The sequence below is a fragment of the Ixodes scapularis genome, unplaced genomic scaffold, assembly GCF_016920785.2.
Source record: "Ixodes scapularis isolate PalLabHiFi unplaced genomic scaffold, ASM1692078v2 PGA_scaffold5__190_contigs__length_132052651, whole genome shotgun sequence".
Taxonomy (NCBI): domain Eukaryota; kingdom Metazoa; phylum Arthropoda; class Arachnida; order Ixodida; family Ixodidae; genus Ixodes; species Ixodes scapularis.
The window spans coordinates 36,165,583-36,226,530 of NW_024609880.1; the positions used below are offsets into that span (position 1 = coordinate 36,165,583).

General features: G+C 46.6%; 3 protein-coding genes across 4 annotated transcripts; 2 read left to right on the top strand and 1 right to left on the bottom strand.

The window, feature by feature from the left end:
* Positions 1-6,293: 6,293 nt before the first annotated feature.
* On the top strand, positions 6,294-49,606 carry LOC115330199 (ATP-dependent RNA helicase DDX42). Of its 2 annotated transcripts, XM_029991928.4 has the most exons (20): positions 6,297-6,431; positions 6,680-6,922; positions 7,676-7,832; positions 9,044-9,126; positions 10,567-10,720; positions 15,068-15,328; positions 17,353-17,460; positions 18,299-18,367; positions 18,944-19,072; positions 25,738-25,837; positions 25,993-26,040; positions 30,581-30,778; positions 32,793-32,873; positions 33,260-33,361; positions 35,317-35,418; positions 36,878-37,002; positions 38,988-39,107; positions 41,974-42,165; positions 47,809-48,102; positions 49,548-49,606. In XM_029991928.4, the coding sequence occupies exons 2-19, from the start codon at positions 6,690-6,692 to the stop codon at positions 48,052-48,054; spliced, it is 2,508 nt and encodes an 835-aa protein (XP_029847788.1). In that variant the 5' UTR covers positions 6,297-6,431; positions 6,680-6,689; the 3' UTR covers positions 48,055-48,102; positions 49,548-49,606. The 2 variants fall into 2 exon arrangements, with proteins under 2 accessions (XP_029847780.1, XP_029847788.1); XM_029991920.3 differs by having other exon boundaries at positions 6,294-6,431; positions 47,809-49,606.
* Positions 42,851-45,234, bottom strand: LOC121047618. The gene has a single exon (XM_040503011.2). The coding sequence runs from the start codon at positions 44,816-44,818 to the stop codon at positions 42,851-42,853; it is 1,968 nt and encodes a 655-aa protein (XP_040358945.2). The 5' UTR covers positions 44,819-45,234.
* A 2,357-nt stretch (positions 49,607-51,963) lies between the features above and the next one.
* On the top strand, positions 51,964-53,619 carry LOC8028239 (glutamyl-tRNA(Gln) amidotransferase subunit A, mitochondrial). Its single transcript, XM_002410682.4, has one exon. It carries the CDS (start codon positions 52,009-52,011, stop codon positions 53,581-53,583), a length of 1,575 nt encoding a protein of 524 aa, XP_002410727.4. The 5' UTR covers positions 51,964-52,008; the 3' UTR covers positions 53,584-53,619.
* Positions 53,620-60,948: the final 7,329 nt, after the last annotated feature.

Here is a 60,948-nt window from a genome sequence, read left to right on the forward strand (position 1 = left end):
CTTTCTAGGTGCTACCTGAGAAAACAGGGCTTTAAAATAAAAATGTACTCCTATGAAACAGACAAAATAATATCCAAGACTCGGCTACCTCTATGTAGAGTAACACAGAGTATAAGCGAGGGTTCTTAGAGGTTATTGTACAAAAACAGAAAATTAACGTATATGGCTTTAGACGGGTTCTCCTTTCCTGGATGAGATAGTCAGCAGCATTGAGGTTCCTCTCACTAGAAGCACTCGTGGCGGGCACACAAAGTAGCTGCTTGGCGAGTCGAGATAGTCCTGGAAACTAACTCTGATAGCACTTCCAAAAGGCAGAAGTTCGCTCTCTCTGACGTTTGGAAAATCTGCTTTCCAATATCGATGAAGCTCATCAGATTCTTCAGTACTTGACTTTGATTGTCGCACATTTTCTCATTCAAGAAAGTCGCCCGACGTCGTCTTTGCTCGCTTCGTTTCTTGGGGTCCTGCGAGCTCTGAATCTCGGCTCACGCAGACCAAATCTGATTTTAACCGCTGTCCGATGTTCTCGAGGACTTCATAGCGATCACTGACAGAAAGCACGCTCAGCTGACGGAACTGGGGCCAAAGAGATGTAGAAATCATGTGAATGTCGTGAGCTTTAAACTTTGCTTCAAGGTATTCTGCCGCTCGCTCCTTCATCTGTGTGAGCTCATCGTCACAGTGGCATGATGCGCTCAAGTGCCTTTTCAGCTGAAGAAAAGCAATCAGCAGCTTCATATCAATTTTGCTGATCCCTTCCATCAGGAGGCTACCTCGTTCGTCCAGCACTGCATGCTTCCAGTGCTTCGATGTTCTCGTACTGGCCATGGACCGATTTCAGCATGGCTAGTTTCGAATTCCACCTCGTCTCAACGTCTTGATTGACGGTCTTTTGCAGGCGGTTCAGAAGATCCGCTTGCTTCAAGAAGGTCACGATAGTCTTTGTTCTTTCAAACAAATCCTTCAGGCAGTGGCACTTCATTTGTCATGAACTCCGAGTTAAACATGTGGTGAAGCACAGTGTTCAACAAATGAGCTGCGCAGCTTAGTCGCCACGAACGTGATGCTTTTCAGCAGCTCCACATTAAGGCCCCACTTTAGGAATCTGCGCTGCAGTTTTCTCCTGATGTTTTCGCCGATGTTTCTTTCGTTGGGAATATCACAAGTGAACAGGACCCTGCTATGAATGTTTCAATTATCATCGATGAAATGAATTGTCAGCGTAGTATGAGTAACTTTCCTGAAGTCCTCGATCCACATGTCAGTGGTTGCAGCACATCTGCCCTCTTTCATTGCAAGTTCCACTTCCGACCTCATTGCGTTTCGGAGACTGTCCGCGACTTCGGCCACATGTCTTGAAATTGTTGTAGCGGCAGGGAGGATAGTCGCAACGTCAACGTTCCCGAAATTGGCGCCAATTTTGGCGTACATGTGAACACATGCCGTGATTACTTTGCTTCGGCTTTTTGAGGATAGGTGGGATGCCCTAACCTGGAGGATGGAGGTGATGGGTATTGTAGGCTGAACGGGTTTGCACCGGTGTCGGCTAAGGTGCGATCAACGTTACTAAACCACTCAGTTGGGAAACTGCCATAGAGGCTGCTCTGAAAAAGTGGCCCCGATCTGTCCTCGAGAACCGAGCTAATGGCGAACACAATGCCGCCATTTCTCCCGCAGCGGCCACTCGAAAAGCTGCACGTTACTTCTATTTTGGCTTTAATCGGGAATTTTTGGCGCCGAAACAGATACAGCGGAAGAGGTTACACAAGTGCCACCCCCGTCTCCCCAGCGGACGCGCCGCGCCTTACTACCGAAGTTAAAATGCACCGTCGGAACGCGCTACCTGAAAGCACCGCTGAGGCATGGTTGTATAAAAACAATATTAATTGTGCCACAAACCTTGTAAACTGAAGATTTTAAAAACATCACGCGCCCATCATTTTGTACTAAACTCCAATAAATGTCATAAAAAAAGTCTCTTTTCCGTTTTGTGTTTACGCAAAAAAAAACATGTCTTCTAAAAGCTCAAGGTGACCACAGTACAGACAAATGATAAAGTGTGGCGCTGTTGTCGTATTTAGGTCGGTCTCGGTGGACGCCAGCGGCCCACATTTCGACGGCGAGTTTCCCAACTGAGTGTATCAGTAACGTTGGGTGCGATGTATCGGTCTTGCCACCGCTGTACGTCCTAAAGCCTCCGCACAGATTACATTGGGCAAATTCGTGTGGTCCCGACGATTCTGCATCCCCCCACCTAGAGAACGTCTTCCACACATTGCTCTTCTCGCTGGTTTCGCTCGAAAGCGTTAGCACACCGGACGATAACTGCTTTTTCAACTCCGAGTCTCTTTTTGCACTTGCATCTTCCACCTGCACGCTGCTGCGCTGCCGGATCGAGAATGTCGTCGTCCAAGCCGCGAACATGAGAAATACTAACAAAGTACAAAAATATTTATGCAGGGTTTATTGTCTACAGATGTTGTGAGCCTTTCCCCCTTGGAGCTTGCGCCGACCAGCTCCACCGCTGGCCGCTGGCGTATTGAGTTGATGGAATGGCTTCCAATTATTTTTTTTCTCCCAGCTTTTTTGTTTTCTCTACAAGTGTTTCCGCCCCACAGAAACCACTACACGTTGTACTGGCTTATGTGCAGACGGTTTGGTTAATGTATAAAAGCTTGATTCGGAATAAGGGGAAACAAAAAAAATAAAAAAAAAAACGCATCTCACGTGGTGAAGGATGTTGATTGGGGCGAAGCTCTGGTGGTGCTTGTCTGCGTAGACGCTGAGCCGCAGCATGCCGAGCCTTTCGTTCGTTTTCACCCATGTCACGCTGCGGTCAAATGCTCAAATGCGTATATAACCACGTTCCATAACACACATTCTCTTTCTGACATGGATGAAAACGAACGAAAGGCTCGGCATGCTGCGGCTCACCGTCTATACGCAGACAAGCACCACCATAGCTTCGCCCCAATCAACATCATTCACCACGTGGAGATGCGGTTGTATTTTTTTTTTTTCCCTACACGAGCACGGGAGCACGTGCTCACGTGCTCGTGAGCACGAGCACCCGACGCCGGACATCGGACGGGCATACGGACGTGGCTAGCCTCTAAGGAGCTTCGCCACTAAAACTGAAGGCCGGTTAACTGTGGCGCCCATGCACAGCTGCTGCACAGCGTCTATAAGCAGTGTGACCCCGGCTGTAATCCGTATTCAGTAAAACTTTATCTTCTTTGACGCCAAGGAAGAGGATGCCAGTCCAACACACAAGAAAGAGGAAAAGTAAAGGACAAGGCAACTGGAGGAAAGGCAAATGACAACAACAAGAAGAGTGGTTATTTGGGCGAATTGGTTTGACATGTTATGCAATCTTGTGCGCAGCAAGGACGAGGACAAAAAGGAGAACCTAGGACACGACAAGGCGCCTTGTTGTGTCCTGTTCTCCCTTTTGTCCTCGTACTTGCTGCGCACAAGATTGCATAAGAGACAAGGACCAGGAGAGAATACTAGGGAAACTAAAATAGAAGCCACGAGGAGGAAAATAAAGGAGAATAACCTTGAGGTCTACGCACTATCCTTCAATTAGAGCCAATCAGAGCTCGGCTTTCTGACGTCACCATAACCCCTACAAAAGAAGCAGATGAACTTGCGCTCCGCGTTGATTATGACGGCGGATGCACAAGGAGTTCGGGTTTCCTTGGGATTATGAAGGCAGAACGTCTAAAATAAACTAATAACACGCGAAACTAAGTTCTTGGTAGGGAATGTAAACATCGAGAAAGAGAGAAAGAAGGAGAGAGAGAGAGAAAGGGAGCCAGAATAATGCGGTGTGTGAATGTTTACTTTCGATAAAACTTAAGTTTGCCCGAAGTATTTCAACTGCATTTCTACTCTCCCTCAATGTAGTAACAGAGTGTGCAACGGATAACAAATGTTTAGTGGTGCTGAAAAACGGAAACACGAAGAGCCGGAATTGTGAAACGCGGTGTCCGAACACCGCCCTCGTTTTTAGAAACTGTGCTTTAACAAATGAACTCACTCTAGACATTTGGAACAGTCATTTCTGCTGGCATGCGCTACTTTCTTTGTGCGGTGGTACCTAGGCCGACTGATTTTAGCGTCATTTTGTGTACTATATACTTATAGCCGACTCCCACTAGAGCGACAAACAGAAACAGCCGTAACCCGATAAGCTGCAAGCGCGTGCAGCGTGCACGCGAAGGTACCTTTGGCCAAAGGCAAATCCAGAACTCCGTTTTTTATTATTTTTTTTTTTTTTGGGGGGGGGGGGAAGTGGGATTTGTAAAGACGCTATTCTCTCATTCTTTCGTGTGCACTGGGGGGTCCACTCGTGTCAAATTTCCCTCCGAGAAGGGGAGGGGGGGGTCAACCTTTTTTGGGGGCAGTGGCGTACCAACTTATTTTTGAGTGGGGGGGGGGGGGGGGGCAAACCAACCCCCCCCCCCCCCCCGAAAGGCCCGGTGCCCTTCCCCTTGGCACTCTTTTGTAGTAACGCGTTACTAGTAACGCGTTACCGTAATTTCGTTACTTTTTTGGTAACTTGTAACTGTAACGAGTTACTTTTTTAATATGTAACTTGTAACTGTAGTTCTATTACTTTTTTCTGAGGTAACGATGAAAGTAACGACGTTACTTTGGCCGTTACTTTCCAGTGTTTTATGAATAATAAATATATCGCTGATCAAATACCCCCTCCCCCCCCCCCAGTTTAGATTTTCCTTCCACTTTTCAAATCGTCTATTCCGACATTTCGAGTGTCAAGTTGGCCTTGCACAAACTTGTGAATACGTTCCTTCTCACGGGTCACGACCCGAATATAGCCACGTGTAGATTTCATGAAAACATCCTAGTTATCTTTACGCACGCGATTGTACTTCGTGACTGAACTATTGCATCTTAGTGTCTTGAAGAACTATCTATGTTGTGTTTTTTCTTTTTTCTGTGAAAACACTTTTTAATCGGGTGAATCAACCGTGAAACAACAATACACGCGGAGGGCACTGCGCATGTTTCGTATTTTGATTTGCGCCACTACTCTGGCGTAGCAATTTTCAAACACTAATTTCGAGAAGCAACTTCTGCTAAGTTACAATATGAAGTAAAAAGCGTACTGTTTAATTTTATGCAATAAAACTTGGTGAGGGGCGTTTTCTAGTTTTTCCTATTTTTTTGTTTTATAGAAAAGTAACTGAAAAGTAACGTCGTTACTTCTTAAAAGTAACTGTAACTGTAACGAGTTACTCTTTTGTTACGGTAACTGTAACGGTAACTTCGCTACTTTTTTTTTAAGTAACTGTAACTGTAACGAGTTACTTTTTTAAAGTAACTTACCCAAGACGGGGCCCTTGGTACCCCTTGGGCGCCGCCAGCCAGTGTTTGCCCTGCCCAGTGCGCCATGGCGGCTGTTTCAGCGGGGGAGGGGGGGGGGGGGGGTAAAGCACATGCCTTGCCCTCCCCCCCTCTGAGAACTGGAGGGTAGGGCAAGCGCCCCCTTACCCCCCACCCCGGTTAATTAATACGCCCATGTTTGGGGGGTGGGGGGCGCCTCCATCGCACCCCCCCCCCCCCCGCCCCCCTTGGATCCGCCTCTACTTTTGGCAGGCTTGCAGCCTCTCAGTGCTCGTGAAAGAAGCACTGTGACTCCAAGCCTGCCAAAGATATCCTTCGCGTGCACACTGCAGATGTTTAAGACTTTTTCGGCGGCAGTTGTTTCATCGTGAAAACCCGGGAGGAGGGCGGGGAGGGGGGGGGGGGGGGGGGGGGAGTCGCGACAGGATATTTTATATTTTTGATCGATCGCAGCAGATTTTGGGGAGCACTGGGGGGCTATGCCTATCAAGTGACTTTAGGCTATGCAAGACAGCGGGACGAGGCGGGACGAAAGGACAGAGACATCGCCCCCTGCTGCGATTGGTCAGCGCCACGCCGCTGACCACTCGCAGCAGGCGTCGATGTCCCGGACCCCCGGTCCCTTCGTCTCGCCATCTTGCGTAGACCCCCTGCTAAGCTGCGAGACAAAAAATATTCTATTTCTCCACTTCATACTTCGCGCCACAAACTTTCGCCCGTGTTGCCATCAAGCTGTTCAAACGTGTTTAAAAACCTCCAAATGCCTCCAGTCAGCAAAAATACTTTGACACCTTTAGTCGCTTTTATAAATCCTAAATTCTTTTATTTTACCTATTTATATGTTTACAACTGATATCTAATTAAACGCAAATCATGATTTTTTTTCTTCGTAAACGCAAAGCTTTGCGAGCTCGTTGTTTACTCCAAACCCCACGGCCATCGCGACCCAAAAGAGAGTTCATCTTGTCCACTTTTGTTTGGCTCTGGTTTGGCTCAGTTGGCTCTGCGATCGTACCTCTAGTCCGCCTGAACAGAATGTAAAGAAACGTCAGGGACTAGTAAGTAAACTTAGTCTTTATCCGTAATCCTCACTGAAATGTCCAACTACCGGCACGTTCACTCTATACTTACCAATAACCGGGGGCATTGTGAACCGGGTGCTTGGCTTGGCGAGTGAATTGCTGCTTATTTGTCTTTTGCTCTAATTTATATTAAAACCAGAGAGGCTGGGCAGTACAGCCAGCCGGTAGGCCCGATTCCTCCACGAAATCTTACACCGGAACTTTTTCTTTTATTTCGTACGTAGAAGGATTACCATGTTCCACAAGGGGGGCGAAGGCCGACCGAGAGGCTTCGGCTTCGGGAGCTTCGCCGTTTCTCAGAAGAAACCCGACGTTCAGCTCGGTCAGAGCGCCTTGCCCGAAAGTGCTCCGGTGCCCGTTCTACCCGTGGTCAACAAGAGGGGCTACACTGGCCTGAGCACCATCACCCAGAACGCGCTGGACATCAATTATGGCAACCTCCGCAAGAGGCCCAAGACCGAGGAAGAGTAAGCGTACTCCGATCGCTGGCTCGCTCGAAACGCCAGCGTTCTGTGTTTCGCAGGAGAGTTCGTTTTTTATTGGATGGACCCGAGTGCACTGTCAAGTTTCCGGATGCATGCATTCGTTTCACACTACCCGACTTTTCGTTCTACGCATGCTGTATATAACACTTAAAATTGAAAGAATAAAACGCGGAGGACAAGCACAGGATAATGACGTTCTTTTAAAGAACGTCGTCGTGCTGCGCTTGTCCTCCGCGTTTTATTCTTACGATTCTAAGTATTCCTTTTCAACTCGCTCGCTTTTACCTGACCTGTAAATAACAGCTGCCGCGAAGATGTCAGATCCAAGTTCCGTGAGCACCGTTGAACACGACAGCCATACCGAAGGCAAAATCGAATCCAATAATTGATTACCGGAACCATTTGCACTCCCTGGTAATGGTTTGTTTAATATGTGTAGGTTTCGGGTTTGCTTTATGTGCTTTATGCACCAAAATTTGGGCTACTCATCCCTAAGTGGCACAAAATGTACAATGAAAGTACTTTTGGAGTAGCCAGGAAGCCTGCCCCTTGCACTTTTCTTACGTGTTGGTAGATGGCACCAAAACGAGGGGACCTGTTTTTGCCAAACGTTATCTGGACACTTTGTTTAATCGAGTGTCGTCGCCTAAGTGCGTTTCTTACACCGTGGACAGCACCGCTAGCTCTTATCTGTCCACCTGTGTACTTAGCATTCCCGTTTCTCTCGTGGGGCAGGTACTTTGAGCAGGACGAAGAGGACCACAGGGTGGGGCAGCTGGCGTACATCCCGGCCCCTGGAAGCCCCACCTGGGACGAACAGCAGAGAAAGGACTGCTCGGATGCCTCGTCCAGTGACGAGGACCCTCTCGACGCCTATATGGCCAACATCGAGGTGCGTGGCTTCGGCAGTGAGCCCCCCGAAAGGGACAGCGATAGCCTTTATGGCACATAGTGACACACACTTTTGTGCATATCCACTCTTTATTTACTCGATCTCGCACATTGCAGCCTTGTAGTCATTTAAAGTATGTAGGAAAGCGAACGCGTGAATTAAGGGTCCTACCTAAGAGAAAATCTTGACAGCTACTGTTAGGAGCGGTGAGTTGTTTTACATTTGACGGTATGCGCAATGGTGGAAATACTGTGCCATTTGTGTCAAATTGCACCGTGAAGGAAAGTCTACATCTCTCGTCCAAATCCTTTTTTTTTTGCTAAGATTGAGTGGTGCCAAGATGGGCTCGAACATATAAAAAAAATATATTTTTATCATTGGTCGATACTAATGTTCTGAGAAATAGGAGGAAAGGAATATAATAGAATATGTATTTCACAGCGTCTCTACTAACCGTAATGGCCTCGAGTTCGACCTAGAGGTGGCGCAACTGTCTATGCACTGCAGTTCATACTGTCATTCATTAATCGGCATCTTGTTACCATGGTTTTATCATCTATGCACAACTAAGCAGCATGTTCTGTGTTCGAGGAAATCAAGCCTGCCGTGCAACTGATGCTAACGAAAGTTTTTACAAAGGTGGGAAGGCAAAGTTGTCATTGCCTTTCAGTTCAACAGGCCAACACACGAATATTGGCATAATATTTGCAGTGGCATGGAGGAAAATGAAGTGTGGGCCTGTGCTTCGAAGGTTTTTCTGCTCCAAAAGGCGCTCCAAAATGATTCCCACCAATCGCATCACTGTTTGCTTCATTCTTGTTTGTTTTTAACTATATACATGTGTAAGAAATTTGATTTTAGTCGCACTGCTTGTGGGAAAAGTTCAGCTGCCTTTTTTCGTTTTTTTACGAGCATCCATTGTTTTTGTTTTTTTTATCTACTTTTTAATTTTAACTTTTGAATACATCGTTAGTGATAATCACGCCCTCAGGTTTAAAGGGTTGTCTGGAACTTGTGTCACAAAATTTGTGATAGCCATAATTTATGTAAAAATTGTTTCTAAATTTCCTGTGTTTTTTGCTGTGTTGTTGTTTTTGTGTCCTGTAGGTGGTTAAGAATTGAACAAACTGTTCACTGCAGCTTTTTCCCTTGATTGAAACCATCAAACTAGGGTGGGAAATGAACTCATTATTATCATTATCACCTTTCAGAAAAAGCTGCAGAAGGACAACGGAAAGCATGGCACAAAGAAAGGAAAATCTCCAGTCAAGGAAACAAAGATCAAAGAAGTGAAGTAAGTGTGTTTGGCTATTGTTTTTCCTACCACTGGACTCTTTTTTTTTTTTCTTAAATTGTCAAGGAAGTTGTTTATTCCTTCTCAGTATGGAAAAAGAAAGAGGGTCTGAGCTTGGGCATAGAAAACTCAGTTCTGCAGGCCACACATGATCTCTCAGAATATCTTTTGCAGCAAATGCCAGCTCTATAGAACTCTGTGTCACCCTTAGCTTGCATTCACTATTGGCATGAAGCCAGCCCTTATAATGTGCAATATCGGTTGCCGTTTGTAGCATGTCAAAATGAACAGCTATCGAGTGTTTGCTTTCTCAAATACCTCGTTTTCCAGTGTATACCGTAAAATTTCATATCAACGTCCTCCCCCGCGAGATTGCCCATTTCCTCTTTTGGCTGATTATCCATAACATAAAAATTCTGAAATAACGCCCACTTTCCCATTGAATATCACGTAATGTCTGATGGCAATCACATCAACTGCATAAGGTGCGGTCCCGATCCATAGTTTGTAGCGGGTATCCGCGTTTTTCGTCCTCCATTTGGGTGCAATATCTGCTTTTATGATACGCGAGTTTGTAGCGGTTTCTTGCGTGTTTATTGCACCGTGAATCGTGGATCTTTTGCATCCACAGTTTGTGGTATTTGTTCCCTTAACATGTGAGTTGGTAAAGGGTTCCCTCGTTTTGTGTCCACGACCTGCACATGCAATATCGGTTCCCGTGTCCCCCTGAGTTTGTCACGGGTTTGTCATGTGTTTATCGCACTGTGAAGTGCAAATCTTCTGGGTCTGCGGTAATCGTACCGGTGACACGGGAGTTTGTGGTGAATTCCCCTGTCTTTATTACACTGTGGAACACAAATTTGCCCTGCTTGCGATCTGTGGTATCGGTTTCCATTGCATGTGGTTTATAGCAAGTGTTTTTCTAATTTTTTATAAAATTTTGCTGGCGCATTTTAAGGATGGTTTTCCCCATATTTTTCAGCATTTATCCTAATTTTGTGTGGACACTCTCGCAGGACTTTACCCTAAGTCGCGGTTTTCTTACAAAATGTCTGTCAAAGTTCTTATACGACGGTTCGACTCGTGTGCATTTGTTTTCTTAGAATATGAATCTCAGCCATGCAAATTCGCTGCGGGGATCATATTTCTCGTTCGATTCGTCAACGAGAAAATTGAAACTGGCTCCTGCATGTATCGCAATCACAATACACATACGTAGTCTTCTCAATGCAGTTTCCCGGTGCCGACTGTACAAATGTGTAAGTGTGACTTAAGTACCCACTTTTTTTTGTGATACCTCCCATTTATGGGGGGGTGCGAATTATAGACTGAAAATGCGGTACTAAGCCGCTTCATATTGCCCCTTAACCATAAAAAGTCGCATGGAACGGAATAGTTTGTCACTATTGTCGTACTGACGCACCCTAACCCCGTTCTCAGGGGCGTTCGGGACGACATCGAGAACGAGGACGACGAAGAATCCTACTACCGCTACGTGGAGGAGAATCCAAACGCCGGAGCCGACAAGGACGACAGCGACCTCGAGCTGGAGTACGACGAGGACGGCAATCCGATTGCACCCGTCAAGTCCAAGGTGGGTTCAGCATTGCCCCGAGAGGGCTGTGAGTTACCACTCGAGAAACTTACCTTAACGGCAACAGGAGTCAGGCCGACGGTCCTCTGCTGAAGTCTGTTGGAGATTAGGGAGAACTTTGTTTCATTGGCACCAGTCTTGGAACAAAAAGGTGCCGACTGACGGCGCTCTCTTTGGTGGACGTCGGGAAGCCGACGGATTCGAACCAAGTGGCACGGCGATGCCATTCTCTCTTGGGAGCTCAAAGGGGGTAGGCCGGAGCCTGACCTGCAGTTTGCGCGTGGCAACAGGCCATAGGCTCGTGTCCTTTCGAGCCATCTAATCGCAACGACGTATTGTGTTTTTTAGGTTTTATATTGCAACATTTGAAGCAGAAACCATAGTTATCTTACGATATGAAACTTTATTACGAAGCATGGTTTTTCAAATTTTACGGCTTACCGAATTTCCTTGGCCATCTCTGCCCCACGCTAAAGTGCACTCCCCTTTCAAATTCAGCGCCCTAGAATGCACTTGTTCTTTTCCAGGGCTATGTGCACCTGCACTTCTTTATTGCATCTGTACAAAGACCAGGAGGGTGTTCCTCGGCTGTCATTAAAAGGGGGACATTACCCAGAAAAAAAAACTTAAACATAAAAAGTTGATCTTGCCTTATTTACATCCACCAACATCTAGAGAGTATTCCGAGAAAGGTGCATGAGTTAACACTGAATAGTTACTTTTTATTAATTATTTTCAGTCCACCGATGCTAAAATAAAGGTAGCGGTTGGAGCACTTTGAAGGCATTTTTCTCCGTTCCACTTTTTGGCATAAATTTCATTTTAGGAAACTATTGATTGGTAATGGGACCAAAGAAAAGACCCACTCATTGTTTTTCCTGACTGGATTTTTATGGGCAATGCAACTGTGGAATTGTTTTTGACTTCGTGGGTGTCTTTTATAAAAGATGTAAAGATTTTGTCGCCGACATAAAAGGCAAAAATTTTATTTGATTTTTCACCGCGGCGTTAGCATAAAATACATCACTTTTTGGAAGTTCCATTTTCACAGTTGCACTCTCCAGGTATTCTGCTGCAGATATTGTGAAGAAAAACGTTGGGCATTACATTAGTTTTCTAACAATAGTTTTCCTAAACAAAGTCAGTGTGTTCCTGATAAAAACAACTATAATTTCTCTTAGGGTTCATGTACAAAGGTGAAACTTTGCACTGAATTCTGCCTCGCATCCTCCTGGTATAAAGCGTATTGTGTCACCTCCAGAACAGAGGGCAGGCTGCACCAGCAACTTTTTTATTTTTCAATTAAAATTTTTTGTTTGTTTTACCTAATGGTTAACACACGAAGAAGCAAACAAAAAGACAGACATTTCAACACCTATGCAGGTGACATCCTCAGTATACACTGACACAAGTCAGGTGAGAGGCCAGGCCTCTCACCTGATTTGTGTACTGAAGATGCCACCTGCTGTATACACTTTTTCGAGTCACTGGGTCATGGGCACTAGTGTGGCGTCTGGTATTCCACAGAAGAAAACTACTACGCATTCTGAGAAGGCGTTCCACAATTCACTAGACAAAAATGGCAGCGTACAAAAGGCAATTTTATTTTTTCTTCATTCATTTTATTTTATTTTATAGCATTATTTCACAATATTGTACAATCAGTGGTTGGACCCATAGCCAAAGGCTAATTTGGGGTCCAATAGCAAAATAGGTTTTTGAGTGCGATGGGCAATATGTCTGACATAAGGTTAAATTAACATAGCATAATCGATAGCTCTACATATTACAAATCCGACACACAGCATGGCAAATTTCTGACCTAAACTTTCATATTGCAACTCGAGAAAAACTTTTTTTTTAAGGGCAATTGTTCAATTCTAAAGATTGACAAAGATCAAAACTGAAACTTTGGCTGCATCTGGCAACGTTGGCCTCGGGCCACCAAGAACATTGCTTGCACGTGGTATGAGATGTCACGTGAACCTCTACGCAACAACGGGCGGGCGTGTGCCGGATGCAAGTGTTGTCTGCACCGCACTCCTCACCACGTTTTGGCCTCTGCGACATTCGATGACGTCTGCACACGTAGTGTCTGTAGTGTGAACGAAACTCCGAGAGACAATAATCACTAATGGTGAGCAGAGGTCGGCATTTTAGATCGCCCTCACTCACCCTCACAACCACGCTCACTTAAGCCCCTCACTCACCGTCACCCTCACAGCTACACTCACCTTCAGCTCTCATTCACCCTTATCCTCACAGTCACACTCACCTTCAGCCCTTTACTCAACCTCACTGAACCTCACGGCCCTCACGCCCCCACGCCGCTCACTGCCCTCACGGCCCTCACACCACTCACCGTCATCACGCCCCTCACTCACTCATGGCCCTCACACCCTCACGCACTCGTAGCCCTCATGCCCCTCAAGCACTCGCCGCCCTCACGCACTCATACCCCTCACGTGCCTTAGGCACTCGTGACCCTCATGCCACTCAGGCTTGCTTCAGATGGGGCAAGTTCGCCCAGAAACTTGACGTCGCAACTCCAGCAACACGTGCCGCCCGCGTTCACACGCAGCAAACAATTGCTGCAATTTGCCATCATCATGAAATTTTATTTTTCTTGCACTATCTAAACACACTCTTACGTGCTATAAACGTGTTTGTATGCATTTAAATCTCATTGAGAATACTAATGCATCTTTCTGAAACAGTTTATTTCCAGAAACAATCAATTTCAAACCAGAACTAAGTCTTTTGTTGTCATCATCGCCGGCACGAGGTATCACGTGAAAATATCGCGTCCCCTATTGGATGCAGCCGCTTCAAACGTCTTCGAATTGCTCTGAGTTGCTCGCTTGTTTCGAGCCGAACCCGATCTCAGCAATTCGTGTCGATCTAGGGAAAGCTAGGGAACAACCTGCCACCAACACCAAAGTTGCTGAGAAAGTTGCTCCATCTGAGGGTGGCCCCACGCACTCATCGCCCTCACGCCCCTAATGTACTCATGTCCCTCACACCCCTCACACACTCACCGCCCTCACACCCCTCACGCCACTCACCGCCCTCACACCCCTCACACACTCACCGCCCTCACACCCCTCACGCCACTCACCGCCCTCACACCCCTCACACACTCATGGCCCTCGTACCCCTCACGCACTCATAGCCCTCACGCCACTCACTGCCCTCCCGCCCCTCATGCACTCATGGCCCTCACACCCTCACTGCCCTCACGGCCCTCATACCCCTCACGCACTCGTGGCCCTCACGCCCCTCATGCCCCTCACACACTCACGGCCCTCACTCACCCTCACACTCATTAATTTTCCTGGTTCAGGATCTCACTCACCCTCACCTCACCTGTGAAGATGAGGGTGAGTGAGGGCCCTCATGAGTGAGGTTTGGCGAGGTATGATGGTGAGACGACGACGGCGGTTGTCTCGCGGGAAACGGTGGTAACGGCGGGAGGGCCGGACGGCTCCCAAGAAGCGCGCTGCGCAGGCGCATTACGCCAATCACGTGGGCTCCGCTGAGCGCCTAGAAGAAACGCTGCTGATGTCACTTGTTATGCTTGCCTGGAAAAGTAAAACAAACAAAGGGGTGCTGTGGTGATAACATTTAGCTCAATATTGGCCATGCCCACGCCCTAGACTTGACTGCACTGTTGGTTGCACCTCAATTCGCCCGCTCAAGTCATCCGATTTTGACAACTTAACGAGTTGCAAAGTTTGCTGGAGTGTTTAAGAAACATTTAGACGGAACTAATTTATAATATTTCATGTGCGGTCTTCCTAGGCATTACTGAAGAGGACTGCATTGTTTTTTCGAACAAAAATGAAGCGGAGTTGCTTTTTAAAAACGTTACTTGAATAACCACCGAAAGATAGCCCACTCCTAGTAATCATAGTGTTCAGATCAATGATGACCATGGCATAAATGCTTCCTAGTTTGCTATGGTGGGATATAAGCGAACATTGCTGACTGGGAAGCAGTCATCTTTTCTTCATTGCCCCTCGCCACAATAAAAAGTTTGACAGAGACACAATATCTAAAAATATAATTTTTTAAAACTTTTCTCGATTGCAGACTGAAAGTTAGCCCACTCCTTGTTTTCACCAAATTTTTTTTCGGGTTTAGTTGGGCTACCCTTCGGGATTTTACGGTAAACGTTTTAGTCATGAATTCTCACGGCTTTTGTTTGTTTGTTCTTACTCAGACACAAGGTCTTGGGTAGCGAGGTACAAGGCAGATATGCTTTGCCCTTGGCGAGGCCCCGTTGCCCGCCCACGTTGCTCGGCTGCTGACGGCAACAAAACGTCTTTGCACTCTCGTTCCCCGCAGTACATCGACCCGCTGCCACCGATCGACCACTCTACCATCAGCTACAAGGAGTTTACCAAGAACTTCTACCAGGAGCACGAGGAGATTGCAGCCCTATCCCCGGAGGAAGTGGATGCCCTGAGGGCCACCCTGGGGGTCAAGGTCACCGGCCCGCTTCCCCCCAAACCCGTGACCAGCTTTGCCCACCTGGGCTTTGACGAGCCCATGCTCAGGGCCATACGCAAGGCCGAGTACACCCAGCCATCTCCCATCCAGGCGCAGGTCGGCTACTTTTGAAGCGACAGCCTCACGTGGGAACCCCGCACTGGCCTTGCCCATTCGTGCCGGTGTCGATCGCGCCGGTGTCGATTGCACCGGTGTCGATTGCGCCGGTGTCGATCGCGTTGTTGTCGATCGTGCTGCAGCAAGGCCGCAGGAGAGGGTGTCGACGATGGGGCGTAGCTGTTGGTTTAGATGTCATAGCGTGGGAGAGGGAGGAAGAGGGAAGCAGCTTCTAGCGCCAGGCTTGTACAGTGCTCGTTACAAGTAATCAAATCACTTGTCTTTGATCACTTTTTGGAGTAAGTAGTCGTGGGAGTAATCGATTACCTTTGGAAGTGCTAAAATTACCTGTAGCCTTTGCTATTTTTCCCTCCTTTTTCTAATGGCACGCTTTGTTTGTACGAGTTTGCTGCTTGGAAATCCTGGAACCAAGTGTCCGACAGGAGAATGGTTTACCGACATTTGTGGAGTAAGGAGATAAGTAAGTAGCTAATAATTTGGCGATTCTAAATCAATAATGGACAGTATGAAAGTCCTGATTTGAAACTGAAGTAATCAGAAAAGTGACGGTTACCTCTTTGAGCGACGGCCAGTGAGTTTCCTTTTCAGGTGACCAATCTAATTCAATACTTTTTAACCAATTGTAGTTGTAATCAATGACTTTCTTCGAGTAACGTGTACAAGAGTGGATAGCACTCCCCTCTCCGCCCACCTCCTCTGCTGCATAGGAATGGGAGCAGCGAAGTGGATTAGGTACTGCACGGCAGTGCTGTCGCACCTTGCGATTGACAGAATGTCAAATCCGGGCGACTTTTTTAACACAGAAATAGTTTCAACGGAAGCACAATTTGGATTTGTGTTGCCGTGTGCAGCCACACCGTGCTGTCGTTAGCCTAGTCTAGCGTGTTAGCTTTCTGCTAGACTCGGCGGCAGGTCACGTGACCATACAATGTGCGTCGCGCTGTGCGATGTGGCATTGCATCATGGTGCCGCCCGGCTTGCGGTGTCGGACCGTGGTGTCCTTACATGGCATTCGTGACACGCGATGTGAAGTCGCGGCGTCACGTGATGTGACGCCACGTTACGCCGCGGCGCGACTTTCCGTTGTGGCATCACGTGACGCGATGCTCCGCTTAGAGCCACCGAATGAGCTGCGCGGGGAGTATCGACACTTCTTTCCCCGTTGTTCTTGTGGGTGAGGCCATTTTGGTGCCGAGTGCAGTGCGATCGGAGATTGCTACGGTTAAAAAATGCTACTTCCTTAGCTTTGGATACGGCGAGGAGGACATAATACAGGCCCCTCACTGTCACAAGTTGAATATTTAATAATAAAAAAAATTTTAATGCACTTTTTAGAAGTTGTGGAAATAAGCATATGATTCCAATTAGCAACTTGCTGAGTGTCATTCAAATCCACTGAATTATTAAATATTAGAAAGTCCCGAGGCCCGTGGGAAGCGCGGGGCTGCGTGGAAGCTACTACTCGTGTAACAGGCGCAATGCTGGCTGTACGGAAACGCACGTGGTGATAATATCTGCTTTTCTGCGCCGCCAGCCTCGTGTCTATTGCACGAGTGGGAATGTTTGCTTACCCATGCGCTTTGAGCCTTTCTAGAAATAGCTAATTTAGTGGTTTTGGATGATGCTTGGCAAGTTTCTAACTGAAACCATAGTTTTTTTTCGCGCTAATTAAGTTAAGTAAGAAATTATAGTTAATCATTTGAATTATTGTGACGCTTAGCCCCTATATTATGTCCCCCCAGCCGCACATCTCCCCTGCACAGACCTCGTCGGTGTACCTTTTGCGGCATTTTTAACAGATCTGTTAAAATTAAAATCAAACACCCCGTGCATCTACTTAACGACATGGCAGAAAAAAGATTACTTTAGGCACACAGCCATATCATTCTGTTCATTTGGCACGTGATCGCCGTGCCTGCCTTTGTGCCCTGGATAGGCTCCGAGATCGAGCTCTTAGAAAACGGTTTCAGCGCAAAGTGCCCATACGTGCGCGTGCTTCGCAGGGTGTTCCTGTGGCAATGAGTGGCCGAGACATGATCGGCATCGCCAAGACCGGTTCCGGCAAGACGGCGGCTTTTATCTGGCCCATGCTGACGCACATCATGGACCAGGTGAGAATAGGACCACTCGTACCTGCGGAAAAATTCGTGAGCCAACTGCAATTGAGTTTCTTTGCGACCACTCGAAGGGGGGACGGCATCGCCTTAGAACGGACACGTCTAAACTCTTTTTTATTCCGTCTGCGGGAAGCGATAAGAACACGCTCTTGGAGGGAGTAGTCTCCTTGATTTCCTCTGCATTGTTCTTTAATAACGGGTTACATATGCGCGCTACAAATTGACGCCGGCTTCGTAGACCGTTCGTGCCTTTCGTATGTCTATGGAGTAAATGAAACTTGCATCTGGTACGCCCATGTAAATCTTGTTTGTTTAGGAAGTTATTTGTGTCCATTCGTATCTTCCACCGACAACAATCTGTTTTGTAGTCACTAAAAGGAAGAGACCAGTGGGGAGGCCCTTCGGGTTTCCCACCTTCAGCCCAAGTTCCCCACCTTCGACGACGCTCCGGCGAGGCACCTCGGAAGGCGACATGCACATGCGTGAAGCTGGGCGTCCGATAGGGTTGCCCCGCAGTTCTCGTATCGGCGACCTAGGCGCACTCTCGTAAGCTCCATAAATGAGTCGCACGATAAATGTGGAGATGAACATGGAGTGAGCACGTTCAGTCACGAACCGAGCGAGCGCTGTGTGTTGCATACGGTTTCGTGCAGTTGTAGCTTTTGTACCTTGCCGTCTCTGCCTTTGTTATGTCCCTTGCCGTCTCTGCATACTTTCGGACGTCGAAACGAGGGACGAGTTCCGCCCCATGCCAACTTGCTGACCATATTTTGGCATGACGAATGACACGCCGTTTTAAAGCAGTACGGCTTTCTTTTCTTCCTCTTTTCAGCGAGAATTGGTCGAAGGAGAGGGCCCCATTGGACTCATCCTTGCTCCAACGAGGGAATTGGCCCAGCAGGTGGGGACACACTTTCTGCATTCCATCTTTGGTTCTTTTATTTTTCTATCTTTTTTTTTAGAAAGCCATATAACATAGACTTTGTTATGTATGGCCGGCCTGTAACCGTTTCTGGTTCTCGCTCTTGAGGTGGATACAGAAAACGCACGTGCCGATCGAACACTGATGCAGCGCTCGTCGAATCACGAATTGGACATGTGTGCCAGCTGCACGTTTCCAGTCGGTGTGGGCTACTTTTAGTGCACGCTGGACGAGAGAGCTCTCCACACTTCCAGCGTTCCCGCTGGACCCGGTGCCGGTGCATTCCTTTTGTTCTGCTATCAGTGCGTTTTGTCGAATGTCTTGCAGCACTACACGCTGGGCAAGCTTTTATTAATGCGAACGGCGCACCAACGTCGGTTCTATGTGATAATTAATGATAGACGAGATCCTCCGCTCACCTCGTGTAATGGCTAAAGACCTGCTGTCCCTAGCTTGAGAGGGGGCTAGGGACGTGCTGTCCCTAGCCATCCTCAGTCTAGCCACCTATTGCTGCTACTTCTTTTGTGACGTATCAGTGTCGTCGCTTCGACGCAGATCTACCTGGAGGCCAAGCGGTTTGGTAAGGTGTATGGTGTGGGCGCTATCTGCTGCTTTGGAGGTGGAAGCAAGTGGGAGCAGTCCAAGGCTCTGCAAGAAGGGGCCGAGATTGTCGTAGCCACTCCCGTGAGTCCCCTGTTTCCCGCAACTTTGCTTGCACTGGGTTCCATTGTTGGTGCCTCGGCGGCAGTATTTGTTGCACAGAGTCGCACGACCGTGCCGACCAAGCTCTTTTTCGCATCTGTCCAGCACAAAAAGGGGATGTGTTTTTTTGTGTGGCTCTACCGATTTTGCTCAGATTTTAACATCACGGGTAGAGTCGCAGATTGTTTCCTTGAGCGCATATTGCCGCTCCAGGGCAGAACGGTTTGGGACTCCAGTCGAGCAAGATTGGGAGTCTTGGATCCCGACGAAGCTTGGCGCATCGGCCGAGCAAATGCCAAGACAGCATAGAAAAGTTGCGACTGCCGATGAAAATACACTGATTCGTGCGGGTCTGTTCAAATGTGCTGGTGTACATGCAAAATAAGAAAAGGAGTCTGCACATTGCTTGGACAGAGGGTTGAAATAAAACTCGCTTTGGAGCAGAGGGGTGTGTGTTTAACGGCATGAGCAAAACAATAGTGTGCATGAGCGCGTGGCAGAGGTGCGTCTCCGCCCCCATCGCGTTGCTTCTGCCGCCACCATGCCGCACATACTCAGTTTTGGGTCCAAATAATTTGCTGGCGTGCAACCTTTTTTCTGGCACTATGTGACTATGGTGACTAGTAGAGAGCCTAGATTGTAGAGAGGGTTAGACTTAAATCATGGGGGGCGTGTGCAACTTAATGGCGGACGCCTCCTGCAGAGATTGACCGCAAGTGCGCATGTGCTGCATTAAGAATGTGCAATGGCGGTGAAGGCAGTACAGCAACAGTTTCAACTCTCGCCGCTGTTGCAGCATTTCTCTTCTCTACACGCATCACTTGAGAGTGCCAATTTACGTGAAATCGATTACTTTCATTAAGACAATTCATAATACCGGTCATTTTTGCTTCGTGGGGCCACAAAATTGCTTCGTTTATCAGAAATATTTGTTAAGGAATTCATTGTTGTATTTGGAGAAACACATTGCATAGGAGATTGGTCAGGACTTTTATTTTAGTTTGTTGGACAGGCGTTTTGTACTAGAGGCATTCTTTATAAAGGCATTTGGCTGTAATTGTTATAGCAAAGATGCACTCAGGTTGGAGAAGCATCCTTTTTTTAACTGCAAGTTCATCTCACAAACTTGCCATCGTAATAAGATTTAAGATCATGCTCTGAATTTAGTTCTTGATGTTCGCACCTTATACTCAGTGTATGCCGTTAATCACTCTTAACTCTTTCCTGACCATGTTCATAAACCATAGATCACCGGTGATTGATGGTTTCAAAGCACCGTCAAGAAATTGAATTTAGTCCGGAGAATTACTCTCCACCATCTTGTGAATAGCCAAAGAACTTTAGTTTCAATTTCAACGTAGCCTTGAGCTTTATCACAAGCTGGTGGGCTGTCAAAAATAGTCCTGGGAACGGTAATTGCACCTAACTGCTTGCATCAGTCTTTGTAACAAAGATGGCAATATTTACATAATTCAACTGTATTGTGGCATATTCTTTAGGCCTCAGGAGCTCTGGGGAAACTTTAAATGATGTTATACGCCTCGCAAGTGGGCTCATTTTCGTCTTCTGCGCATGAGAAAGGAAGTAGCGGTGACGTCAGAACGCCGAGTCCTGATTGGCTGATCGCGACCCCCTATTGAGCGTCGTCTGCTCCTTTGCAACGTCGTCTGCTCGCAACATCGTCTGCGTCTGTCTTACCTTTCCTGCGACTTTCGGAGCGAACTCGACTTGGCCTTTAAGGGAGGGCAGACGAAATAACTCGAGCGGTACGTTGTTTTCGTCTAACAACTAGCAGACGCGCATCAAGGAGGGAAGTCAAAGGACTCACTGGCGAGGTGTCCCGGGGCGCCGAGGTTCGTTTGCTTAGTGTCCGCAAGTTCCCTCCCAAATACTTTTTACCTCCATTCGTGTGCGGCGAGACCCCTCACTCTTTTACGGCGCCGGCGGGTTGGCGCAGTTAACGTCGTCTGCTTTACGTCTGCTAGTCAAAGCGATGGCTGCTTTACCTTTCCTGCGTCTGTCGGAGATTCGCCGCTTTTTCACCGGCGAGAGTCACCGTTGCCTCGGGAAACAAGGAGGTAACAAGAGGAAGAAATTGACCTCTTAATCTAAAATTGAGGTCAGCGATCAAAGTATAACACGGGAAGGGTTCACAAGGGTCGCGCGGGCATATTCCATTCAGCACGTCAGCCGGTCGTGGGCAGACGGTCGCCGAGTCGCGGAGTGCCTGCTAGGCCTAACTGCCCAGCTCGTTTGGTCGCGTTCGGTGGAATCGTCGCCGTTGGAGCTTTTCCCCGGTGTCTGTGGATCCAGCGTTCTTGTTCGTCGTGCTCTGTTTCAAGTAATTTTTACTTTTTTTTTGCTGCTTGAAGTCAGGACGCGTGAGAAGCTCACGTAGAAAAATAAACGTCCGTGGGTCGTCGCGACCGCGACGCTGTCGGCCATGCTGACTTGATCGTAAGAAGTGCGTAAGACAGCTTCGAAGCTGTCGTAGGATTTCGCCGTAACCTGCGCAAAACTTACGAAAATTTCGTTTCGTGAATACGAATTTGTTCATAAGTTTTGTCTTACACACATTTTTGGCGTAAGATCGTTTCGTGAATCTGGCCTCTGCACTTCCGAAAGTCGCAGGAAACGTAAGACAGACGCAGACGACGTTGCGAGCAGACGACGTTGCAAAGAAGCAGGCGACGCTCAGATAGGGGGGCTCGATCAGCCAATCAGGGCTCGGCGTTCTGACGTCACCGCTACCCCCTGCGCAAGGAGCAGACGAACTTGCCCTCCGCATACACCTTTTCCGTCTAATCTCGACCCAGCGCGTAACGTGCGTAGCCTCGACTCGGCGACTCGGCACACAGCGGGAATAGTTCTTCCGGTTCTAACACTTCCGGTATGCGGGAGCAGGCCTAGCGGGCTGGCAAGATGCTGAAGTGGTGCGCCCTTGACAGCGAAGTGAGTTGTAATAAGGTGGGTTAATACTTCGATGTATCATGTCCGCGCATATTTGGTCATCGGGCTGCCACTGCGCAGTCGTTGGCTGCAGCAGCAATTTCCGAAAACGGAAGATAGCGCGCGACAAATCGTGCACCGAACACAAGAAGATCGCAAAGCGTACGCGGCTGTAACGTATAGGTGACATTCACTTGACGTCACTCGCTAGGTGCGCTGGCATCGGCCACCACGGTCGCCAACTTCGAGGTCTGCTTTTATCCCACGTAGGTGTCAGGTGCAGTCTGGCCGGATTTTTCAGCGTGGGATAGCAACATTTTACAACTTTAAAGGGTCTTTTTGGCCGAAACTATGGGTTATTCTTAGACTTTGGTGCTTTTAAAGCGCCGTGGGAATATTTTTTGTGTGGGATTTAGTTCGTTTTTGTCGCTATCGGACTTTTCCGCCGCGGCCGCGTTGCTCCATCGGCTCCATGCAGCGCTCCGTGTCGCGCGCCGTGCCCACGGCGGTAGCTTTTTTACAAGAACTGTGATTTTATACTTTGGGGCTTTTGTAGCACGGTGTGATTACTCTTTGTTTTGTTTTGCTAGTTCCCTTATTGTTTTTTTCTCTAGCGGATTTTCTGCACTTCGGCCGTGTAACCGTGTTGCTCCATCGCCTCCGCGTCGTTCGTCGTGCCTTCGGTGTTCGTTCTGTGCACAAACATACCGTGCGGCTCACCGAGTGCGCAGCTAATGAAAAGTGCGTCGCATTTTTTATTAGCCTGAACGATTTAAAAACTGCATGCAAGTGATTTGGCGAGCGACGATAGAAGCGACGGCGACCCGCTTCGCTGTCGCTCGGTCACTCGCGCGACGAGGCAAAGAGCATGAAAGCGACGAAAGCAAACGACCAAAGCGATGAGCGATAAGTTTTCTAAAAATCTAGAAACCGAGCTACGCGACGAGCGACAGTGAAGGGTGAACCGCATGTAAGCGATTTAGCGAGCGACGGCGACAGCGACGGGAGTCGGCAACGAGCGACGGAGATTTCTCACGGTCGCTCGTCGCGTCGTTCGGTTTTTAGATTTCTGGAAATCGTCGCTCATAGCCTTGGTAGCTTGCTCCGCTTTTATATACGGTTTGCCTCGTCGCACGAGTGACCGAGCGACAGCGAAGCGGGTCGTAGTCGCTTGTCTCGTCGCCGTCGCTCGTCTTGTATCGTGGCTGGATCGCTGAATTGCTTACATGCGGTTCAGCCTTTACACACGGTATACTCGGCGGCAACAAGGGAATTAAAACGGCCCGCCCCCGAGGTAAACTGTTTTCCCTATTCTGTTCAACGAAGCTGCTTCAACGATATGAAATTAGCACACACTACCAACTGACGATCGCATACACAAGCCAATTAAACGTCAAATAGCGACATCGAAGATGGCGGATCGACGGTGGCGCTCCCTGGCAAAATCAAAAAGTCAAATTTGGGGGTTTTACGTGCCAAACCTACGACGGGCATCTGGCACGCCCCAGCGGAGGACTGAGGGTTAATTTCGACCACCTGGGGATCTTTTGACGTGCAACCGAAAGCTCGGTTACACGGCGCCTTCTCCGCAATAAGCTGGCAAAATCGAACCTGCAGGCTCAGTGAATACCACCAAAAACACTTTGCATCGCTTCCCCGCTGATATCAGCGGGGAAGCGATGCAATATCAGCACATTAAAAAGCAAATAGGCAGTATAGAAACGGACATCTACAAGTGCAGTAATAGGCCTCGACAAGTCAAATGTAGAACGAATTTTGCAGCTTGTGGTGCAAATGTAAGACCCTGGTTGTAATGATTGTTATTGGCTACTCAAGTTTTGTTTTTCATTCCGTTCATTCCTACGAGGATGTGCACTACAATTCTGTGTGTTGCTCGGTAGCGACGCCCGTTAAAATACGTTAATGGAAACAATACGAAAAGAGGGCGCAAAATTGTCGCCGTTCTCCCCCCCCCCCCCCCCCCCCCCCTCCCTTTCACCCCCATCTCCTGAATAGTTCCGACGCATCTGGTCGTCATACGAAGTAGAAATGTCCCGGTAACTAGCGATCGTACCTCGACGGTGCCCAATAACAAACCGTTCGGCCCGCGTCGCTAACTCCGATTGTGAGTATTTCTACGATTAAACGATGATACTTCTGTGCCCAGGGTCGCCCTCGCTCGCGCATAGAAACCTTCCGTTAGTCATTCGCAGAAGGCTGTCATTCTTCACAAACAACAACAGGCGAAGAGTAAACACTGGAAAACGTCCTCAGGAAAAGTGAACATGCCTCCGATTTCGATTACCGGCGACGCTGGCGACGAACCTCTCGGCGCTGTTGACGCAACAACGGGCGCCATGAAGGCGAATAAGCACGCCGGAACACAAGAATAATTCACACTTTCAATAACAAACAAATTAAGAACTCACTAAAGGGAAAACAATGAAGATACGATGCACGAGGTCAATGGGGACAACGCGGGAATTAGGAACAACGCTGCTCTCCGCATACCAAAATGGGCGCACAACAACCGTACACCAGACGGCGCGGCTGTCGCTGCAACACGCAAGATGGCGACGACTACGCGGAAAAGGTGTATAGGCTTCGCTTAACAGATGGTTGTCGATAAGCATTGCTATAATTTCCAATGCTTCCCTGAGCTGGTGTGCACATTTTATGTACCCAACAGGGCGGACAAAAATGCTAAATATGAAGGAACTGCACTCGATGCTAGAACCAAACCAAGGTAGAAACAAAGGAAGCATGGTTAAAATTGCGCACAAATAGAGAGGAACAGTGGACAGAGAAGAGACAAGCGCAAACTCACAACTTGATGTATTCAATACATCAAGTTGTAAGTTTGCACTTGTCTCTTCTCTCTTTTCTCTCCACTGTTTTTTTCTGTTTGTGCACAATTTTAACCATGTTCAATCATTACCAACTCGCCCAACTAACTTAACTACCTTACTACGAAGAAAGCATTCTGCTGTGGGCGGGAGGTGCACTATCTGTGTTTCACCAATATAGCATTCCTTCGTTGAAAAGCACACGTGTTTCGGAGGTTAACTCTCCGACGAACCAAAAACAGACAATTTCAGTTAGCCGTGGGTGTGGGCCCATTTTGTATATTCTGAAATGTTTTTTTTTTTATTTGTCGTTTACTTTGACATAGCTGTAGAAGTTTCAACATTTATGTGCCTAATGCGCATACATTGTATTTTCAAGAAATAAAATTTTATTAAATTTTTTTCACGTTATACAAACCTTTGTTTCTATTAAAGAACAACTAATTGGCCACATTTTGATGTGTCATATTGCTCCATACACAAATTAGTTCGAAAAATAAAAGTGGTGGCACAAATCCCTTGAAAATGGATACTTTTCCCGTGGTCAGGAAACAGTTAACTGAAGCACGTGTTAGTCCTAGCCTTGGCAGATTTTGGTTGTTTAATGCAGAATGTGTTTTTGGGCCAGCTTTTAAGTTTAAAGCGCCATGAGACGTTGTAACGAAAAACATGATAACACAGCAGGGTTTCTTCGCAAAAATCAGTTTGTGCCTTGACGGAAATCAAACCAACAAACTCTCGCTCAGTAGTCCGACGCTCTACCCCTGCGCTACCGGTGCCACTTTGAAGAGTGCCATTTCAGTTGCTCTATATCTACTGGAGTGGCCTTAATCCATTCCTCAATCCGTCCAGGGGCGCATGATTGACCTGATCAAGATGAAGGCCACCAACCTTGAGCGCGTCACTTTCCTGGTCCTGGACGAAGCAGACCGCATGTTCGACATGGGCTTCGGTGAGCAGTCTAATTGCGAACCGCTGGTTCTTGATCTGGAACACTCTTGTTTGAGTGAAACTGCCCGTGGCTGTTGTGAGTTAACGTAGCGCATAGCGAGGAGTTTTCACCGTGTTTCTCAATCACATCCGTTTCCTATTCTTTCTGTCTTACAGAGCCCCAAGTGCGGTCGATCTGCGATCATGTTCGGCCAGACAGACAGAGTAAGTTGTTTTTTTTTTGAGAAAGTGTTATATAGGGCAGCTTTCGGCCTCTTGTGCATTTTTGTTGTGAAAAACTTTTAAACTAATCGTCTCACTAAATTTAGCGGGAAAATATATATTGCTCCATCCAGGTATGTGTGTGTGTGTGTGTGTCCACGTGCAAGTAATCTAAGGCGAAACTAACGATCATACACTCATTAAACGAGCTGAGCGTAGATGCATTCTGCTAAGTCTGACCTAATCAATTGATTTATTTTTCTTGTTTGAAGTGGTGGGATGCCTTGTGCATACCATAGGTCATTATTCTAGAGTTGAAGAGGTCATGAATAAGACCTACTAATATCACAGTGTGTAGAATGGTGCGTGTCAACTGGTCCCATTTACTGCTTTATTTTTCTCCTCTTTTTGTTCTGTCACTGAGCATTGGGCAGCGTGCTAGAATAAACTCCGCAACGCTACAATTTTTTGAAGGGTTGTTAGGTGGGAAATAATACAGTCTAAGCTCATTACAACAGATCTGGTTACAACAGACATTTGGATATAAAATACCGATTTGTGAAGTTAAGTTGGTTTTCCTCTAGATACCATTTACTCAACTTCATATCTGCATACAACATACTCCTTTTACAACAGACCAAGATCTTGGTCAAAATGAAGGTCTGTTATACTGTAGACTGTAGACTTTTTTCCAGCAACGAGCGCTGTCTGCGGACTTGACTTTGAACTACAAATGAAGAGCAGCCCAGCTTGCCTCCGCCTGTCAGAATAGATTGGCATTGTGCTGTTGTATTTATCTTCATTGCCTTTTATGACCCATACTAGCGTATATTGGGGGGATCGGTGGCCGAGTGGGCTGAAGCGCACACCCAGCTCGACGCGCGTGGAGCGAAAGCTCGCGCTGCAGAACCCAGGGATCTTGGGTTCGAGCCCCACCCCTGCCCGTTTCGATCTGGATGAGCATCGTACCGGCGTGCGGTCGTGTATCACTACTGCGTGGTGCACGTTAAAGACCCCAGGCTAGCGGTTGTACTGCACTGGCTAAATTGCTCATCTACAGTGTAAACCAGTGTCGCCCCTACTGGCAGACCAACCTTACGCTGTATAAATCACTAAACGTCCAATTTGACTTTTGATTTGACTAGCGTATATTCAAACAAGAATGGTCAAAAAAGATGAAATATGTGCGAAGAGGTGCTGAATATCTTGGTCAACCGGAACTTTGCTCTGCAAAAATGGCGGCAGCTGGAAGCAAGGCCAGGAGAGGTTGTGTACGCACGCGCTGAAGCTTACTGTAAAACGGTCCATTAGGAAGTGGCAATATGACAGGTGGGCCTCAAATTGATGTGTATATTTAGAAGATGTGCATGTCTAAAAGATGTGTAGTGTATTTTATGCCAGGAAAACGCTGATAGTTACTGCATGGATTGTCATTGGGTTCCCCAGTGGAGGCAGAGCCTATTGTGAACCAAGCTAAGACTGTTATCATTCAGAGTTCAAAAAGTGCCTACTAATTCATAATTGGGCTCAATGACCTGCATGCTGACCTTTTGGTTCATTGAAGGCCTTACCAAGAATCTTTGAACCTTTTATTATAACTTGATTATTCTGTTGTAGAGCTGCAGTCTACTGATTCACAGAAGTAAGAAACTTCTAACGCTACATACTATCAGCTGATATCGATGTGGAAACCTTTCTACGAAATTTTCTTAATGGGTCGACTCTCTTCAGATTTGGTTCCATTTTAAGGACTTAAAGGCTGTGCTTTTTGGTTGGGGAAAATATGTCAAGATTTTTTAACCATCTTTTAGCAAAACTTTTACTATCTGCCATGAAATGCATTAATAAATAGAATGTCTTATTTTGAACAAAAATTTAATTATACTAGTATAGTCCCCTCTTATGCATAAACAAGCTTGGGAAAAGATTGGTTTATCAGTTCACGAGCGGGTAACTTTGAGCACTGCAGACTTAACCACAGGTTGTTTCCAAAAAATATTTAGTGTATCAAGATCAATTGGGGGGGCCAGTTGGTCGAACATCTAGATGGTGATTTGTAAAGCACAAATGTCTCAATGACTCCCTTCTTCTCTTCTTAGTTATTTGCGCTTTGTAAATCGCCGTCTAAATACTTAGTGTTTTTTTTACTGCAAAAGTAAACTGTGCATTGCCCAAATGCTCGTTCTCCTCCCAAAATAAACCATTAGTGGTCCTAACCAGATGCCCAAGTTTCAAAGCTAACCGTTATCTTAATGAAAAGTTTTAAGCGATTTTCTGAATTTTTTAATGGGAAAATGGCTGCCGACGGAGCCCTTGGGTACATGGAGCTGAACGGCGCCAGTTACCGAAGACAGACGAAAATGAGCCCCATTTTCTCATCGAAATTTTCAGAAAACCCCTTATGTATCACATTTTTATAAAATGGCGGTCAGTTCTGAAACTTTGACATGTGGTTTGGACCGCTAGGGTTCCATTTTTTGCGGAGAAAGAGCATTAGGCGATGCATAGCTTAATAATGCGGCGAGAAAACCCTTGTAAATTTTTTTGAGACGCCTTGTACTTCATTACACTAGGGGTCTCTGTCATAATTGGGGTTCTATATTTTCGGTAAATACCAACGAACTCCCTAAAGTACCCCCGACACGAGCCGATTTTATCGAAATGGGGGAAAACTGAAAAACCTAGAATCGGAGCTATGCTTGCATGTAAAAAACCTAAGCTTTATGAACATTTTTTTTTTTCTACTGCTCTATTTTGAGTCAACCTGGAGCTTCCACTGAAAGCTTGCAAGGCTGTTTCTCTCTTTGGGAGGCACATTCCTTGTCTCCTTTCCTCCTCTTATCGGTTCCAGAACGTTTTCAAAGTATTTAGGTCGTACACACGTTCCCTGGAGGTTGGGGAATCAAAACTTAAACATAAATCGCAATAAATGCCGATTTTCGTTTTTTTTTTTTTTTTACCAGCACCAAAAAGTGGCTTTAGTAAATGCCGAATCTGTGGGGAAAAAGAAACCCCAAGAACACTGGACCTCTAGTTATAGCAGCTCCACTTTTAACAAACGGCTCTTGCAATAAACAGATGGTGCTTCAGGGAAGACTTCTAAAAAATTCTTCCCGATAGGGAGGTTGAGGAAAAAGAAAACTTTTCGGAAACAAACTGCCAGTCACGGCGGATATCTGGGATTGTGAGAAACTTACTTATTATTCACCAACTTTTTAATTAGTGAAAATGAATGTATGGCTCCAGTTAGAGGCTTGCTGAGTGCCGTCGAAAACTCTTAAATCGGTCAATTTTAGGAAGACTTTGAGCATATGGGAAGCGGGGGGTGCGCGAAAGTTTTTGCTCGTGCAGCAAGCACAAGGCTTGGGATGCAAAAACGCTAATGATATTCTCATCATCCTCATTTTTGCGTCTCTAGTAGTGGTGCAAAACTGTCCATACTACTATCGAAAGTGGAAGCCATATGCAACTATTGATAGTAAAAATAGTATTGATAGTTGACTGTCGTGATTTTATTGACACGACAATACTATCAGTAGTTGCCTATCGAAACTATTGATAGCCGGCTATCAGTAGTGGACTATCGTAAAACTCTAAAGGGCCGACTATATTGATAGACAACTATCTTAAAGCTCTCTTGTAGTACTATAAATTGTCGACCATAGTAAAGCTATCGGTAGTATTTTTTTTATAGGCAACGAAGAATGTCGAGTCCCCCTAGGGAATGTCGGGAAACTAAAAACACAATTCCAATTAGAGACTTCCTCATAATTATCGAGAAACAACCTGAAAGCTGTTGGAATACTATCGGGAAATGGAAGAAGCCCTGTTGAGAAACTATCGACAGTAAGCTGTCGGGAAAGTATTGATAGTATACCATAGAAAAGCTATCGATAGTTGCCTCTTTACTGTCAATAGTATTATTGAAAGTACACTATAAATGGTGCATTGATAGTCAATTTATCGATAGCTCTGCATCACTAACCGCCAGCCTCGTGCCTGCTGAATGAGCGGAAACTTTAGCGCACCCGCACGCTTCCTAAAATTGACTGACTTAGAGGTTTTTGGTGATGCCTAGCAAGTTTCTAATTGGAACCGTAGGTTTATTTCCACTAATTAAAGGGAATTCTTTTGAAGTCCTTATTGAAACACCCAGTATGTAAGCCATCAAATTTGAGCAACTGCTCACTAGGTGCAAGAGCTACAGTCGCCGCCGAGGCAAGCACGGCAGGGCACCTCTAACGAATGCCCCACCTCCAGCACGCACTCGTTGCTCAGCGCCATGTCTTGGCGGCGCGCGCACACTTGAGGTTCTCAAGACGCCGTTATCAAAAGTAGGAAGCTCCTGCTGGAGGCGAGACGACCGAAAGCGCTTCCTGCCGATCTCTCGCTAGCTGCTCTTTAAAATGACGAGCATGTTTCGAAGAAGAAAAGAAACTCTGAGGTCTGTTACAAGCGGGCCACGTTGCGGGTAGTGGCCGCCCCCATGCGGGCCGCGGCGTGCTGCAGTGGTGTCTCTGGGTGGCGTCTCTCCATTCCGCAGCCTTGATGTTCAGCGCAACGTTCAAGCGCAAGGTGGAGCGCCTGGCGCGCGACGTGCTCACGGACCCGGTCAAGGTGGTGCAGGGGGACGTCGGGGAGGCCAACGAAGACGTCACGCAGATCGTGCTCGTGGTGCCCAGTGTGCCACCGACCACCAAGTGGAACTGGCTCACCAACCACCTGGTCGAATTCACCTCGGGTGCGTCGGCCTCCCTTTTACCTCGGCGTCGGCATTTTCTCGGAAATCGAAGTCGGGTTTTGCGGCGTATCGTAAAGTCCTGACGAAACGCCCGTACGTGGCGAAGAGACTTCGTATCATGATTTTTAGAAAAAGTCCCCGAGGTAAAGAAGTTTGAACTAAGAATAAATTCGCCTCCACCCAAAATAGAGCACGACTAGCTCCTGGTGACCGCTGAAGAAAATCTGTCGTCCGGGATTCGATTCCCGAACCTCTCTGAGACTAGCGTAACGATCTACCTACCGAACTCATTGGGATGGTGAAACAAAGGCAGTTGTAACGCAGAATATGGCGCAGCATTGAGCTGGGCGCAATTGTGGTGCTGCCGTTTCTGGCTCCGAAGCATCTTTGGCACCGCAACTCCGGGAACAAGAGTAAAGAGATGATGACGATACCTAGAAGGAGAAGATGAAAGAGTTGTGCCACACTGTGAATTATTTGCGCACGGTACTATATGGGAAGCGCACCAAAGCAAAAAAAGGAAAGTGCACGTTCTTGGCGGACACCAGGAGCTCGCTCGTTCAACATGTGCTAGGAGTAGAGCGCGTCGCACTAGGCTCGATCATGTGAGGTGACCCTGATCAACTCGAGCAGAACATTCGGTTGAAACTCGTGTCCAGTCGCATCAGCATTTGGCTTGCACTCATTTGTTTTTAGAGCGCAGCTCTTAGGCGCCTGTTTCTGCGTGTAGCAGCGTCTCCGTCGGCGTAATCGTCCCGCTAAATTTAGGGGGAAATCGAATTGATGTTGAGGTCACGGGACATTATTTCCCCCGCTAAATCTACCGGAGGAACTGAATTTGTTCATGTCTGACGTGACACGAAGTCATGTGACGTCATTTTCCCCACTAAATTTAGGAAGGAAACTGAATTGGTGCTGAGGTCACGCGGCATCAATTTTCCAGCTAAATTTAGCGGGGAAACTGGGAGGAGTAGGAGGGTGGGATTGTATGCAGGAAAGGGAGGGGAGAAGAAGGGGGCGGTACAGAGGAGGAGGGGGGACGGCATACCCCCCCCCCCTCCGTACCTTCCCCTGCTTTTCCTCAAGAGCTGCGCTCTAATTTCGCGTTACAGAGATTTGTAAACGTCTTTCATTTTTTCTGTCACTGGTGTGAGAGCCAAAATGGTTAGGTGCCAGCGGTACGACAGATTCTGTAATAGGTGTTGGGTGGCCAATCTTTGTGGGTGGGACAGCAAAATTTCATAAAAAAATGTGCAATGAACATTGGGGGCACACGGCATGGGAACCGATACCGCACACCGAGGCGATGGAGCATCGAATGGGACGCACAGGGGTTTTGCAGGTGGACATTAGAGCACAGAGAGCAACAGGTGCAAACTGTAGAAAGGACAGCTATACCCTCTCCTCTTCCGCTATCTTCTCCACTCTACCGTGCTACATCACGCCTTGCATGCACGCGAAATTTCAGTTAACTTTTGTCTAAAATGCAATAATGCCTCAATAAAACTTCTAAATTGTGTGCAATCGAGGAGGCATTATTTTTTACAAGGATCGCTCCGCTCACCCTAAGTGTCAGTGACCAACAGTGTCACTGAGATCCCCATGCTCGGTCTTACACTTTCCTCGTATTGATGTTGGTATGAATGCTGAACAAAAAGTGTTTTTTGGCTTAATGCAACCTGTATTGTGAGTTCACTCATTTGTCTTTGCTAGATGATGTCTGTTTTTTGATACTATACCGCTTTTAAATATAGTATTGTTTTATTATTTTATTTGTTATTGGGCCAGCATGAGTGTCATTGTAATGATTGGAACAGCGTAGGACAGCAGCCCCAAAGCTCTGTCAAGATGAATATTGTTTTAATAGCAAAAAGAGTGATTCAAATTTGCACCGGAGCATGCTCGAGTACAGCATATGAAGTGCTAGCACTCCTCTTGGAGTTTGCCGTTTTGCAAAAAAATGGGTTATATGCACTTCTTTTGTGACCGTTTTTGTTTCTGTGTCTGCGGACAGTTGGGAGTGTGCTCATCTTTGTGACGAAGAAAGCCAATGCGGAAGAACTGGCCGCCAACCTCAAGACAAAGGATCACAACGGTCAGTCCTTTTGTGGTAAAAGTTCTTCGCGTGTATCGTACGAATCATACATTCGTGATTTGGACTCTGTCATAATAAAATAAGGAAGTTGCAGCTGTCAAATTAGAGGCCCGATGCAATGGAATGTTGTTATAGCCTGTTGCAGGCTGAGCAAAGCAGAACATGCCCCTCCCACAAAGCTCTCTGCTCACCATAATTGGTTGTTTCCTCCTTTCCACTCCTCTCCAGCATCCTCTCTGCTATGTTGAAAAAGTGGATGGCTTTGTGCGAAAAGATTGTCCTACTTAACCTGCGGCAAACTATACTATAATGAGTGGGCCAACTGCACATATTTCTTTATTTTCCAATTAAAGTTGTTTTTTTCTTGTTTGTTTTTACAATTGCAGTGGCTCTCCTGCACGGAGACATGGACCAGAACGACCGAACCAAAGTGATTGCCTCCTTCAAGAAGAAGGACTTCCCTATCCTGGTGGCCACTGATGTCGCCGGTGAGAGAGGGTTGGATCGTTATAATGTTCTGCCTGATATACTATAAATTATTCGATTTCTGCGAGAACCTCATTTCTGCAGACTTCACTTGTAAAATATTTCGAAAAGTGAATCTCACGAATATATCGGCCCATTGTGCTGAACACACTGCATGTCGCTCTAGATCGGCAGCGAAACTCGAGCCCGTGAAAGTGAAGTTGTTTACTGTTCTTGGCCTTGCAGAATCTAAGGTCACAGTGTAGTAACGTTCTGTGGTTTTATACAGTCTGGATCATGGGTTCTCTGGGGAACACCTCCGGGAAACACCTAGGACAGGAGCATGAGTGCTCAAGGAACACCTCGGGGGAACAACTAGGGCTGGAGCAATGGTGCTTGCGGAGAACCTAGGAACCCAGGTGTTCCTTTGAGTACCCTCAGGGGATCCCCTAACTGCCAAATTTCCTTGACCACCCTACTGTAAAGTTTGTTTTTTTCTGTTTCAGTTTTGGCACTATCTCAGCAGATCTGAGCCATTCATTGTATCTCAAAAGTCCCGTAGGCCTCTGTACTGCACTGCTGAGACTGGGGAGGGGTCCCTCTGCCGCCAATCCAAAGGGATAGCTGTTTCTCGAGAAGGAAAAGTTTGATAATCCCTGGACTGAAGGATGTCAGGTTGGGTTTCTAGGGGCTTGGGGATATAGAAGAGAGCCATCAGACGTTAGCAAAGCACCTGAGCTTTTTAGTGTCCTTACCCTAATGTGGAGCGCTTGATTTTGACCTAAGGAAGTGGACGTGATTCCTTACTGTTTTCATTTTAAATTAACAGAGCTTGCAAACCTATCCTGTTGCTAGTTTGGGGTAAGGAGGAGAGGTGGAAGCCCCTGTCCGTTTATGGGATGTATGTGCACCGTATGACACAGTTACTGTTTACGCAATGTCAGTATTGTTTCGCATTTTAGTCGCACAAAGAGTGACAGATCCCAGTTTTTTACCACCAGTGTTGATGCTCCAGGTGAGCACACCCCACTGCATTAGTTGGTTCTAATAGGGCCATTCATTTCTAAGTGAAAAATGGTGAAAACCATCTATCACTTGCTCGTACTATAACTGTGTCGCACCCTGCACATTTGGTCACTCACCGAAATGTCAAGCTTGCTCCTGTCGGGCAGCGATTCTTTCATATTGGGCTGAGATTTCTGATAAGCATTCAAAGTTGGACACGTGGTCACTCTCTTTTTGTTACTATTATTTTTCTCTTGAAAACTCAAGGTGGTGTAATCACCGTGGTAGTACTCTTGCATGCCTGTGATGCATGGAGCGAAAGCTCGCGCTGCAGAACCTAAAGATCCTGCGCTCGATTCCTGTGTCTGCCCGTTTCGATTGGAATAAATGCACGTTCACACCAACTATATGGAGCAGTTGCGTGATGCGACTAGATCGCATCGCAAAAAAAATGAGATGGTCACAATAGCGCACGCAATGAGCGAGTTGCTCATGATTGCTTCTCGAAAACTCTTGCTCCGAGTGCCGCTGATTGGCTCAGCCGCTCCGTGACTAGATCGCGTCTCAAAAAGTCTGGTCAGCTAGCAACTGCTCAAATTACGTCGCTTTTTTTCCCGCAATGGTTGGTCTTGCGATGAAAGTTATCGCACGACTAAATCGCATTGCCGCTGTAAACACGCCTGAAGCGTTGTACTGGCGTGAATTTGTGGGCTGTTATTATGCGATGCACGTAAAAAAAAAACAGACTACCAGTGGTACTTCACTGGCCAAGCTTCTTATTTGCAGTGGAGACATTGGATGCCCCTTCAGCAGATTAACTTCTCACCGTCCAAAATTTTATGCAACCGATTGCCTAATACTACATAGTACTCATATGACTCTGCCTCTGAGAATCATAAAAAGATCTGACCTTTTCTTTGATAGCGCACGTGCGTTAAGATTAGTGTGTGCTCATTTTGGTGTCGCTGTGCAGCCCGTGGTCTGGACATCCCCCACGTGCGGACAGTCGTCAACTACGACATTGCACGAGACATCGACACCCACACGCATCGCGTCGGCAGGACTGGTCGTGCTGGTGAGTTGCGCAACTCGAGCAACCAAGCTCTCTGCGACACCATTTATGTTTTTCGTTTCCTTCCTTCTTGGCTGTGTAAAACGTTAGTCGGAACAAGTCGAGCGTGAACTCAACCTTGTCATCTAGATCAATTCCTAGTGAATCAAAGCCTTATTTGCCATGAGACACATCTTGCCAGTAAGTTTCTGTGGTCACTTTAAGATAGCAAAAGGAGGAGTGAGGTGCACATTTATAGAAAGCGATAAGCAGATTTTTTTTTATCAGGAATTTGGCATTATAGCTTTGTTAAAAAAAATTAATTCTGCCAAACAAAAATTTTAGGGTCCTCTTTCCAGCTCCTTGGCTGAATTTAATTTTTGTATCAAGTTTAGCAATATCCACCGACGAAAGGTAATATAATGACAAACCGGCTTTGGTGCAAAGTTGCAGTCTCCTGTGTCCAGCTTATTTTATGGGCTGAGTTCAATTCAATGGTATTACCTTAAAAATATTTCAAGTTGAATATGTTGTAGTATGCGCATTTCATAAAAGGCTCAAAAATTTTTAAAAAATAGTGTGGTCATGTAAAGAATAAACCCTTTTTGGGGACAAACTGTCAGTTGCAGTGGACATCAGTGATTGCAAAAAAAAACATACTAATTAGCTAAACAATAAACTAAAATTTACAGATGAATATTTTAACTAGCAAAAATAAACATAGGGTTCTATAGAGCCTTGCTAAATATCAATGAAACCATTAAATCAATTCATTTTAGAGAGATACAAGGCACGTGGAGCATTTTACGGCGCTCCTAAGAAACGCTCGATTGGAACGTATTTCTAGGTTTCAGTTTTCTATCGAAAAGCATGTTTGTGCCAGCAACCCTGCCCCCCCCTCAACTTCGCCTCCCTCGTAGGGTGGAAGGAAGAGTGGCGCACTTGCGTTGCGTGCACCACACTTCCACGCAGGAGGCTGAATTTAGAGAAGATGACCACAGTGCTTCTGGATTTGTAAGACGGGTTTGACTTTCGTGTGCCTAGCTCCTAGGGCCGTGCCAAAGGGAGTTTTAGTCGAGTCTTGCCTTACTCCAAAAGCTTGAGGCAGGGCAGGGAGGTAGGAAGCTTCTGGAGTCAACATGAGGCCACCAGAGGTAAAGCCCAAAGTGTGGAGGGTCACGCCCCCAACGATGACAAAAACCGAAGGACACTATTGGAGAAAAAGGAGAGTTGGCTTAAAGCCAACAGCTGTTTTGGTTACCCTCGGTGCCCCCCAAAGGTGACCAAAACAGCTATTGGCGCCGATTCAGCTCTTCTTTTCACCCAATAGCGTCTCTTGGTTTTGGTCACCATTGGGGGTGTGTCCCTCCACACGTCTGGCTTTGGCTCTGGTGGCGGCATGTCACCTCCAGGAGCTTCCTACCTCCATGGGTCAAGGACGGGGGTGGCGACGAACGTCATTGGTTGCTCCCACGCTGTGCAGGGGAGAAGGGTGTTGCCTACACGCTCATCACGGACAAGGAGAAAGAGTTTGCCGGCCACCTTGTGCGCAACCTGGAGGGTGCCAACCAGGCCGTGCCTCAGAGCCTCATGGACCTGGCTATGCAGGCAAAAAAATGCTTTTCCTCATTTGTTTGTTTCCTTTAAGAACTCATTAAGAGAATGTTATTGAAAGCATGATAAAACAAGAATGTAGGTGGGATTCAACTCTTTATAGCCACATGCTACTTTGTTGAAGAAATCCTTGAGTTACTTTTGGAGAACTAGTTACTTCAACATCATGATATACTAATGTAGAGCAAAATCTTAAATACAGAAGCACAAAGGACAAGGACGAAACAAGGGTACTGGCAGGACAAGTGCTTACTATCAAATGGCTGTTTATAGTTAGCGCTTAACCTATTCGTATCTTTGTTCTGTCCTTGTCCTTTGTGCTTTTGTATTTAAGATGTTTACGAAACTAGCCCATTCGTTAATTTTAATGTAGAGCAAAAGCCCTAATGTAATGCTGATCAATTTTTGTCTTAATTGGGCTACATAATGGCATATTTTGCTGCGCCTCAGAACCGCTAGGAAAAACGTAATATGAGGCTGTTATTTCCAGCTTCATATCGTTGCACAATTGTTTTCATGGTGTGCCGACTTTTATTAAAAAAACTCCATTATTCTATTCGATACACTCCACGATACTTAGTGCAAAAGAGCCATTGCCGTTTTTTTTCTGTTTTTCTCTCGGTATTAAAGGACTGTCATCAAAACTGCTATAGTGGTGGAAAGTGGTTAATTTTTATGACCGCCAGTTTTGAAGTAAAATGTGAAAAAATGCCGAAGTCGTATTTGTGCTAACAATACCGCACAGTGTAACATTAGGGTTTTACATACAGTCGTTGACCGATTTTTCGGACGCCGATGATTCAGACTTGTTTGATATTTCGGACCTAAAGTAGGAACCGTGACCTACCCGATAAAAATAGTGCATATTCATGACCAATGTTTCGGACAGCTTGAAGTTTGAAAGTTCATTTTTCGGACAAAATCATTGTGAGCAATGAGCAGGAAACACCACCAAGAAGTGGCCATTTTGGATTTTATGTCGGCTGCGCTTGGATCGGCTTGGTTTGGCAGCACTTAGTTAAATACTGCTAAGTCCTACTGCTAGGTGACGCTGTACGACTTTTTTTTCTCTAGCTGCGTGGTATTATCATCATCATTGTTGTTTCCATTTTGCTTTGTTCAATCGCCATTGCAGTCATGGACTTGCACCTCTCATCTCGATCTTGTCTCGGTGTATCGTGTTTTCGGATTAAACTGGTGTGATGTATCAAACAACCAAGCTGCCGCCCAGAACAACCAGACAGCGCGAGCCATGATCTCGAGCGGGTGCATGCGCGCGGCGCGAGCATCGGGGACTGACCTAGGCGCCATGCCAGTCCTGTCCGTCCCGTACCAGTAAAGATCTGGATGAATATAACAATTGGCGACGAGGATGAGAGGACGTCATTGCACCATCTGTTCTTCCACCGCAGCGATGTGTCGCTAAGAAGCACAGAAAGTACTCGACCATAACGCTAGAAAAGAAGGCAGCGATTCTCAAACTTACAGAAAGTTGTCGAACGCAAACAGGCAGAAGCTAAAACAAAGCGCGCAGGCATAACCTAAACCAAGGCACTATGTATGGCTTTTTTAATCTGGTGATTTTTCTGACTGCTCTATTATTGAAACGTTTTTTCGGTCTCTGCGAAGTCCGAAAAAATCAATCAGCGATTGTAATTATTTGTTGAAGAACCGACGTCGCATCATTGACACCAACCCTAAAAGTTTAATGTGACATTTAAAAAAAAAAACTGATTCTATTGTAGAAATTAAATTCTTCACTGTCTTGCCTCCTCTCGTGCCTATCGCATGCTCTCAAAATTCTTTATTTATAGCCGTCGGAGGGTCACCGTTTTTATAAAACAACCTTTGACAGCACTTCAGTGGAAGGTGTTTGCTACCCTGTAATTGGTCTGGGTTATCTTTGTCAGGACCTTGGAAAGTTGTCTCGTATGCCAGAGTTGCATAAAAGTGAACTCTTGGTGGCACCCTTCCCACAGAGCCAGTGGTTCAAGAAGTCTCGTTTCAAGCAAGACAAGGGCAAGAGGCTCAACGTCGGGGGCCACGGTCTCGGGTTCCGGACCAAGGAGCGGCCTGGCCTTGGCTCTTCCAACAGCGGCGTAAGCAAGCTCTCTCTCGTTGCCCTTCTTTTGTCTTTTTTTTTTACGGTGGTGGTCATATATGGCTCATTACCCCAGTCGATCGTTGGTGTCTGACTGTTATTGAAAGCGAATAGCTAAATATGGAGAAAACAAAATTTCCCGCCAAATTCGCTAAATTTACGTTGTCACGTGAAGAGCGTTACACACCCGTTCCTCCGCTAAATGTGGCGGAAAAATGCATGGAGCATATTTAGCAACAAAATTCCTCCGCTAAGTTTAGGAAATAAATTTTCCCGCAATCTCTTTTTAGGACGACACTTCCCGCAAATTTTGTGATGCCACGTGAACCGTGTTTCGTTGCGTTCGAGCTCGAGACTCTGTGCGAGGAGCAGACGACGCTCTCGTTCACTCTGATTGGAGGGGACCTGGCGGTTAGAAACAAAGGCAGCTAGCCTTTGCATCTACACACTATCCTTCCAATCAGATCTTGGCACTTCGGCATCATCGCATGCTCCCGTAGTATTTCCACACCGCGCGCCTCTTGGTGCCGGCCACAAGAGAGTACGCCAGACACCAGCATGAGCAGTCAATGGACAGTGCTGGCTGGCCCTTTGAACACAGATAGGATTCCGTGTTTACAGAGTTTGTTGTTGTTGTTGTTTTTTATTTGTTTTTTTACTTTTGGAGGGTGTATTTTTGGAGCTCAGTTTTTGCCGAAAATTCAGAGTTTTATCGAAGTTTATTCTTGTTTGGTTCCCAATTCTTTGAAATTCAACGTTTAATTTTGCAGCGTTTTATATTTTTCAAAAATGAAAATAAATAATATTTGTGTAGTACTCGGTGTATCCTTGATTCTAGAGAATGTGGTTGTTTCAATTAATATTTCTTCAGCTGGATTTCACATTGATGCCATTTCCATCTGCAATACTGTTGCCAGTGGAAGAAATCTCATGACAAGAGTTGCAAACGAGTGTTGCTTCGAAAAATGTCAATATCTCAAAATCAATAAAGTCCTGAAGGTAGTTGCTAAGAAGCTCATATTTATCCGACCCTGTCCATCAACCTACCCCTCGGCTGCGCAGGTTGGAGTGGTAAAGGGTGTAGTACAGTATAGACCACTTGCAACGTAACCGCTTATAGTGCAGGACCGGGTATAACGCAGCTTTTTTAAACCACCGGTTCGCCTCCCATAGAACTCCATGTAATTACATACCGCTTAAAATGCAGGCGCGCGAAGGGAAATACTGGTTATTGTGCGGTTTCTGGAGCAGCCCGCCGACCGCGCCGACCGACCGACGCAGCGAGCACGCTTCCCTGTGCGGCACTAGATAACGGCGCTAGCCGCAAGCGGCACTCGCGGGGCAAGGAGGTTGCGCGAAGATGGGGGGAGAAGCGAAGAGAGAGGCTTCAGTTGCCATAGCGACTGAGGGACGCACGCACGTGTCGTTCACATGCATGCGTCCCTCCGCTGCGTTGGAAACAACCGCAACGACAGACCAATCGCACGTCGAGGATAAGTGTTTGCGCGCATTGCATGCCGGTCGTGGGCCGGCCGGCCGGCTTTTTCTATCCGTAAACATGGCGTCGGTGGTGATCGTCGACGTAGACGGCGTGGTGGAAGCTCATCGTTCCGCGTAAAAACGCTATCCTTGACTGTGAATTTTCGTTGTGTGTCGCTATGATAACCCAGCACGTACTAGAAGGGAAGATCCACCTACTCGTGCAGCGATGTCGTGGCGGCACTTTCAAGACAGCAGAAACGCCTGTGTCGTCGTGTTTGTTTACTTCGACTACAGTGGTGCTTTCTAAGAATTTGTGTTTTCGAACATCGCCCGGATTTCTTATTTGGAGCATTTCATGCCTGTGCTCAAGTTGAGGGTATTACTGGCGCGTACCGTATAAAGGATGCGAATTTTCACTCGTTTTCATCACTGGAGAAAAGTGATTCGGGTTAGCAATCCTGAACGCTCGCAACGTCCGTCCACAACCCGCGATGCCGTTAAAAGGCTGCACCAGGCAAAAGTCACTCATTTCTATCAAAATGTGTGTCACACATGAGGCAGAAGTGTATTAGTCTGGTGAAATAAAGACTTTCCTCAAACTAAGCTTTATTTTTCATCTAATATAAAATAAATTGTTTTACAAAGGTAAGTTGTCTCATGGCATGTATTTTGGCCTGAAAAATTGATGTTTTGGTTATAGCGCGGTACCGCTTATAGTGCGGATTTTCGCGACTCCCGCGACAAACGTTATATGCGGTCTACACTGTATAGAGCTTCAACTGCCCACCCCCCTTTCGCGTTTTTATGAAATCTTTGATTAATAGCTTATAGGTGTTGCAAAAACTCAACCTCTCCTTACTTTAAGAAGCACAAATAGTGGGGCCCATACTAGAAACTGGAACAGTGGCTCTTGTCCTGACCCGAAAGTACAATGACCTGTTGTTTTGAATGAACCTTGACGAGATAAGAGGTAAGATCCTTTTTGTGAATGGTCAGAGATTTGAAAGAAAACTGGGGTGGCATTTTTTCACAACCATTGACTCTGTCCACTAACCAACCTTAAAACACTGTTGTCGTTTTTTTTTTTTTTGGCATTGGTACATTAAAGTTTGGAGTTTGTCGAATAAATCCTAGATGACAAAAATTTTACCGGCGGGTGCTTTTTGGAGTTTAACAGATTTATCTGAAAACACGGAACCCAAAGCGTAGACTATGTTTCGTAAATAGCGTAAATGAATATGTAATTGTTTTACAGGAGGCACGCTATGCTCTCGTCTTCTGGTCTCCCTCAGCCTCTCACCGTGCTGAATAGTGAACACTTTGGAGCCTTTGCAGAGTCGCTTCAGACGTTTCTCTCTTCTCCCCTCGTCCCGCGCGAGCAGCACCCCGTGGCCCAGGCCGGCCCGATGTCGGGGCTGGGCAGCTACGCCGCCAGCGTGCTGTCTGCGCCGAGGTTCGTCGCCGCTTCGGACGGCAACAAGGGAGGCGACTTCAGGAGCGGAGCCGCCTCCTCGTCACGCCACGGGGCGGGACCCCAGACGGACCGCCTGACCTCAATGAGGGCGGCGTTTTCGGTGAGAACCTCTCGGCATTTGGTTGGTTTTACGCTTTCTTCGATAGAATGTGATTTTCTTTTAAGGGAAGATGCTCCCCGGAAACACTTTTTCTTTAATATTAAACCTAAGGTTTTGAAACTTTGGTCATTGATAGAGATTTTAATGTCAATTCCAAATAGGTTCTTAGTTTTTATGTAGCTTTGTTGGTTTTTGTGTAAGAGTGTCTACAAAAACACAATATAGTGCTTTTTGTGCACAACTTTTTGATAAATAAATATATTGTTAGCACAGCCTGCAATAGCTCATGTTGCTGCTTAGGTAAGGTAGTATGTTGAAAACTACTTGAAATTCATTTATATTATCCTATATTTGTAAAAAAAATCTGGAACACCAAAAGTGTTTATCTTAGGTGCTATGAGTCAACATTTACATTTTTTGCAAAAAATATAGAAGGGATATTGAAAATTCAAATAGATATCAACATTCTACACACTCTGAAGAAGCTGTGTGGAAAATTTCATCCAAATCTAACTGTTGTAAGTATTTGAAATCTGTTGCACAATGCGTAAAAAATGCTGAAAACTACAAACGGAGAAAAATGCATTTGAAAGTTTCAAACATCTTCATTTCTCAAAAGCATGACCAAAGCACATGAAACTACTTGATAAAATAAAGCAATATGTCCCAAACACAGCAAAGTTCCTTAGAACTCTCCTGGCGCATACGTTGGCCCCTCAAGATCTTCCCGAGTGGAGTCTGTGAGACGTGCTCTCTTCACCATATTACGGCGATGTGCTCGGGCTTCAGCGGTTTGGCGGGCTGACATTTTTTTTATTCTCCTCTGGTCACGGGAGCTGCCCAGGGCGACAAGCTCTTCTGATGGCAGTACGCCAAGCTCCTGAAGCACTTGCTCAAAGCTTCCATGCCCCCTGTTATACCACAAAACAGCAATGGCAGTTGCCGTTTCCACAACAGTCCTGGAGGCAAACTTTGTCTTCGGGCATAGCAGCCAGATTTTGCTATTCAAAGACTCCGCTGCGTTTTGTGTTTTCCCTTGCAAGCAGCGGGTGAGCAGCTTTTCTTCTGTGAGACGCCTGTATATAGGCAGCAGAGCCAGCCCCTGTGCCTTTGTCAGAAGGGGAGTGTGGTCTGGTGCGGGCTCTCCGAGTGCTTCGGCCCGCCGGTGCTTACACCATGATTCCACTCCTTCGGGGCAGAACTTGTGGCTCTTGGCAGCATTTGTGGAACACGAGTGAAAGTAGGACGCCCAAATGGCACAATACATTTTCCTGACGTTGCCCCTGTTGCTGGTGATCGCTATCCGGTAGTAGTTTTGCAACTTTTGAATCTGCCCATCCTTCAACTTCTCACCACGTGGAAGAGGGGTCTTGAGCTTACGAAGTGCAGTTCCTAGGCGCTTGGCCACATGGTTTGTGCAGTCTTCCTTCGTGACAGATGTTTCGCCATACACTTTTGCCTCGGAGACTGCACTAAAAGCTTTACTGTCCCCGTCGCTTAGAAACTTGGTGAAGCGCAATGGTGTCTCCTGTGAGGGGGTCCGCGTCCATATGCGCACTGCTGCCTCTGTTTCCATTGCATGAGAGGAGCATTCTGTATTCTTCTCACAAACAGGGCCATGAAACGCTTGCCACACTTCCTCTTCTTCACTCCCGAGGTCTTGGTGCCGACTGCACGCAAGGCAGAAGTTGGAAAGTACCTCGAAATCGAGGCACAAGCCAGTGTCTACAGACACAGCTGCGCCAACGCCGTTATGGCTTTTGTGGCCCCGCTTTTGCCACGTCCCGTCGAACATAACGCCAACATCGCTGTCATCCACCATCTCCTTCGTGAAAACTCTAGCTTTCTCCATGTTTTCTGCCACGGCTTTCATGGCCGCAACATGAACTTTTTTGCCGATCGCTGCAAAGTTCTTATGATGTAATGGCACCGGCAAGCCAAGAACGGCACAAAAACGCGAGAGCTGTTCGTGCCCGATGCCAATCGCGCGCGCTGCCACCACCGCCTTGATGTTCACGGCAAAGCTGTCGCGGGAGCTCCCACTCTGATAGTCTCGGCTTCCGCTGGCGCCATCCGCAAGTTCACCAGGCACAACACGGCTCGAGGTGTGCACAGCAGAGAGTACCGATGCAGGGCACTCGGTATTCGCACAATGCAGCTCAAGAAAAGACGAAAGGCCCTTTCGTTTTTCGGTCGCTTCGCGTACCGCAAGGGTACTGGTGTAGCACATTGGGCAAGCAGCACCGCTTACCAGCACCGTAAGCGCGCTGATGTCGCATATCGCAGTACTACTCGTGGAATCCCGACCGCTTGCTGCTCTATCTTTCTCGAACAGTCCAATCTTCACCTCTGAAGCGCTGACAAAGTTCACCGCGGCGTCGATTTCGTCCGAGTGGCCGTCGCCCTCGTTAGGCCTAGCTGGCGGCGGCGGGCCAGCGCTGGTCGGGCGAGTGCTTTCCGCTGTCGTTTTCCGTTGAGGTTTGCGACGGCGTCCTCGGTACTTATTTTTCGTCCGAGACTTCCGAGCTCGGAAGTCACGCTTTGTCGGGTCGTTCATTGTGAATTCAATCAACAAAAACAAAAAGGCCAGAGAGGTTGATCGAGATGCCGTAAAATCCGAGAGCAGGAGGTAGGCTTCGCCGCAGAAACGCATCAGTCTCGGCCAATGGTGGCCTCGCTAGAGCACCACGTGATTTAAAGGTCCAGTAGCAACGCTCGAAACGGGCGCAAAAAACACGACTTTTTCATTATTTTCAGCCAAAATGCGAAACTGCGGGAGGGGCTGTCTGTAAGAAAAAGGCTTACTCAACCTCCCCAACCAAACGGCAATGGCGGACAGCGACGCATTCTCGAGATGCAGACGCTCGAAGATTGACGATGTGCGCGGAAAATAGCACTTTCTCGAGCAACCGTAGTTGAATAAAATAAACTTTTTACTAATTTGGCGTTCGAATTTTCGCATGATCTTTTGGGAAGTTGTAACTGAATGTCCAAGGATATTTTTACGGGCAAAAACTCAAAACTAAAAAGTTGCGCGAAAAACTCGCTTTTTCGACGCGCATCTCCCCTTAAGTGACAGCCTTGCGTGGGACTTCTGCGTGGAGGCCTTGCTCATTTTTGTTTGTGCTCGTTGCACTGTAACGAGGCCGTGGGAGACAGTGTCGGCAGCGGAGTGTAGCCGTTGGTTTGATGTCGTGACGCGCACGACCAATGGTGTCGCCAGGGATGCGGTTTGCAAAGTTGCACTCATACAAGGTTCACTTTTTGCTGTTAGGCTGGTCACGACACGCAGTCGAAGAGCTGCTAGACTCGTAAGTAGAGTTCAGTTTTAAAAGGGTGTAGGTGCGCTGTTGGGCTTTGGTAGATAAAGAAGAAAGGGATTGTAAATAAATCTGGCTTTTCGACAGGAAGCTATTGGGAGTGTTGCGAGCCCATGATGACCCGTAACACAGTTAACCCTTTGGGTACCAGGTTCATTTCTCGCACGTCGAATGCAAATTTCTGACCAACTCAGAAAAACTGTAACATGCTTCATGAAGTACATTTATTTATCGAAGACACGGTGACCTATGGAGTTTATTCATGTCGCCACACCTCCAACCTAGGATTATTTTTACCGAATTATACTTTCCGAGACACGGTACTATGCAAAATGGTGCTCCGGCCTCGCATCCTGGGGTCACTCCTTTCGAGTGGCTTTAACCGGCATTCTTTAAGGGGGGACATGGCTCCTTGAAACAAAAAAATGACAAAAAAAATCACATTTTTGAAATTATGTTTTTTAATATCTACAGGTATTTTCGCATCTTTTCTCAAAGTATTATCGCAAAATACGCCCTATTTATTTTGGGGTATTGATTTGAAGTATCTAAACGGAGATCCTTCCTCGGAAAAAAGTAGAAAAAAAAGGTACAATTTGACCGCCGGTAGCTCGAGAACAACGCGATAGAGGGGGGGCATCTTGGTCTCATTTGAAAGCTCCGCTCCCGCTCTTTCTTCTCCCGCATTCACGATGTTAGACGGCGATTGGCCGCCGAGAACGAAGCACAAATAAAAAACTAAATCTTGCCACGCGGTTGGCTGTTTCGGATCACGTGTGCAAATGGCGCTTTCTCATTGGCCGTTAGGGTTACGAAGCGTCTGCTCGTTGTTTCCGATCCGCTATCTTGTTCGATTCTCGTTCGCGTCTCTGACCATGTCGATCACAACAACTCCACGGAGAAAGTTTCACACAGCCCGCAAGTTCGGAAAAAAACGACAAAAGGGCCCTAGAAAGCTAATCCACGGCGCAGTTCAACTTCCCGCGAGCCTGAACGTCGATGACGAGGTGCGGGAGCCCGAACACGAAGATGTCGCATCGGCGGCGCCTTCGACATCCTGACTTCAAGCGAGCGAGTGCGGCTCGACACGGTGATTCTCAGCGCTTCCGAGATCGACGAGAGAAAAAAAAAGCCGAGGAAAAACTGAAAGAACTTTTGTCGACGTCCGCTACGACGCGGAAAGCTGCCCTGATGGCCGGCATCTCGGGCACCGATCAAGAAGCTCCCGAGAGTACAGAGAGTTTTCATCGTTGTAAGCCTCGACGTCGTGAACTCGCTTCTTCAACTCGCGAAGTGAAGCTCGTAGCGGCGATGTCGAACTCATAAAATGCGATCGCGAGTATGGACTTGCAGTAAAACTCAAGCTATGTTGCAAGATCTGCGGGGATGTCGCATTCGAGTGGAGTTCGCCGCGGGTAGCAGTAAAAATGTGTTCGTGAACGTTTTCTGCCGTTTTCTCGAAATGAACTTTTTGCGCAGTTTGCTATTTTGCGGAAGCCGTATCTCGGCCTGTACACAACCGATCTTCCTAATTCTTTCTTTCTTTGGTAGATGTATAAGTGGGGTATCCAATAAGGGGTCTAATCGCATCAACCTAGGCATCAGTATTTTTTGTTAGCACCTCCAATATAGATTGTAAAAATTAATTTATAAACGGAAAATTTCGAAATGCCGTAAAAATGTTATAAATAATCATGGAGCTTTCATTCATACCTTATTGGATTCTGTAGACCTTCTAGTTTACAGAGATATATTCCTTTTTGAGTTTTGTCTTCATAATTTTTTGGAATCTCGCCCATAAAATGTTCAAATAAAATGTTAATTTTATCAAAACTAACCAAGCTATTTTAAAACAAAGTACATAATTGTCATCAGAATGGGAATATGATTATGCTCTATAAATTTCATTTGGATTGGACCATAAATAAAAAAAAGCTCAAGAAGCAGTGTTTCCCCTTAATCTGAAAAAATACTGTCGTATACATTTTATTACCAAATTAGTTGAATACTAGTTTCCATATCGTCGTTTGCCATAAAGTGTGAGGTTGAACGACATAGATCCGCCTTTCTGGAACAACGAGAAAGCAAACTGAGTCAGAAGTCCCCTAAACAAAACTTTCAACATGCCACCAACGGGTGTTATTACAAGAAAAACTGTTGCTCTATACGTCGAAATAAAATCGACAGCCCAGTTGGGAGAGGTGGGAGCAAATTGAAACCGAAGCATGCATGAGTGTCACCTCCATGAAGTTGGCAAAACAGAAGCACACAATTTGCATGACTTTTGTTAATAGTTACGCTGATTCCGTCCGCTTTTTCGCAGTCCCAGTACAAGTCCCAGTTCACGGCGGCCACCGACACCGCCTGGAAGCTCGGCAGCCAGCAGGTCTCTCCGAGCCCCCGGCCTGGCCCCACACCCATCCCTCCCCCGTCCCACAACGTGTCCGCCTTCTGTCAGAACCCGTCCGCCTTCCCGTCCCCTCCCATGCCAGTGCGACAGCCAGAGGCTCCGAGAGAAGACCCGTCGAGCTCGAGACAACGGCGCCGCAGGTCGCGCTGGGACGACTGATCCGCACTGGGACCACCGATCCACACTGGGACGAACGACGTGCACTAGGTCGGTTGTCTCAGTGTGGAATTTCAGTTTCACTGCTGAACTGGAATTCCAGTAGCGCAGGCATGCTCCTAAGCATAACTGGGATTCAATCCACACTGGAACAACTGATCGGCAGTTGCAGGAAACCAATGCACACTCAGACAACTGATTGGCAGTTGTGTCAAGCCAATCTGCACTTGGACGATATATCCATAGTTGTGGCGAACCAATCTGCACTGGAACAACTGATTGGCCAATTGTGGCGAGCGGGTCTGCGCTGGGACAACCGATTAGCAGTTGTAGTGAACCGATCCTCACCGGAACAACCGGGTGACAGTACGGTTATATCTGCAAACTCGTCTCTACCTTTGGGGGATTTCTGTGAATTTCTCTCGTTACCCTTCTTTGATGTGTTCTTCCCAGTGTACAAAGTTTTGTTGGTGGTTCTGCAACAACCAGTTGCAAGCAGGTGTTTCTGGTTTGCAGCCTCTTGCTAAACTCGCGAAGGCATATACATTTGGGCAGTCATAAATGCCTCTGTCAATGACACATCACCTCCCTTTTCCCATAAGCATTATTGTAAGAGATTGCTTGGTATGAAAGAAATCATTTGTGATCTGTTTGAGACTGTCTCAAGTAATTTGCTGTACCGAAGAAAAGGTCTTACTCCACTTATCCTAAGTGGCAGGATTTTTGCCATTGCTAGTTATGATCTCTAAATATTTCTGAAGCAGTCTTACAATAAAATCACAAAAGTGAGTTATTTTTGTTTTGTTTTTTTCCCATTTGACGTAAAGAACCGGGGGAAAAGAAAAGAAAACTAGCATATTCTTAAAATAATGTGTTGACCATGTTTCTGTTGCACACCGATAGAACTTGCATTGCACGGACTGTGTGCCCATACTTTGCCATCACACATTCAGCGAGGCTGTGCCAAATGCACACATTTGGCATATATCCCATACTGCATTGTTAGGTCTACATGCCTTAGTGCAATGTAGTAGCTGAACTGCCTTTAAGATTAAACTTGTGTAAAACTCCTTCCCAGTTGTTCACCATCAATATTTACAAATTGCATTACTTTCATTCGTAGTTAGGGCAAAAGTATCAGTTAGTATAATACTGAAGGCTTTTATATGACAATGACTTGTTTCATAGCTAAAGCAAAAAATCTATGCATTAAAAAATTTTAGCTTTTTTTTCGTGTTTTGTTTTTATGGTTGAGTATAGCAGTTCAATCGATTTTAGTGTTCTATGCTGCGCTTTGCTGAAGAACTTCATAACACCTTTAAAGTGCAAATCTCGAAATCATAATTGTGCTTTATACCAGCAAGTTTCTGAAGCTGGTGCAATTATTTTTGATGGGAGCTCCTGTATGTAATTTGAGTTCTTTCTTGGTTTGGTCACTTAGTGGCCATCATGTGTTTAAATAGACTGACTGTAACATGGTTCTTGTTTTGTTGCAGCCTTTTGAAGTGGATGGGTGCTGTATATTTCTACCCTCAAATAAAACTTGCAAACTTGAGCAAGCATGTATCTATGGCATTGGAAGTGTTTGGGAGATTGGGGGGTATTTCCCTCCTTCCTCCGAATTGTTTAATATGCATGTCTAAAATGTAGAGGAGGGGGGGAGGTAATCACCCCATTGCCTTTTCCCCCGGTTTCGACGCCACTGTCACTGGTAAATAAAAATCCCCCCACCTTTTAAAGAAAATCTGTTATGCGCTTGGATCTGGAAAAAAAGTGTCCTCGGATGTAGACAGAGAACTCCCCATTGGTCGTGGCAAGTATGAATAAATAAAAAGGGGGCAACCAGCATGAGTCAGCCTTCCTTGGCATTATTGGATAGTGAAGTCCTGATCTCTTGTTATCATCTCTAGGCATCGTCCTTGAGGTCGTTCTAGACTTCCTCGAGGCCATCCTAGTCGTCCGAGAAATTGTCCTAGGAGTCATGCGAGGGGTTGTCCTCTAGGCGGCGTCCTAAAGATCGTCCTCTAGGTGGCGTCCTAGAGGTCATCTGAGAGGTCGTCCTAGACATCATCCTCTAAGCATCGTCCTCGAGGCCGTCCTAGAAGTCGTCCTTGAGGTCGTCCCAGACGTCCTCTAGGCATCGTGCTAGACGTCGTAAAAATAACAGCTTCGCTGTTATTTTGCACGTGAAGTGGAAAGGCTCTACAATTTTTTGTTGTTAAAAGTTTTCCAAGAAAAAACTTAAATAAGCGATGGGAATGCCCCTAATGAAATTAACAATTTGACATACTGTCGGAAAGTGACACGTTTCTATCTACACTTCGTTCTAAAGCTTTCTGTAGTGATGCTTGCCTGCTCGCTCGCGTGCTTGAGCACGCGTGATTGAGACACGAAGCCACGTGCTCGCAGCCATGCATGCGTGCTCGAGCAGGCGTGAAAGACAACCATGTGCTCGCACAACAGCGCGGTGCTGCATCACTCTGGGCACTATGCTAGCATTGATCAAATATATCCCTATAATTTCTTTTGACACCGGATCACAAAAAAAAAATTGCAAATACCTACACAACCCATAAGGTGAAACACTGCGACAGCTGAGGTGTAACGTCGGAGCCCCTAAGGTGTCATTTGGGAGCAGATGGACTGAATGAACAGTAAAGGTGAGAGCGCGCACCATAGATTCCGCATATGCGTTTTGTATTAAACTAAGTAACACACCGGACGACAATTCCATTGCGTTTTCGAATCGATGCAAGTGTATTAAGTAGAATATTTCAGCCCTCTGCGTAACAGGGGAGCGTATTTTAATGCGAAAGCAATAACTGTCCCATGGAGCAAGCCTACGTTATCAGCCGCGCCAAACGGCAGATAAATTAGTGAAGCCGCGATCTGAGGCATCCCACCTTTGAAGCCGCGCGAAAAGCCATGCAAAACTGCTAGTAAATGAAGCCGAAGATGGCCGCCGCGCGTCAGTTTTAATTAGCGCTACCCCATGGCGCTGCGTGCCCGCGCCGCCAGCGTGCCGGCAAGAAGAATCTTCGGCCACGCTCGGGCGGCAGCACGGCCGCCTGAGCGCGCCAGCCGATTCCGTGCGGCCGATGTTAGCGAGGCGCGACAACTTCACGAGGACGCGCGCAACAGCGACATTCATGGTTTCGCCAGTTTCGCATTCACAGCTCATAAGAAGTGCTTAGGTGTACCTCGAGCCTTTTTTGTACGTCGCTTTGGTACAAATAGTCACACGTGCTAAGCGAAAAGCGCTGAGTAAACGGGGACAAGGAAGTAGACAAAACGAAGGGCACTCTCAAATAAAGATTTATTGAAGCAAACACACGCTATTAATACCATATTTCTGGCTATTCGTTTAGAAGTCACTCTATCTGTAAGGTGCACGGATGGTGCACTAACACATTTGCTTTCCCCTTGCTTTCTGGTACAGAATGCACCCTAAAAGTTTCAGTTTCCTTCCTAAAAATGGGTGTAGTCGAACAGAAGACCGTTCTTTTCCCCTGTCTTTCTTCTTCAACACCGTTTCCCTGCTTTCACCACAGTATCGAGTTTACATCATGATCAACACACAGACAGGTGTTGTCCACTTTTTGTTTCTAGTCTGGGGTGTCGAAGATGTTGAAATTTAACCAACTCGCCTACAGTTTTTTTTTTTTTTTTTGGCATAATATTCAGTTTCGTTTTCGGTTATAAGTTTCCGGTGTAGAAAGCATTTTACCACAGCTTCCGGATCTCCAGAATACACGGAAAGAATAAAACACATGAAGGACGAACACAGACGCACACAGTACTTTGAAAGAACTGTGTGCGTCTGTGTTCGTCCTTCATGTGTTTTATTCTTTCTGTGTATTCTGTGGTTTTCAACGCGCTCTCCTACGTGTACTTCCGGATCTCGTTGGCAGCATTCGTGGCTTCCGCCAAGACTGGTGTGTAGCCGCTAGTAGCCGCATGTTCGTCGCGGCTGCTGAATGTTGCGCAAATCAACGTGATCTCACCGCTGTGATCATGCTTTCTGTGACCATAAAAGAACTGGTGAGTAATTTCAAAGCGAAAAAGTGTTCTCCCGTAGACATTTGCGCCGCTTGCATCAAGGAAATCAACGACTCGGGCTTTCTCAACGCCTTCGTGACTGTGCTGCCCGAGGCCGCCGAGAAACAGGCCAGAGAAAGCCACGCGCGATGGAAAAGCGGAAAACCTCGAGGCTCTCTAGACGGAGTTCCCGTCGCCGTCAAAGACAACTTCTGCATGAAAGGTGTGCGAACCACATGTGGCTCCCGAATGCTCGCGAACTTCCACCCACCGTACACCGCGACGGTCGTGGAGAGGCTACAGGGCGAAGGTGCCGTGGTCCTGGGAAAAACGAACATGGACGAATTCGGCATGGGCTCCGGTGCCACGGACTCCGCTTTCGGCCCCACCAAGAACCCGTGGAAGAACGCGGGCGAGGCAGCCGACGATTGGTACATCACCGGAGGTAGCTCGGGTGGCAGCGCGGTAGCCGTGGCTACCGGGTGTTCTTTCGGGGCGTTGGGCTCGGACACCGGTGGTTCGACGCGCAATCCTGCGTCTCGGTGCGGTGTTGTTGGACTCAAACCTACGTACGGCGCTCTGTCCAGGCACGGGCTCATTCCTTTGACCAACTCTATGGATGTTCCAGGGATTCTAGCTAAATGTGTGGATGACGCAGCCGTTCTCCTGAGTGCCACGGCTTGCGCCGACCCCAACGATTCGACGAGTGTGTCAGCGCCGGACAGTGTCCGACATTTGAAGCTGGCAGGTGAGCCTTCGCTGAAAGGTGTCAAGATCGGCGTCCCGAAAGAGTACCACTGTCCCGGAATGTGTCCCGAAGTCTTGGACCTCTGGCGTGATGTCGCGGACAGACTGGCGGCGTTGGGAGCGGTCGTGTCGTCGGTTTCGCTGCCCCATTCGCGGTACTCGACAGAATGCTACTCCGTATTAAACTGTTGCGAAGTGGCGTCCAACTTTGCCCGTTACGATGGGCTCGAGTACGGACACCGCGCGAGCGACGACTCCTCGACGGATGCCCTTTACGCCTCGTCGAGGCACGAGGGACTCAACGAAGTCGTCCGCGGAAGAATCCTGGCTGGGAACTACTTTCTGCTGCGCGCGAACTACGAGAAATATTTTACGAAGGCTCTTCAGGTGCGGCGTTTGATTAGCGACGACTTTACAAAAGTGTTTGCGTCGGGGGTGGAGCTCCTGCTCACGCCGGTGACGCTCACGGCGGCTCTTAGACATTCCGAGTGGACTTTGAAGGATAACCGAGAACGTGCGTCGGTCGAGGACTTCTGCACCCAGCCGGTCAACATGGCCGGCCTACCGGCGGTCAGCGTGCCTTGCCGTCTGTCCAGGGAGGGCCTTCCACTCAGCCTGCAGCTTGTGGGGCCGAAGTTCAGCGAAGCTGCCATGCTGGCCGCGGCAAAGAGGCTAGAACTTGAGTTGTCGTTCCCGCGGCTGGACTTGCAGTTGCATGCCCATCAAGAAAGCTATGCCACTCTCTAAGCTAGTTCGTAATAAAGTATTAAGTTAGGTTCTTTATATGTTTTGTCCTACATACTAACTCGTAAATGTAACATATGCTTCCTTTTTTAGCATTTGGAGACACCAAGCTAAGGCTGTCTTCATGAGAATTATCTTAAATGTTTGCTGGTTTGTCAGTTATGTTGCACTGTGTGCAAGCCCTTGATGCTACAAGCTTGATGAAGTGAGCTCTGAAGGCTATGAAATAAGAGTTGAATATGTGTAGGCATTTTCTGAAGTATGTACCTTTGAAGAAAACAGATGCTTATAACTTGAAATGTTGATGTGGACAAATGAACAATTATGACAAAACACAAGGGTAAGTCTTACCTCTGTGTTTTGTTGAAAATTGTTCAGCAATCTGCATTAACCATCACGAACCAACTAGCTTTACTAAAGCCCAAAATGAAACTCTTACACATTCTCATCTCAAAAAATGACAATTAGTGGGTTTGCTCCTTATGTGAAGGAGTTTTCAGCTACCCATTGACATCAAGTGCCTTCCCTGACCCAACACACTCATCGCAACACTTATGAAATTCTGGTGTGCCATGTATAGACTTTATAAGCTTACACTAATATCTTCAGACATTTAAACTAATTTAAAGTAAACATTACGGGAGGGGGAGAGAAATATCTCTCACCCCTTCACCCCCCAAATAGTTCTGACAGTTCAGACGCTGCCCAAGCTGCACAAGAACAGTGTACTAAAGAAGCGCCATTCCTTTTGAATAATTTTTTTTTTTTCATCTCTACAAGGATCACACTTTTCAGGTTTGCTGGTACAAAGTAGCAGCTCTGTCCGAGCGCAGCGGACGCTAGGAGTAATCCCAGTCAATCCAGCGTGGGGAGAGTGTCATGTGACCTTGAGCTCCTTGTGTCCCTCTGCCCAACCGGCAGGTCACGCGATTTTCTCCCGGCGCTGGATCGGCTGGGATGGCCTGTGGCGTCCACTGCGCTCAGACTGAAGGTGGAACGGAGTATAGACGCTTTGCAGCAGCTGTGCATGGGCGCCGCCATAACTGACCTTCAGTTTTTGTTTCCTCTTATTGAATTTTCTTCACTTCATCATTACCATAGCTGGCCAGGTTATGGCCATCTTAAATTCTATTGCGTCCTTCTACCCAGCATTGGCCTTTCTGGAGGCTCGGCAACAACCGTTTGAGTGGCTCGGTATCTCAATAAGACAAAAAAAAAGGTCAGAAATGGCGGCTGTAATCTGGCGCGTGTGTAAAGCGTCTATAGGTGGTTGGGGTAGCACGTAGCACAAGAAAGCCTAGGTGCCCCCCTCCCCCAAAATTGGGTTGGGGAAGGGGGGCACCCTTCCCCAACCCAATACTAGCAGGCTCACCACGTGCAAGACTGAGCAGATCTTTCCATGCCCATGTATTGCGGCGCTGAATACATCGACCAAACGGGTCGCTGCGGAAGCGACTGGCTCCGGGAGCGTCACAAAGTAGAGGACGCCGCACACGACAGTCAGCACTCGATAGACACGCAAAGACGGGAATATCGCGGCTGCGCTCCCGACTTCGCTGCCACGACTACGCTGGCAAATCTTTGTGTCCGCGCCGCGAGGGAGATTATAGAAGCCTTTCGAATGGTGACGAGCCGCAAACCATAGACGCCTCTCTTTTGCTCGTAAAGATTTCGAGGTCCCGGTGGCTCAGATGATGCCTTCTATTTCGAACTCCCCCTCTTCCAGTGCTTCCGGAGCTGTCGAAATTACCCTTGGATCTACCACGTGATTCAGTGCCTTATTCACTCTTTGCGCGCCTCTGAATTAAAGACGACGCACGCCGGTTCCTTCTCCATGGGTCCACGAATATCCGTGCGCGGGAAACCCTTGCCATGACGCAAGCACCTAGTTGCTTGACCCGGTATTTGTGTGTGACCGAGTTTTCACTTCCTCGCGCAACGCCGTAAGAAGCACCCGCGGCGAAAGCCGTGGCAATGACGTCTCTGCTCTAGATATGTCACCTCACAAAGTGTCTAAAAAAAAATAAAAAAAGCTAGTTTTTGTAATAACGAAGACTGACTACTACTGAGCCTCGCGCACAAGAGGAGAATATGGAACGTGAAGGCCTTTGAAAAACAAACTGGCTTCCTCAATTTGTACAAATTCCGTCTGACTCTGGAACGTGCGCTCTGAGACCAATCTCGTCTGAGACAAGGGAAACAAACGGGCAACGTTTTGATTTACACTGGGTTGCAGTAAACAACGACTCGAACGTGTGGTGTCCTATTGCGCTCTGCGATAATGTAACTTGCAGCTGGCTGGACTTGGCAAACGCTGTAAAGGAGTACGAAGCACTTTTCCGAGTACATGAGAGCAGATGAACGCTGGCATAGTAAGCCCGTAGTTTTAATTCTTTTAGATAGCGGTAAAAAGTTTTTTTTAAGTGGGTAGTATAGCATAGGCTATTGGTCGGCAATAGGGCATAATTTTTCCACCGATACGTTATAAATATAGTGCTTTAGAATCTTTTTTAACACTACATCGACCGGACTGCGGTGTAAGACCGACCCTAATTTAAACACACAGGCTTAATTTTACATGACCGGGTGAGTAATGACGTATAATTGGCGCTACTACGTTTATCTTTTTTTTTAAGAACATTAAAAATTATATATATATTCTGTTTTTGTGAAGAACGAGTGGTAATTATTGCTCTGTGATCATCTCGTCATTGATGAGACTGAAATGCTCTAAACAGCTAGGCGCAAATATTACACACAAACATAGCCCCGTGAGGTTTCGAGCACGATGTTTCTTGTGTCACCAGAGCTTTGCAGATGTGCTGCAAAATTCACACCTTCGTTTTATTTTGTTTTTTTCCACCTAGAATATGGCATTTTTATTTGTATCACCACCATTCTTCTTTTTTTTTTTACGCTTTGCTCCGAAGGAAGCGGTGTAAAGCAGGCGTTCAAGTAAATGAGAAGCTGTTATCTCTTTTAAGTTATTTGGTACCATCAAACGCGCATTAAACAACATGCCTTTTAAAGAAACACGCCCTTTTACAATGTATTTTTGGTTTTTGGGCGGTCGACATTGTCCCCTCGGCGGTGGCCATTATTCAGAGAAACGCAAAAAGTCACCAACAAAAAGCAGGCTTGTGAAGTTGTGTTATCTACAAATACATACACGAATGTGTGAATTTAATTATGCTTATAAAGAGTTTAGTTTCGAAGCTAATTGACTACAAAATCGCTTTAATGGAGCAGCCTCAATTTATTTCTTGTAATAAACGCGTTCTCCTTGAGCGATTGTCTTGTTCATTTCTGCTGGTTTTGTGCTTGAGAAAAAGCTAACCATGCGATGTAGCTGACGCAATCTAACGCGACTATCCAGAAACACGAGTGGCCCACGTTCCACATGTAACAACAACCATGCAGACATTTTTTTTTTTTTTAATTGGCTTTGCGAACAATTAAGGGAGCCATGGCACGTAGTCAGAATCTTGTTTCGGGGGGGGGGGGGGGGGGGGGGGGGGGGGGGCAGGGGGGGGAGGGGCGCCCATGACAAAATGCTGTATGAGGGGGAGGGTGGAGAGGAGATCCCAGCAAAATGGAAGATTTCGGGGGGGGGGGGGGGGGGGGGCGGCATGGGCCTCCCCCTGGCTACGTGCCTGCGTGGAGCTGTGATCACGCAGTTTCAATGGCAAAAGGAAAGGGCGCGTTTTAGCCATTTACGCCGAGCATTCAAACGCACCGCTGGCACTCTTCAGCGCAAGCATTCGCGAGGGAACCAAAAAATACATAAAACTAAAGAGACAATTGTGGACTGGTACAAACCATGCAAAGCTTTGATCAAAACTGTTTTGACTTTTTGCCTCTGCAGCCCACATCACTATTTGATGATGATGTAAATAAAATTGATTGATTGATTGATTGACTCAACTTCAAGTTCTGTTTTATACGCATAAAATCCCATAAAATTCAGCCTATTATTTATTTGTTTCATGAGCTGGGCTGCTCGACTTGTTCGAGATGAAAAGGATGGACACATCAGCTTGTACAGTATTATCATCAGCTATCTCGCATGTCACGTGGAACGTCTGCACCACTAGATGTTTTCACACCCTTATTAGTGGAAATTACCCGTCCCATAACTTTCTAATTCCCGTATTGTGTAACAAAACACCCAGAAGGTTGTGACTTCTTGCATCCCTAAAAATCGTGTAATTGTGCAGTACATGATTTTAAAGAGGTGTAACAGTACAGTAGAAACGGTGTAGAGAAACACCCATTGAGCAGGGCGTAATCTTTCCGAAGACCCTTTCGAAATTGTATTGGGATAAATAATTGCAAACGAGTCTAAACTTATCTGCATAACCTCACCTTATTTTTTGTTTTATCCCGAAATCATTTTTTATTGATCGTTTCATTGAGAACTTCTACACAGCACGTCCCTCCTGAGTACACAGTTCAAGCCGACAAATACACGTGACAGCGCAAAAGAAGATGGCAGTGAAAAATTCCTCACCAAACGTCGCGTTCAGTTCACGTGCAAATTTTTCAAACGAGCGTTGTTTTTAGAAAATCATGTCGGACGCACACCACTCTTTCATAACACTTCTGTAATTCCTCCGTCCTCTCGACTCAGTTTTTCTGCAGTGTCTGCTGGCGCAATAGTTCACGACGCTAAAGATTCTACACAATGTAACTTCCTTTTGTAGCATCAGCCATAAAAATGATATCGCAACCGTCTCTTCGCCGAAGTTCGCGTTAAGTCAAGGAAAAGGTGCCAATGCTAGGGCTGTAGCAAGGTTGTGCTTTATTTAGAGCTGACAGCGGAGTCCAAGTTGCTAGGCGGCTAGACGGACGGGTTACTATATTTTGCATCACGTAACTGACATTTTGGCCCACAAACCAGCAAGTGAACGCGATTACACCGATGAAAAGGAAGGGCTGGTTTACTGGTCAAGTTAGAGCATCGCCATAACAAATACTTTACTAAGGGTACACCCGCCGGCAATATGAAGGTGAACACCTTACCTGGTTTCTTGCCTGTTTTACGGCTCCCTAAAGCTATATTAACTCTCAACGTCTCAAATGCTACGTGGCTTGGGGTCTAAACTTTGCGTTCTAGCCCTCTTCTGAAACAGAGCTTGTTCCAAAACTTGCAAGAGCGTCAAAAACAAGAAGAGGGCTCTTCACCCTCATATCGCTCACGGGTGTACATCTCACTCCGCGAAAATCCAATGGCCTTGGCGCGGACATGTCTTGCGTAGTTGGAAGAACTTGATGCGCCACACCCTCGAGGTTTTTTTCTTTGAATTGGGTCCACGATGAAATATGGCTGGCTGGCTGCTGCCATCTATCGTCGTGAACACTCCAACGACAGCCGAGACGTCGAGACAGCTGTCTCTGCTGTCTCGGCGAACCCGGTATCTCGGTCTGTGTCATGAGTTTCAGCAGACTTTGTCTTTTTTTTATTTTTCGTGTGGTTTCCAGACTCACACCTGCTTTCGGTTTTGTTCAGTGACATGATGGTAAGATAAGCTGAACTCGTTTAAGCTGCTTATTTCTTTCGTGACCTCCACGGTACTAGTTCTGTTTGGGGATTCCGTGACCCCTCTTGTGGGTTAGCGTTGCACCTGGGGTCACCTGCACTGTGGTCACCTGAGCTCTTCGCGGATTTGGGGTTTCCGGATTGCTCTTGTAGATGTGTTGATACGTCAACACTTGCAGGGGTTCGCAAGTTATTTACTCGATGTTCAAATAACCATCACATTTTTTTGTTGTTTTTTTGAAGAGGAAGGTGGTTTTTTCTAGGTGTCTCGTTAGGTCATCAACTTTGCATTCCTGCAAGGTTCGGCGACAAAAGGTTTGGTTTTTAACGGGATAGTTTCAGTGTGAGTGGCCGTCAGGCCGGAACTCCGCTCGTCTGCCCGCTGCTCCCGTTGTGAGTTGTTGAATCTTTGTTTCTTTGGAGGGCCGAAACGAGTGTTGAACAAAATACTCGATAAAAGTATTTAAGTTAAGCTACTAAATACCTGCGTCATAAAGTATTCAAAATATTACTCAAGTAACTTTCACTGCGAAGTATTTCGAGTATAGTACAAATACTGAGAAATGTAATTTATTTACTTTTCAAGATACTTCCGCATTGCGTAATTTGTATCGACGTCAGTGACAAACACAATTATACAGTTGCGCAAATCAGGTTTACGAGAATGGTTTATTGGCACATAACAGAAGCTGATTCTCGAATTTCTCCTTGGACATCGAAGCTGCCGCATAATTTCGGTTTAGCCTGACAAAAGGTACACTCTAAAAATGGTCACGCATGGCAAGCGTGACGCAAAGCGATATTTTGCACGCTTGTTCTAAACGTGGTGTTTTTCAACGCTTAGAATTCACGCTCCCTATGCGTGACCTGTGCTATGGTTTAACGCTTCGCAGGCGTGAGGGGGCCCTTGTGTTTACACGCTTATTACAGCGTGCGTTTTCTCCACGCTTAGATAATGGCGCCTACTAGGCGTGTGAAATGCGCGTTGCGGTGGAGACCTCTGGCCGTGGGCATTGAGCTTTCCCGCATTTAGTATATCGTCCCAATAACTAAGATTATTGGGACGACATACTAAATGCGAGAAAGCCCAATGTCAGCGGCCAGAAGTTTCAACCACGACGCACATTTCACGCGCCTAGAAGGCGTCATTATTTGAGAGTGGAGAAAACGCACGCCGTAATAAGCGTATGAACACACGGGCCCCCATGCATCATATTGTTATCGGATATCGTTATAGGAGCTCAGAAACAATCTACTAAATGTCTCTAAGTACTCCTTTAGGCGAATTGAGTAGTGCAAGAAAGATAAACGTGCTGCTTTATGTATAATTACGCACATATACGAATGGCAGTTGTGAATCATGTTACGCCTGGTACATTGCGCTAAGTAGCTGCAAGCTGTTCACAGCTGTGAATCTTGTATAAAGATTTGAGGAAATTTATTTTTGGCGTCTAAAAACCCAGAAAAAGAGAAAGAGAGGGAGAGAGAGAGAGGGATCCTGTTAGGCTCTAGTTACAAGAAGGAACACTCCAAAAGGAACTAAATAGAAAAAGGCAAACAAATTTCAGCTTCGGGGCTAAACTCTTTATTTGAAAATCTTTTTTTTTTTTGGTACAAATAAGCCACTAAAAAGTATAATGCCCACTAACTGCTAAGAACTGCCACAACTATGAGTATAATGAAACAAATATGAATGAATGTCAATATTTTGCATTTTGCATAACAAAGGTCAAACTGGCATAAATATTAAATGAGTTCAAATGAGCAAAGTGTTGACTTCGTTACGAAAGTTAACATTTGCTAACAAAAATTGAATTGGCGCGTAATGA

Excerpts from the sequence above, each read along its gene's own strand:
- LOC8028239 (XM_002410682.4), top strand. The coding sequence starts at position 52,009 with ATGTTCGTCGCGGCTGCTGAATGTTGCGCAAATCAACGTGATCTCACC.
- LOC121047618 (XM_040503011.2), bottom strand. The coding sequence starts at position 44,818 with ATGCGTTTCTGCGGCGAAGCCTACCTCCTGCTCTCGGATTTTACGGCA.
- LOC115330199 (XM_029991920.3), top strand. The coding sequence starts at position 6,690 with ATGTTCCACAAGGGGGGCGAAGGCCGACCGAGAGGCTTCGGCTTCGGG. Across the intron at positions 35,419-36,877 it reads CGGCAGGACTGGTCGTGCTG|GGGAGAAGGGTGTTGCCTAC; the intron begins GTGAGTTGCGCA and ends CACGCTGTGCAG. Across the intron at positions 37,003-38,987 it reads TCATGGACCTGGCTATGCAG|AGCCAGTGGTTCAAGAAGTC; the intron begins GCAAAAAAATGC and ends CCCTTCCCACAG.